The sequence below is a fragment of the Azolla caroliniana genome, unplaced genomic scaffold (genome assembly GCF_043228905.1).
Source record: "Azolla caroliniana isolate FFs.n. ecotype wild unplaced genomic scaffold, voAzoCaro1.0.p SCAF_2, whole genome shotgun sequence".
Classification (NCBI taxonomy): domain Eukaryota; kingdom Viridiplantae; phylum Streptophyta; class Polypodiopsida; order Salviniales; family Salviniaceae; genus Azolla; species Azolla caroliniana.
Window position 1 is genome coordinate 16,915,410 of NW_028230437.1, and position 72,089 is coordinate 16,987,498.

At 42.5% G+C, this 72,089-nt stretch overlaps 2 protein-coding genes across 2 annotated transcripts in view; one reads left to right on the plus strand and one right to left on the minus strand.

The window, feature by feature from the left end:
* Window positions 1–26,356: 26,356 nt before the first annotated feature.
* On the minus strand, window positions 26,357–34,958 carry LOC147867442 (putative ADP-ribosylation factor GTPase-activating protein AGD9). The gene is made up of 7 exons (XM_087315226.1): window positions 34,847–34,958; window positions 29,333–29,451; window positions 28,787–29,237; window positions 28,432–28,689; window positions 27,542–27,664; window positions 27,289–27,396; window positions 26,357–26,857 (listed from the first exon to the last, which is right to left on the minus strand). Exons 1-7 carry the CDS (start codon window positions 34,913–34,915, stop codon window positions 26,750–26,752), a joined length of 1,236 nt encoding a protein of 411 aa, XP_087171352.1. The 5' UTR covers window positions 34,916–34,958; the 3' UTR covers window positions 26,357–26,749.
* A 35,715-nt stretch (window positions 34,959–70,673) lies between these two features.
* The window catches only part of LOC147867443 (uncharacterized), a 1,849-nt gene continuing 433 nt past the window's right edge, over window positions 70,674–72,089 (plus strand). Inside the window, exon 1 of the mRNA XM_087315227.1 lies at window positions 70,674–72,089. This exon is cut by the window's right edge and continues 433 nt beyond it. Coding sequence (XP_087171353.1) covers window positions 70,719–72,089 — 1,371 coding nt within the window. The 5' untranslated portion in view covers window positions 70,674–70,718.

The window sequence follows — 72,089 nt, forward strand, 5'->3', positions numbered from 1 at the left end:
CCCTCCGGATGGGAAGTAGGAAGACCCGGTATGACCCGGATGACGAGTACCCGACTACAGAAAACTCGGTGAGAACCGGATGATGAGTACCCGGCAAGGAAGACCCGGTATGAGCCGGATGTGGAGTACTTGGCAACGGAAGACTCGGTGAGAACCGGATGACGAGTACCCGGCAAGAGCCGGATGGTGAAGGCCCGATGAGAAGTGCTCACCGGATGAAGGGACATATTCGTAAATATGTTTTCTGAGAGTCCATCGGGGCTATATTTGTAAATAGCCGAAAAGTCATATTGGTATAAATATGACTTAGGGCAAACTTAGTGGGGTAGTAGTTGTCATTCTTGTTGGCGCAAGATTAGAGCACAACAATGTACACAGAGAGAGAGAGAGAATGAGACGAAGAGTTCGTATCTCTGTTGTAACCGCCGCCTGTGGCGAAGACAGTGAACAAGAGGTCGTTGCCTCTGTGTTCATCTATTGTATATTGTTACATAGTGATAGTTAGCAGTCTGTGGACTGCCGTGGTTTTTCCCGTGTTTGGGTTTTCCACGTAAACATCCTGTGTACTCTTCTCTCCATTGTGTCGTGCATTCATTACCCGTTTTTTTGTGTTTGATCCTAGACTCGATTGTGGCTGAGCGTTGTGCTTAGGGAGCGTGTATTCCTGTCAAAGTGGTATCAGAGTGAAACGACACAGAAAAATGGACGATTCATTGGGAGGCATGTTCAAGCTCACCGGCTCCAACTATTCGGTGTGGAAGTCGAAGATGAGGGATATGCTCGTGGTGAAAGATCTTTGGTTGCCGGTTCAGTTTGGGGACAAGAGACGGGACAAAATTGACGCCTCGATATGGGTGGTGATGCACATGAAGACAACGACTTACATACAGTGCTTCATCAACATGAGCCTATAGAACAACTTCAATGAAGAGAGCAAGGCTCATGAGCTATGGGAGAAGATCGGCATTATGTTTCAAAACAAAAATGTTGTTAATCAGGTTTCGGTATTTCGGAAGCTAGTAAGACTTCGATACCAAGATGGATCCAGCATGGAGGAGCACATGAATGCCTTCTAGGGGCTGATCCACTAGGAAAACATCATTGGAAGTACCTCTCGCCGATGAGGTACTAGCGCTACTCCTGCTCGGTTCCCTCCCAGATAGCTGGGAGACGTTGGTTGTCACTTTGGGCAACGCCGGGCTGGAAGGGAAACGGTTATCCCTAGCAAGAGTGAAGTCGAGCTTGCTAGATTAGGAGGCACGTCGGAAAGATAAGGATACGAGCTCCGACTCCAAAGCGCTCCTTACCGAATCGGAACGCGGAAGACAAAGGAACCGTAGCCCCCAGAACCGGGAAAAGTCGGGGACACGGTCAAAGTCAAGGGGAAGGCCTACTTGCTTCTATTCCGGCAAGTCGGGACACTTCCAGAAGAACTGTCTGCACTTCTGAAAAGACAAGGAAACCAACGGTACCGATTCAAAGCGGACACCGGATTGCAACGGTAAATACTGGAGGGGGCCAGACCAGAAGGGAACGACGGCAATCGCGGCAAGTGAAGAAGAGTTTATGCTCATCACCGAGAAGAGTGAGCTAAACCTTGCCGGCGACGAGATGACCTGGGTGGTCGACTCCGGAGCGTCGTTCCACCTTACCCTGGACCGGAAATGCTTCTCATCCTACTCAGCCGGTGATCATGGCTGTGTCCGGATGGGGAATGAAGGTACATGCCGAATTGTTGGCATAGGAGACTTGTGGTTGACAACACCAATCGGATGCAAGCTGCTGTTGAAGGATGTCCAACACTTTCCGGAGGTCCGACTGAACTTGATATCAGCTGGTCGGCTAGATGATGAAGGCTACACGGGTAGCATTCGGAACAGAGTCATGAAATTCAGCAAAGGGATCCTGATAGTGGCTCGGGCCCGGAAGGTAAACACGTTGTACCTGATGAATGCCCGGTTATGCCTGGAAGAAGTGAACATGGTTTCCGACACTACCGGTGAGCTGTGGCACAAGAGGTTGTGTCACATGAGCGACAAGGGGATGAAGAGGCTTGCAGACGACAACCTCATTCTAGTGAAGAACGTGCACTTGGAGAAGTGCACTGATTGTTTGGCCGGTAAACAAAACCGGACCTCCTTTCGATCGAGGCCACCGATGAGACGTAATGCACCACTGGAGTTGGTGCATACTGATGTATGTCAAGTAGACACGAAGTCACATGCCAGATCGCAGTACTTTGTGACGTTCATAGATGACCACAGCCGGAAGATGTGGGCCACACCGTTGAAGACGAAGGATCAAGTGCTATCCGTCTTCAAAGAGCTCCACGCGAGAGTGGAAAGAGAAACCGGCCTGAAGCTGAAGGTGGTTCGAGCAGATAACGGAGGTGAATACCGGGGGCAGTTCGAGGAGTACTGTCGCTCGAAGGGAATCCGGCTCGAATTTACCGTGCCGAAGACGTCGGAACTAAACGGGCTGGCCGAGAGGATGAACCGGACCATAATGGAGAGGGTCCGGAGTATGTTGGCGCATGCAAAACTACCCAAGAAGTTTTGGGCTGAGGCATTGTTGACAACGACATATGTGATAAACAGATCACCCTCAGTACCCTTGGACGAAGACATGCCACAGAGAGTCTGGACCGGTAAGGAAGTGTCCTACCGGCATCTGAAGGTATTCGGGTGTCTTGCGTACGTGCATGTTGCTAAGGACCGGAGAGGAAAGTTGAATCCAAAGACCTGGCCATGCATATTCCTCGGTTATGGCGACGATGAGTTCGGCTACCGAGTGTGGGACCTGGCCGACAAGAAGGTATTCCGGAGTTGAGATATTATCTTCATGGAGGACAAGACACTCACAGACTGGGAGTCGGAGAAGAAGATAATGAACTCTGAGTCGACCGGTAAGGATCAATTCTACGAGGAGCAGACCCAACCGGCAAGAGACCGGTTACCACTCGAGGAACTGGCCGGTTACGGTGAGGATACTGAATCGGTAGAAGAAGAAGTAGAGGAAGCTGAAACCGGAACCAGCCAAGACCCCGAATCGGATTCGGATGAAGAGCAAATCGAGGAGCCGGTTACCGAAGCCCAAAGACGGAGATATCCTCTCAGAGAGAGAAGGCCCCCCCGGAGATTTCCGGATGCAGAGCATGTGCTGCTGACCGATGAGGGGGAGCCAGAAAGCTTCGAGGAAGCTAAAAGTGGCACCCATAGCCGCAAATGGTTAAGTGCCATGCAAGATGAGATGGATTCCCTGCATGAGAACCATACGTACAAATTGGTGGAGTTGCCGAAAGGAAAGCGAGCACTCCGAAACAAGTGGGTGTACAAGTTGAAACCGGGAGATGCCGACAACCCCCCGAGACACAAATCCAGGATCGTGGTGAAGGGGTTCCAGCAAAAGAAGGGCGTGGACTTCGACGAGATATTTGCGCCGGTAGTAAAGATGACCTCCATCCGGACGGTGCTGAGTATAGCGGCAAGCATGGACCTCAAGGTAGAACAGCTAGACGTGAAGACGACATTCCTTCATGGCGACCTCGAAGAGGAGATCTACATGCAGCAACCGGAAGGATTCGTGGAGAAAGGAAACCAGCATCTGGTTTGCCGGTTGAAGAAGAGCCTGTACGGACTAAAGCAGGCTCCCCGACAATGGTATCGGAAGTTCGACTCCTTCATGACCGATCAAGGATACCACAAGACGCAGGCCGATCATTGCGTGTTTTTGAAGAAGTTCGAAGGAGGCGACTTCCTGATACTCCTTCTGTACGTGGACGACATGTTGATCGTCGGATGGGACCAAGCCAAAATACGGATGCTAAAGAAGGCTCTAAATCGAACCTTCTCAATGAAAGACTTGGGTCCGGCAAGATAGATGCTGGGGATGCATATTATCCGGAACCGGCCAACGAAGCAATTGTGGCTGTCACAGGAGAAATACGTGACAAAGGTGCTTCAACGGTTCAACATGTAGAAGCAAAACTGGGCGGATCGACACTCCCGACAAAATACAGGTTATCCGGTAAGCAAAGCCCGAAGACAAAATCAGAGAAGGCGGATATGATGAAGGTTCTATATGCCTCTGTCGTCGGGAGCTTGATGTACGCAATGGTGTGTACTCAACCGGATATAGGATACGCAGTCGGAGTGGTGAGCCGGTTTATGAGCAATCCCGGCAAGGAGCACTGGAACGCGGTCAAATGGATACTCCGGTACTTGAAGGGCACTTAGAACATGTGTCTCCGATTCGGTCCCGGTAAACCTCAACTTGATGGTTTTACCAATTCGGACATGTCGGCTGATGTGGATACCAACCGGTCTACATTCGGGTATGTAATGACATATGCAAGGGGAGCTGTTTCGTGGCAGTCAAGGTTGCATAAGACGGTTGCGTTGTCAACCACGGAGGCGGAGTACATGGCAGTTGTGGAAGCCGGCAAGGAAATATTATGGATGAAGGACTTCATCAGAGAGCTCGGTATCCGGCAGGATGAATACTGGCTCTATTGTGACAATCAAAGTGTCATCCACCTTGCTAAGAATGCGGCCTACCATTCCCGGACGAAGCATATCCAGCGAAGGTATCACTGGATCCGGGAAAGAGTAGATGACCAGGAGTTCGCGCTGACGAAGATCCACACGGCCGAGAACGGGTCAGATATGCTGACCAAAGTACTGATACTCGACAAGCTAGATGCATGTCGGAAGCGGATCAAACTAGTACGACATCCCATGCCGGAGTGAAGGAGGAGTTTGTTAGGAAACAGGTCCCTCCGGATGGGAAGTAGGAAGACCCGGTATGAGCCGGATGACGAGTACCCGACAAGGAAGACCCGATGAGAACCGGATGATGAGTGCCCGGCAAGGAAGACCCGGTATGAGCCGGATGTGGAGTACCCGACAACGGAAGACCCGGTGAGAACCGGATGACGAGTACCCGGCAAGAGCCGGATGGTGAAGGCCCGGTGAGAAGTGCTCACCGGATTAAGGGACATATTCGTAAATATGTTTTCTGACAGTCCATTGGGGCTATATTTGTAAATAGCCGAAAAGTCATATTAGTATAAATATGACTTAGGGCAAACTTAGTGGGGTAGTAGTTGTCATTCTTGTTGGCGCAAGATTAGAACACAACAGTGTACAGAGAGTTCGTATCTCTGTTGTAACCGCCGCCTGTGGCGAAGAAAGTGAACAAGAGGTCGTTGTCTCTGTGTTCATCTATTGTATATTGTTATATAGTGATAGTTAGCAGTCTGTGGACTACCGTGGTTTTTCCCGTGTTTGGGTTTTCCACATAAACATCCTGTGTACTCTTCTCTCCATTGTGTCATGCGTTCATTACTTGTTTTCTATGTTTGATCCTAGACTCGGTTGTGGCCGAGCATTGTGCTTAGGGAGCGTGTATTCCTGTCACTTCCAACGAGGTTTCCTGGTGGATAAGTCCCTGGAAGGCATTCATGTGCTCCGCCATACTGGAGTCGTCTTGGTACCGGAGCCTCACTAGCTTCCGGAATACCGAAACTCGATTAACGGCATTCTTGTTTTGGAACATGATATCGATCTTCTCCCAAAGTTCATGAGACTTGCTCTCTTCATTGAAGTTGTTGTACAGGCTCATGTCGATGAAGCACCGGATGTATGCCGTTGTCTTCATGTGCATCACATCCCACGTTGTGGCGTCGATCTTATCCGGTCTCTTGTCCTCGAACTGAACTGGCAACCAAAGATCTTTAACCACCAGCATATCCCTCCTCTTCGACTTCCACCCTGAGTAGTTGGAGCCGGTGAGCTTGAAAATGTCGCCAAACGATTCTTCCATTTCCTGTGTTGTTCGCTCTGATACCAGTTTGTAGAGAATAGCACGGAATATTGCTTTGCCACAACCAAGTCTTGAATCACTTCTATGAGAATGAAACACAGAAATGGGAAATGGAGAGTACACAAGGAAATACACAGGATGTTTATGTGGAAAACCCTAATAGGGAAAAACCACGGGAGCCCACAGACTCCAAACTATCACTATATGAGAAAGGTACATTCAGAGCCTCAGAGGTAATGACCTTGAGCTCTGTATCTTCACCATCCGGTGGTTACAATAGAGTATCGCTCTATATCTCACACACACACTCTCTCTCTCTGTTGCTCTCTGTACAACAATGACAACAGTATGACAACAACACTAAGCACACTATACTAAGATTGCGCTAAGTCATATTTATACTTATATGAACTTAGGGCTATTTACATATATAGCCTCAATAGGCTTACTCAAAACATATTTACAAATATTTCCTCTCTTCCGGTTCTCACCGAGTCCATTCGATTCGGCTTTCGGATCTCTTCTGGTTCTCATTGGGTCTCTTCCGGTTCTCACCGGGTCCTCTTCATTCATCACCGGATCCCATCCGGAGGGACCGATTTCCCAACATGAACAACCCCCATCCGTGCTTCATTTTAGTAGATGATATTCGGGAATACTAGTTGTATCTGTTACGAAGGCGCTCCGGCTCTTTTTTGTGCATAATGGATCGTGATGTGCTGGATTGTTTAGTGCTTAAGACAGAAAGGAAGGGGAAGGAGACTTACCTATGTGTAGCAAACCAAAAAACTTCTATTTCATTACACGCAGAGCTCAACTCGCTCTCGTCAATTTTCTGTTTTTTCTGTTCTTTTTCTTCTCTCTACTCTCTTTTTTACTTACTACACTTACTTTTTACCTAAGTACATAAGTGACTTATATATGCAGCTAAATAGCTGTGCATAGCTAAATAGTTGTTTCACCTTTATGTCCACTAGTAGCTGATTAGCTAATAGCTACTATAGCTTATTTCTCAATAAGCATCACATACCTTTGTTGAGCTTGCTTCTCAACACTCCCCCTCAAGCTCAACTTATCCTTTCTTGGGATCATCTTCAATCTTCTTTTCTTCATGCTTTTCAGCTACCATGCCGATGGTTATAACTCCCATCATGTCTCTAAATTGTGTATGTTTTTCCATGCTCAATCCCTTCATAAGAATATCAGCAACTTGCTGATTTGTACTTACATACAACAGATCCACTTCTCCATCAATCACTTTTTCTCTAACAAAGTGATAATGCACTTCAATGTGCTTTGTTCTTGCATGGAACACTAGGTTTTTTGCAAGCTGAATGTTGCTCATATTGTCACACCAAATTGTGACAGCACCATCTATATATTCTCCCAAATCAACAAGCAATCTTTTAATCCATACCTCTTCACAAGTAGCTATTGCAGCTCCTCTATATTCAACTTCAATACTAGATAGTGCAACAATAGCTTGTTTCTTGCTACTCCATGAAATAGCTACACTTCCCAATGTAAACATATATCTACTTGTGGATCTTCTATAAGTTTGGCTTCCCGCCCAATCAACATCTATATATCCTTCCAGCTTTATGTCCAGATCAGCCCTGTAAAACAATCCATAATTTTGAGTAGCTTTTACATACCTCAAAATTCTTCTAATGTAGTCCAAATGTGGCTTCGTTGGCTGTTGCATAAACTGGATGACTAATCCAACATCATATCACTATATAAAGTGACCTAGTAACCTTTTTGTAAGGTTGGTTGTATTATTGTTTTCTATGAAATAGAAAGAGTCTTTTGTGCCTTCTCTCTCTCTCTCTCTCTCTCTCTCTCTCTCTGTGCACGATCTTGGAGACTGTCATACGCAGGTACTCAACCCTAATCGAATGCTGCTTGATCTTCCGCATCGACACGGCCTTGTCTCCAACATCTGGTATCAGAGCTAGGTTCCTCGACCCGCTGTCGGCCGTCGTCTCAGCCTGCACAGCATTCGGTTCTTCGCTTCATCTCAGCCTGCACAATATTCGGCCTTTCGCTTCATCCTAGTCTGCAAAGCATTCGGCTTCTTGCGCCATTCGAAGAAACAGAGAAGAAGAAGAAAAACGAGGCTTGCATCTCATCGCGTTAGATCATCTTCGCTTGGAGTAAGCCATCCGGTTGTACTCTGTTCCTTGTGATCGTAACCGCTCGAGGTGAAATCCCCTTGTGCAACATTGACACGATCGTGCTCCACTCGGTTAAACGGCATCCGAAGAGGTCATCAAACGCTGCTCGCCGCTCATTGTAACCACTCGGTGCAGATCGGTCTTAAGACAACAACCCCAATTCGTGCTTCATCCGGCTGATCGACATTCGGGAGGATCAGTTGGATCCGTATCTCTCGTCGCTGCAGTCACCCGAAGCAGAATCGGTCCAGACAATCGGTTTCAATAATCGGTATTTGGCATATATATTCGGAAGCGAACCGGGCTCACTCCGACTCGGCAACATTCGGGAAGACCAGTCGGTTCTGTCCCTCAAGTTACCGGAGTCAATTCGAGCAAGTTCAACAATACATATATCCGAAGCCGAACCGACTCGGGTTCAAATCCGACTAGAACGATATCGGGTGAGCCAACCGGCTGCACTCCAACAAGGTTCGTAGTCAACTCCGAACCGAGCTTCGTCAACCGAAACCAAATTTGATGGCATCAACATCCGGCTCGTCAGAAATGAGTCTACGAAAGTTCGATGGATCGAACTTCAACTTCTGGAAGGAGCAAATGCAGGACTATCTCATAGTCAAGGGGCAAATCGATCCCATCGAAAATGAAGAACCTCCAGAAGGATACAAACCAATTGAGTGGCAGAAGCTGGACAGAATCGTCCGCGCCACGATTCGGATGCACCTATCGGAATCGGTATACTTTACGGTGCAATCGTGTACGACAGCATTCGAACTGTGGAAAACACTGTCGGACACCTACGAAAAGAAGGTCGTTGCAACAAAGATGTTTTTGATCCGGCGCCTCTACAACTTGCGGATGAAAGAATCAGATTTGGTTCAAGCACATCTCAATGAGTACGAAAGCATAAGCTCCCAAATCTCCTCTCAGGGGACGGCAATCGAGGATGAACTCAGAGCAATGATACTCATGAGCAGCCTTCCCTCATCATGGGAGACTTTCGTCACAACCGTGTGCAACGCGTCAACCACGGCTGTTAAATACTCCGAAGTCACGAGCGCAATCCTGACCGAAGCAGCTCGGAGAAAGTCTTTCGCCAAAGACTCAACAGACGACGCTTATGTAGTACAAGGTTCGACAAACCGATCGAACATACGAGGAAGAGATTCCTCACGGCAGCCGAACAATCAGCGAAGACGGAGCCAGTCACGGGATAATCGAATCTGCAACTATTGCAAGAAACCCGGACACATCAAAGCCGACTGCCGCGCACTCAAGAACAAGAACGACAAGTCTCAGAAATCAGACAAGAAGAGTGGCCGGCATGAGGAGATCAACTACGTCAGCTTCTCAGCTGATGTGCTACCAAACGACCCGAATATACTATCAATCGAAAATCCAGTCGGATCAGAAGTTCTGCTCACGACTGAAGAATCGAGCACATGGCTCTTAGATTCGGGCGCGTCATTTCACGTGACTCCTCATCGATCCCAATTTCGGCAATATACGATCCGTCACTCCGACTCAGTTCGAGTCGGCAACTCGCAACACTGTGACATCATTGGAATCGGCACAGTAGAGCTCAACCTTGCAGGTGGCTCTACACTTGTACTTCACAATGTCCGACATGTACCCGAGCTCTCAAGGCCATTGATCTCAGTCGGACAACTAGATGAAGACGGCATTCGTGCCGGTTTTTCTTCGGGAGGGTGGACACTCCACAGGGGGAACCTCCTGCTTGCTAGAGGACCCAAGATACACTCACTGTATCCGTTACATGTTACGCTCAGAGAGGGTAACCTGTTCTTGGTGGACATTCCTGTGTCATCACTATGGCACAGAAGATTAGGACACCTCAGCAAGGCCGGCATTACGCACCTATCTAGAGCCGGATACATCCCTAAACTCTCCTTCTCGGACCATCAATTCTGCGAACATTGCCAGTATGGCAAACAAGCAGCCACATCACACCCGACATCAGCACCAAGAGAAACGAGACCTCTCGATTTAGTCCACTCGGACGTCTGTGGCCCAATGCCGCATCAGTCTCTCGGCGGTGCCTCTTACTTCGTCAGTTTTATTGACGATTCGACTCGCAAGGTGTGGGCTTATCCAATTCGCACCAAAGATCGTGTCTTCTCGATCTTCTCCGATTGGCTCGCTATGGTGGAAAATCAAACTGACCGAAAACTGAAATGCTTTCGGACCGACAATGGGGGAGAGTTCAAATCAGAAGAATTCGTCAAATTCTGCCGACAACGCGGCATCCGACGTGAATTTACGGCACCACACAGTCCGGAGCAAAACGGGATTGCAGAACGCATGAATCGGACAATCCAAGAACGGATAGTTTCCATGCTCCAACACTCCGGCCTGTCGGATGGCTTCTGGGCAGAGGCTCCACTCACGGCAGTACACATAATCAATATGTCGCCAAGCAGACCTCTAGGACTTCAAATTCCTCAGGAACTATGGATCGGCAGTAAGCCGAATTACGACAAGCAGAGGATCTTCGGATGCGAGGCGTACGCCCTTATTCCGAAAGATGATCGCCGAAAACTTGCACCTCGGTCCAGGAAATGCATTTTCCTTGGATATGGATCAGACGGCGAAATGGGATACCGACTCTGGGACCCCGAACGCAGACAAATCGTTCGAAGTTCGGACGTTGTGTTCAACGAGTCGGCTATGAATCCATCAGTCGCAACACCGACCGAAGTCCGAAGGGTAACATTTTCCGATGTGCCGACCCTTCAAGAAGGCCCCGCTCTTAACACACGGTCAGCTTCACGGGTAGCTAAACCTTACACTACCGACTCGGACAACTCTGACTCGGCACAGCAGAATAATTCGCTTTCGGACCATCCGACCTCGATACCCGATACGACCAGTCCAATCATACCTCGACGATCCGAGAGACTGTCGCAACCTCCGGAGAGGTATTCTCCTGGAATTTTCTTCACCGACGCCGGCGAACTGACGTCTTACGAAGAAGCATCGACATCTGTCGATTCAGCCACCTGGCATCTGGCGATGGAGTCGGAAATGCACTCCATTCGGGCAAACAAGACTTGGGATCTGGTCGAATTACCTAAGAATCGACGTGCTCTTCCTTGCAAGTGGGTTTATCGACTAAAAGAGACGTCTGATTCGACCACCCCAAAGTACAAGGCCAGATTAGTTGCGAAGGGCTTCCGACAAGAATATGGCGTCGACTTCGACGAGATTTTTTCACCAGTGGTGAAAATGACAACCCTTCGTTTTCTACTCGGCGTAGTGGCAGCCGACAACTTGGAGCTGATTCAGCTAGATGTCAAAACAGCCTTCCTCCATGGTGATCTTGAAGAGGAAATTTATATGGAGCAGCCAAAAGGCTTCGTGGCAACTGGCCAAGAACATCTAGTCTGTCGACTCAGGAAGAGTCTATACGGCCTCAAACAGGCACCGCGACAATGGTACAAGAAGTTCGATGACTTCATCCAATCGATCGGCTTCTCAAAAAGCGATGAGGACCATTGTCTTTTTACCAACACAGCTCAAGATGGATCACCCATCTTCCTCATCATTTACGTGGACGACATGCTAATTTCTGGACGCCACGCGGGCGAACTTGCCGATCTCATTCGGCAATTGCGGTTGAAGTTTGCCATGAAGGACCTCGGTCCGGCACGACACATACTTGGAATGAAGATTAGTCGGCATCGCGATAAACGACATCTTTTTTTGTCTCAGACCGACTATATCGGACGTGTCTTGGAACGCTTCAACATGCAATCAGCCAAATCTGCTTCAACCCCGCTCCCCATGAATCTTCGGCTCTCTCAGCGAGACTGCCCGACATCCGGTCCGGAGGGGGAAGATATGAAGTCGGTACCGTATGCACCGGCAGTCGGCTCCCTTATGTACCTGATGGTCGCGACACGGCCTGATATTTCTCATGTCGTAGGAGTCGTTAGCAGATTTATGCACAATCCTGGCCGATCGCATTGGAACGCAGTCAAGCATGTGTTCAAATATCTGGCTGGCACAAAAGACCACGGCATTCTTTTCGGTCCGAACTCAACCTCAGGCGTAGTCGGTTACACCGACTCGGACTTCGCCGGCTGTATAGACAGTCGGAAATCAACAACTGGATACTGCTTCAAATTCGGCAATGGAGCAATTTCGTGGAAGTCGAAACTTCAGGAGTGCACAGCGACCTCAACGACCGAAGCAGAATATGTAGCTGCGTCCGACGCTGCAAAAGAAGCTTTGTGGCTCGGCCGGCTAGCGCACACGTTTCGACAAGTCGACCATGACTCGGCCCCAGTTGTCTATAGCGACAGTCAAGGTGCTGTTGCCTTGTCGAAAAATCCGGTTCACCACAACGCCTCCAAACATATCGACGTTCGATATCACTTCGTTCGGGACTGCGTCATTTCAGGGAAAATCGGTCTAGAGAAAATATCCACAACCGACAATGTCGCAGATGGAATGACCAAGTGTCTCTCGGCAGACCGCTTTCGGTCCCTTCGGCATCAGATGGGCGTGACGACAAACCAGTCCGGTTAGAGCCGGACACAGCGCAAGATGGTTTCAGACAACCGACATCAGTTCCTTAATGATCGGCTTCAACTCTTCCGACCCGACCAGTCCGGTCTTCTGCCTTCGGACCCTGCCGACCCGAACAAAAACTGATATGTCCGAGAACCTAGGTTTATACCTGTAATCTTAGATAACCCATGTATACGCCCATTACGGGGGAGTGTCGAATACAAGTGTATAATGGACGTATTCACACTATCCCTTTGTATAGCTCAATTTTGGGCCATTTGTGTAATTAGCATAAATGGTAGTTGCCCTAAGTTTGTCACTATATAAAGTGACCTAGTAACCTTTTTGTAAGGTTGGTTGTATTATTGTTTTCTATGAAATAGAAAGAGTCTTTTGTGCCTTCTCTCTCTCTCTCTCTCTCTCTCTCTCTCTCTCTCTCTCTCTCTCTCTCTCTGTGCACGATCTTGGAGACTGTCATACGCAGGTACTCAACCCTAATCGAATGCTGCTTGATCTTCCGCATCGACACGGCCTTGTCTCCAACACATAACTCAAATTAGGTCTTGTCATGGTCAAATATATGAGGTTGTCCACCATAGACTTGTACATGTTTACATCTTCTATTTTGCTCCCAAATCAGCCCTCAATTTGCAGTTCTTATCTAGTGCTACACCAATAGGTTTGCATCCAAGCATACCATACTTCTTCAACATAGTTGTTGCATACTATTTTTGCAACATATATATACCACTTTCAGATCTGATCATCTCGATGCCAAGAAAGTATCTCAACTCTCCCAAGTCTTTCATATGAAATTGCATTTCCAGATTTTTTTTAGTTTTCTTATTTCATCCATAGAATCACCTCTGATGATTAAATCATCAACATAAATCAAGATAACAACAATGCAATCATTTATCTTCTTTACATATAGTGATGGATCAACTTTTGACATTTTCAAAGCAATTTTTTTCAAAGATTCTGAATGTTCTTTATGTCGTGCCCTTGGTGCTTGTTTCAGTCCATAGAGAGCCTTTTTCAGCCTACATACATATTTTGGATGCTTCTTATCTTCAAAACTTGGTGGTTGACACATATACACTTCTTCTTCTAAGTTACCATTTAAAAAAACATTTTTTACATCCATATGGTGTAGAACCCATCTTTTGGCTACACTCACAACAAGTAGTGTTCTCAAGGTTGCCATTTTTGCAACCGGTGCAAAATGTTTCATCATAATCAATACCTTGCATCTAGACATATCCCTTTGCCACAAGTCTTGCTTTATGTCTACTAGCATTTCCATTGGAATCATGCTTTGTCTTGTAGACCCATTTGCAACCTACAACATTTTTTCCTTTCGGTAACTTTACCAAATCCCATGTTCTGTTTTCAGCCAATACATCTATTTCTTCTTGCATTGCATTCACCCATTTCTTTTCAGATTTTGCTTCATCAAAACTATTTGGATTAGGGATTTGTACCACTGTATGCGTAACATAACCAAATCTTTCAATGGTCTTTTTCTCTGTATCTGATCTTCTCAGTTTTTTATTTGCATCCTTCATTGCTTTTTCCATACCAGGGATTTTCAAGGCTCGTATACCAAGCTCATCATCCAATGATGTATTTGAATCTACATCTTCCATGTTTCTAGATCCATCATCAAGCATTTCATATTCTGGCATCTTCTGTTTTCCCTTTTTATCATCATATTTTTTGTGTCTTGCATTTTTTCCACTCCATGCATTAGATTCAGATTTACTACCTGAGCTTCCAGATGGTCCTGTACATTCCATTGATGTGGAACTTTGTTGTCCAACAATGTTTCCATCTCCATGGCAATCTCTTCCATTTTCAAATTTTTCTCTATCTTCATTTTCACAGTCTTCATCAGTTTCTACATTTTGTTTTGGATTGTACCAGCTGCCCAACTCCTCAAATATTACATCATGGCTTACCACAATGTTTTTTGTTAATGGGTTATAGCATCTATACCCTTTTTGCTCCTCTGAATATCCAACAAGAACACATTTTTCAGCTTTTGGATCAAGCTTACTTCTTACTTTAGCAGGTACATGAACATAGGCAAGGCATCCAAACACTTTTAAGTGTCCTAAACTAGGTTTCCTTCCATAGAAACATTCTTCAGGAGTTACTTCATGTACTCCAGATGTTATACATCTATTTAAGATATAGTTTGCTGTGTTTACAACTTCTTCCCAATAATACAATGACATATTTTTTTCTGTCATTAATGCCCTTGCTATGTTCACAAGAGTTCTGTTTTTCCTCTCAGCAACTCCATTTTGTTGTGGAGTATATCTACATGTGAATTGTCTCCTTATTCCTTGATTGCATAGAAAATCAGATCTTAAACATTTTATTCTAGTTCTAGCCTGCTTTTCTACCATGCATTTGAACTTACGAAAGCAATCAAATACTTCACTTTTTTCTTTCATGAAGTAAACCCATGTTTTCCTTGAGCAATCATCAATAAATGTTACATAAAACTTACATCCACTAATTGATGCATTTTTTGTTGGTCCCCATACATATGTATGTACCAAATCCAACAAATTTTTGCTTACATGTCTTTCATGAGGGAAAGGCAACCTGTTTTGCTTTCCATATTGACATGGTTCACATATTTTGCTCATCTCACAGTCTTTGAGCTTAGGCAGTCCAGCCACTGCATTTTTCCTCAACATATTTTTCAAGGTTTGCATACTTATGTGACCGATTCTTTTATGCCACATTTCTACATCTGAGATTACACTCATTCCTTCTACAAACATGGTTGTAATCTTTATAGGCATATCAACATCTAACACAAACATCCTTCCTTGTCGTTTTCCTTTTGCAATAAGTTTTCCTTGTTTCTCTATAAAGCATCCACTTTGCTTGAACTTAACTTGCATTCCTTGCTCTACTATCTGTCCAATAGAAATCAGATTTTTTGCAAGGTTTGGAACATGCATCACATTCAACATATACTTTGTTTTTCCTTTTTCTTCCCACAATGGGATATCTCCAACATGCTCTATTTGGTGAGTAGTATTATCACATGTTTGTACATAACTAGGAATCTCTGGTTCCCTTAAACTTTCAAACCAATTTGCATGTCCTGTCATATGATTAGATGCCCGAGAATCTACATACCACATATTAAACTCTTCATTGCATCTCTGTGAACATTCAACCATTGTTGTTTCATGTTGCACCACCAATGCATCATCTTTATCACAATCTTCACTAGTTGAAGCATAGTTATTTTGTTATCTCTTCCCTCTTTTTTCATCATTTTTCTTTTTATAGCATTCAGCCTGTGTATGGCCTGGTTTTCCACAATACCAACAACCATCATCATTCAAATAATTTTGTTTACCTCTACCTTGATTGCTCCCCCTACCTCTGATGTTGTTTCTTCCACTTACAACCTGTTGTCCTCTTCCTTGATAATTGTTGTTGGTTCTAGCTGAACCAAATCTTCCATGGCCTCTTCCTCAGCCTCTTCCAACACTATTGTAGAGGGCTTGCCCCTGAGTCTTAGGGTTTCCTTTGTTTACATCATCCATTTGATTTCTTTCTTCCACTACAAGCATTGAAATCAGATCTAGAAAACTTGGGATGTTATCCTTAGTGAGGATAGATGTTTTGAAGCTTTTATATTGAGGTCCTAAACCTCTTAAGCATATTTCCACCTTATCATCATCTTCTACCTTCACATTGATAGAAGCAAGTGATTCACATATGCTCTTTATTTTCAGAGCATACTCATTCACTGACATCTTACATTTTTCCAAGGTATTTAGCTCAGTCTTCAACTGAATCTTTCTAGCCTTTGTGTTCACTGCAAACAGTTTTACTAAATTGTCCCAAGCTTCTTTTGGAAGCATAACATCTTGTATGTGTCCAAGCATCGAATCTGAGATGATAAGTGAGAGCCAATGCAATACCTTTCTTGCCCCTTGATTCCATTCCTTAAATGCTTTAATTTGTGCAGTAGTTGCATTTTCGTCCGAGATCTTTGGAGCCTCTAGGTCTCCTTCAATGTAATCCCAGTATCCTTTTCCCATTAGGAAATTTGGCATTCTGAATTTCCACGCCGGGAAATTGTTTTTATCTAGCTTTTCTATGACTATTTGGCTTCCATTCTCAGCCGTCATTCTCTCTTTCAATTAGGTCTTTTGTTATGATTAACTTCACAGACAACTCTCTTATTCAAATCAGCAACCAGAACCAAACCTCTCAGATCTGTACTGTTCTAATCTTCTTTATGAGCAACTCTACTCTGATATCATGTTACGAAGGCGCCCCGACTCTTCTTTGTGCACAACGGATCGTGATGTGCTGGATCGTTTAGTTCTTAAGACAGAAAGGAAGGGGATGGAGACTTACCTCTGTGTAGCAAACCAAAAAACTTCGTCTATTTCATTACACGCAGAGCTCAACTCGCTCTCATCAGTTTTCTGTTTTTTTTGTTCTTTTTCTTCCCTCTACTCTCTTTTTTACTTACTACACTTACTTTTTACCTAAGTACATAAGTGACTTATATATGCAACTAATCAACTGTCAAGAGCTAAATAGTTGTTGTTGTGCATAGCTAAATAACTGTTTCACCTTTATGTCCACTAATAGCTGATTAGCTAATAGCTACTATAGCTTATTTCTCAATAAGCATTGCATACCTTTGTTGAGCTTGCTTCTCAATAGTATCTACCCCTCTAATCATCGTAGTAATAAGTAGTTGGTAATCAGTAGTCGGTACCAACTTCATATCTTCCCCCTACAGACCAGATGTCGAACAGTCTTGCTAAGACAACCGAACGCTAATGGGGAGGGGGGTCGAAGTTAATTTTGTCGATTGCATGTGGAATCATTCTAAGACACATCCAATATAGTTATCTTGGGACAAAAACAATTGTCATCGATTTCGAATTTGACTTATCTTCATTCCCAAAATGTGTCTTACTGGACTAAGGTCCTTCATGGCAAACTTCAACCACAGTGGTCGAACGAGTTCGGTGAGCTCTCTAGCATGCCGATTGGAAAGTAGCATGTCGTCCACATAGATGATGAGGAAGATGGGTGACCCATCTCGAGGTGTTTTAGTGAAGAGGCATTGGTCCTTATCGCTCTTGGAGAAACCGACCGAGTGTATGAAATCGTCAAACTTCTTATACCACTTTCAGGGTGCCTGTTTGAGGCCGTATAGACTCTTCTTGAGTCTCCAGACTAGATGTTCCTGGCTGGATGCCATGAAGCCTTTTGGTTGCTCCATATAGATCTCCTCCTCTAGGTCTTCATGAAGGAATGTTGTTTTGACATCTAGTTGGATTAGCTCTAAATCCTCGACTGCCATGATGTCGAGCATAAAGCAAAGGGTTTTCATTTTCACCATTGGTGAAAAGATTTCGTCGAAGTTGATGCCATATTCCCATCGAAAGCCTTTCGTTACTAATATGGCCTTGAATTTTGGGGTGGTCGAATTAGATGTCTCTTTTAATCTATAGACCCACTTGCATGGAAGAGCACGTCGATTTTTTGGTAATTCATTGTACCCATTGTTTGACACAATAGGTGTGGTAATGAATTAGTAATGAATCAGCAGTCTCGATAGCTTAGATACGTGTCAAACATTGTGTAGTACTAGCGTAGAGCCACCCAGAAGGTTAAGCGCAGTGCTACGAGTTTCCGACTCAAATTAAGTCAGAATGTTAGGCCGAATATTGCCGAAATTGGGATTGATGAGGGGTCACATGGTAGGATCCACCTGAATCCTTGAGCCATGTGCTCGATTCTTCAGTCGTAAGCAGAACTTCTGATTCAACTAACTATTCTATGAATAGAATGTTCAAGTCGTCCGTCAAATCTTCGACTGAAGAGCCGATGTAGTTGACCTCCTCATGCCGGCGAACCTACTTATGAACTCACTGAGCTTTGCCATTCTTGGTGTAGATTTTAGGGTTAGGGTTAATATATTATTATGATGATGATTGATGATGAAGATAGACATGGTGTAATAGTGAAGATGATGAACGACATGATGGTGAGAGAGATCATGAAGGTGTTGACAAGCATTGATTGGTGGGGGGTTCAACGTTAAGGGGGAGAGAGAGAGAAAAAGAGATGACAAAGAGAGAGAGATTGAGAGAAAATGTTCCTTGTATTCATTCATTCCGCATAAGGGGTTAAATAGGTATAAAGGGGTAGATACACAAGGGTGCAACCCCCCTTGGCATTCACACCTAGTCACTCACTCACACCTCTTTGTATCAACCACACTCACACTTACATTCACACTCATAATCATATAACATTACACATACACTACATCTTTCACCCTCACTTATCAATCACCCGTACATCTCGTACGGTAACACAATATGGCACGCCCGTGGGAGAGTGCCTTACACGTCGATCCCACATGCCTTGATCATAATCTTTCTTCGACCAAAACTTCCATTGGTCCTCTCAACGATCAACTCCCTCGATCGGAGCACTTGACTCGAACATCTCCTTCGGTCAGCGACTTCATCGACACGAACATTGTCGTTCTGTCGGCTCACAAACTTTAGTAACATCATTCGGGTCGTCAAAAAGACGTTGTGTGTATGTGTGTTCTTCTTTGTATCTTGTGAGTTGTGTGTGGATCGTGTCCATTTCTTTTAGGTTCATGAGTTTTTGAAATTCCGTAGGTGCCCTTTGATTTTTTAAAATTTTGACAATGCCATCACATTTTTCAAAATTCTTCGGATGCCCTCAGATTTTCAAAACTCCTCGAATGCCCCTTATCATTCTCTTTTTCCCTCTATTTTCTTTTCTTGTTTTCTTCTTTTTCTCTTGCTTCTATTGTTTCCCTCCTTTCTATCTATCTGTCTCCTCTGATTCCTTCCTTCTTCTTCTTCTTGTTTTCTTCTTCTTCAACGTCTCTTTCTCTTCTTTTGTTTTGGTGGTAGCTTTGGGTCATCTTCCTGTCTTTCTTTTCCTTTTCTTTGTTCTTCCACTACTAATGGTGCTTTTCCTTCCTCTTCCTTCTCTGCTTCTTCTCTTTCTCCTTCTCCTTCTCCTTCTGCCTCTGTCTCTTCTCTGTCTATACATGTTTCTTTTGTCTTTCTCTTCTTGATCTATTTCTTCTTGTTTCTTATTCTCTATTTCTCACTGTCTTTTGCTTCCTTCCTCTTTATCCTTTCCTTGTATGGCGTCGTTTTCCGTTCTTCGTCGTTGTCCATCTGGGTCGACGTCTCTATCTCCATCACTGGTTGTTGATCCGTCGAAGTCGGTGTCGCCTCCTCTCAGCCGTTTGGCCCTGTCCGGTCGGTCTCTTTCTAGTTTTCGACCCTCGGTTTGGCCGCCACTTTCTGGCCTCTCCGGCCTTTTCCGTCTATGTCTTGGTCGTTGTCCCGTTGGACTTCGTAACCATCTCTGTTGGTTTCCGTCCGTTTGAGTCCGCGTTTGTCTGTCTGTATCTCCGACTCCGTCCGGTCCATCTGTCTGATCCGGCCGTTATTGTCTTTCCGGCCCGCCAGCAACTGTTCAGCTGTCCAGCCCGTCGTTTTAGCATCATCGTCATTCCGGTCGTCGGTTGTCTGGCCATTCCTGTCACTTTTCGGCGTGGTGTAGTCGTTCCAGTTGCAGTCTAGCCGCTTCTTGGGCCGCTTCGGCTGTCTAACTAGTCACTAATTTTTGCCGCCGCCAGTTGTAGGTGTCCGACCCTATCTTTCCGGTTCTCTGTTTGTTTGTTTGGCCTGTCTGGTTTGACAACCTTCGTTTTCGCACCGTTCGGCCACTCCGACCGTTATGTGTCTTTGCACATTCCAGAAATCGATCCAACCGCTATCCGGCGACTGTCGCTCTGTCGTTGCCACTGTACGACCGCCACTCCATACGGTCATTGTCTCTGTCCGACCGGACCGTTGTTGATTGGCCACCACTCTAGCCATTGGTATGTGGCCACCGCCGTCCTATCGTCGTCCCAGCTCCATCACCGTTCCGACTGTTCGGCCCATTTCGGTCGTCGTTTGGCAGTGCTCTGTCCAACCCATCTGGCCACTCCAGCCACTATTCGGCTATTCCGGCCGCCTCGGCTGCTCATCGACCACTATTTGGCCGCTCGTCCGTCGTTCTGGCTCCATCTCCGACCGCAACTTTCGTCCTTGTCTTCTTGGTTGTCTCTCACACCAGACTTTCTTGCACACACACATTGTCATTAACCGCACGCTTGAACATGCGTCTGTTGCGTATCCTTTTGCGACGTCCTCTCGCACAACATCACCGTGTTGCATTCCTCAACCTAGACGGCTTCCAATCAACATCACCATTTCCCGCACATCTTCCATTTGATTTCTCACACATTTCGTCGTTGCCATGTCTTTGCCGCGTAGTAGTCTTCGACCTTGTCTCCAAAAGGGGGATCCCATCGTGGTCGCCAAAAAGTGTTGTAGATTTTAGGGTTACGGTTAATATATTATTATGATGATGATTGATTATGACGATAGACATGGTGTAATAGTGAAGATGATGAATGACATGATGGTGAGAGAGATCATGAAGATGTTGACAAGAATTGAGGGGTGGGGGGTCAACGTTAAGGGGAGGAGAGAGAGAGAAAGAGGATGACAAAGAGAGAGAGATTGAGAGAAAATGTTCATTGTATTCATTCATTCCCCATAAGGGGTTAAATAGGTACAAAGGGGTCGATACACAAGGGTGGAAGCCCCCTTGGCATTCACACCTAGTCACTCACTCACACCTCTTTGTATCAACCACACTCACACTTACATTCACACTCATAATTGTATAACATTACACATACATTACATCTTTCACCCTCACTTATCAATCACCCGTACATCTCGTACGGTAACAATTCTTGGCTTTGAGGGTGCGGCAATTGTCTTTGATATGTGGGTTTCTTGCAATAGTTGCAAGTTCGATTATCCCAAGACTTGCTCTAGGTTTGCGTATTAGTCAACGGTCGGGAAGAACTTCTTCCTCGATTGTTCGTAAGAATGATTTCCTCTGAACTACTTCAGTCAGGATTGAGCTTGTGACTTCGGAGTAGTTTATTGCAGCAGTCGATGTATTGCACACAGTTGTGACGAAAGTTTCCTATGAAGGAGGGAGACTACTCATTAGGAACATTGTTTTTAGTTCGTCTTCAATTGTCGTCCCCTGAGCCAAATTTTGGAATCGGCTACGAACCGTGGTAGGGTGCAGCTGACTAGCTCACTCGAATTTGTTCTAACCGAATTTGAACACAAGCCGAATCGACTTCGACTATCGGTATGTTCTGTCTAGAGTGACTACAACCGATTGGCCTAGTCGAATTGAACTCGAGTTGTGCAGATTAATTAACCGATTGGATTTCGAAGAGCAGCTGGGTACTAAACTTGCTCAATGTGGCTAGAGTATGTGGAGGGACAGAGCCAACTGGTCTTCCCGAATATCACCTAGCCGGATTGCGCATAGTTAACTACTAGTCTTATTTTGATTCCCGATATCAAGGAACGATCACAAATTATGTGCCGTTTGTGCCGATTTTCTAGGCCAATCCTACCTCGATTGACTACGATGATTAGAGGGGTAGATCCGACTAGTCTTCCCCCGAATATCTAACAATTGGCAACGGTTCAGTTTTATCAAGCAAAGATAGTCAAAAGACCTTCAGAGGTTGCCAAAAAGAGATGTTGATGAAGATAAGAAGACGGTCGTTAACGAAATACAAAAGCACCAAGCTCTGATACCAAATGTTGTAGGCGATCGTCATGAAGCAGAACAAAACCAGCCCTCTTCAGATGAGGATCAACAAGTTGATAATAAAAACGAAGATGTATTAACAGATTGAAGACAATGAAAGCAACATAGACAAGATCAAGGAGAGCATCAAGGAGAAAGAAAGACACCAATAGGCACAAAACAGTGTAATTGTATTATTACTCTCCAAGTTATAATGGCACAATGTACAAAGTGAACCACATTACAACTAGGTTACAAGAGTCAGTTTAAATACCAACTAACTTAGGGCAATTGCCCTTTCTACTATTTACATAAATAGCCTCGACCTAGTGTGTCCAATGAAGCAGTGTGAATATGTCCATTATACACCCGTATTCGATAGTGGAGAGAGAGACAAAGAGACAGACATACGTGTGAGAGAGAGAGACGTGAGAGAGGAAGTTTATGGTTATTATCCATGCATGCCCCATATGGGGTTAAATAGTACAATGAGGGTTACATATGAACGTGATACATAGGGGTGTATACCATTCACTGATACCCTTTCATATCTATCCACATGCACACACATGTGCATGTGGTCATATAAATATGTATATACTCACACTCACTCTCGCACACATTTTCACATACACAACAACAAAACTATAAACTTGTACCCTTATCTATCCTCGTACCTCTCATATTACAGTCCAATTCATTAATGCATAAACCAAATAGTGTTGGTGAGAGTGAGCATCCTTGCTTAACACTAAGAGAGAGAGAGAGAGATCTTCTCACTAACAATATTTTAGTACACCTCTATCTTGGGATATGCACTAAAAACCTTAGATGCACTTGATTAGGCAAGGAGGGAGATGTGGACACAGACAAAAGAGGGGAAGGATGTGTGTATTTTTATTTGACAAAAACAATCATTAAATTTCACTTTTATTTTTAGGAGAAGTGATGATCAACTTTTTAGTGCCAAATCTTGGACTAATTTGAAATTTTTATGCTTTTTAGAATCAAGAAATTAGTACTAGAATTTTGGCACAAAAGTTGGTACAATGTAGCTTGCTTTCACCCGAAGGCAAATTATCTTTTGGGCAAAAATATCAAGGGCTCGGGATACCACATAGATGCTTCATTAATCTTGTCCTTAGATTCCTCATCTTTGAATTTTGATGAGAGTTTGAATATGGTGAAGTTTCATTGATTTCAAATCATCTTCAAATATCCAATCTTCCTCTTCCTCAAAATAAACATCAATCCTATGTTTTTGTGTTGAGCCACCTGATTAAGACATGATAATAATTTACTTACAAAATAGAAAGATTTAGATAGGAGGAGTTTGCATAATGGAGAGTTGTTTTTAGCACTCCAAGATTATTTTCATAATTTTCAAATCAATATTCAAATTTTTTGCTAGGTTAATGTAGACAGTAGGTTTAGTGCATTATATTTGGGTTAGAATCATAGTACATACTTGAATGCATTTGCAAACATTCTTTTTCATAGGTTTGCAAATGAATGCGTACTATGTTGATAACCGAGTTAGAATCATAGTACATAACATACTCAAATGCATTTGCAAACATTCTTTTTATAGGTTTGCAAACGAATGCGTACTATGTTATTGAAACATACTTATGTTTATTGACGTTTTTTACCTAACTTTCTTACCTTAAAAAAACATTTTACCTTACAGTAAATGAGTACAAAACTATGGTATTTACCATACTTCGAGGGTGTTTACCATACTCGAATGCAAATGCGCGTATGATACATATGGTTCATACAATGGTTAGAGTATTATAATAGGTTAATGTAGATGGCCATGTTACAATATGATACCTCGGATTAGTGTAGATGGTTGGCTTTTACCTCCACGAGCACACAAATGTCTATTTACCCTTAGTCATACATAGTTATTCTACTTGTACACATATCACGTGTATATCCACGCGAATTTATACATTTATATACAAACATTCTACCCACCCTCTTTGTGCATGTCCATAAGAACTCGTATATCGGTTCAAGAAGGCCATCTTGAAGTGCCATCACAACTATCATCTCTTGTGACTCTTCATTAACAAATCATGTTTGTCAATTCAAATCCCCAGTGGATCCACTCAATTTGACATGCACATGCAAAATTTCACGATAACTAGGCTCAAGTGAGTCATGCACATTCTAGCAAAGACCTAGCACACATTCCCTATATGGTCTAGCAAAGATTATGTTCACTCAATATTTTCGATCCAACAAAGATCCAAGGTTCCCTAATTGGATTAGCTTGAGCATTCTTACCAAAACAAATTATTCCTCAAAAAAATCTCCTTTTTTCTCTGCATGTCATTCTGCTACAAGCCTTCCCTTGTATTGACTCAAAAATCAATCAATTATGCACTTAGCTTTCCAAACCAATCAAGTTCCTATTACCTTCTTGTGTGGTCTATCTAAGTCTCTTGTTTGGTTCTCAAAATATACACTCGAACTTAGAATCCAAATATATTTTACACTGAGGATCGTCCATTTCCTCCTTGACAAAGTTTGAAACCTTGACATCTTTAAGAATTACCACCATAAGTGTTAAGTAGAGAATCTAATTTCTTCCTGATTTCCATCGTGCTTGATCCTACATTCTACTTCACTACATTAACCAACCATCCAATTCACAATCCATACAATTTTTTTACTAGAAATTATAATTATTAAGGTTGTGAGGTTGCATCTAAGGAAATGGATGGTCCGTTCTACAAAACATTGATATCTTTACATTGTGATAATTATACGAAAAAATTGTTTTCTCTTGAAAGTTTGATTTGTAAATTCATTTTCCAAAAACTAAAGATTCATATAATAATGCTAACAAATTATTCAACCAACTAAGTACACAAGTATGTTAGATTAGTACTTGCTTGTCCAAGTTTGCTATGCAACATAATTTCTATGGTCAAACATATCAAAGGCCAAGTTCAAGGACCAGATTTTTAGATTTTTACACAAATAACTATATTGATGTTGTAGGATAAGAAACCCTCATAATAGTTTTTGTTAGAGACACCATTGGAAATGTAGTGTAACATGAATGCACACCCTCCCAACTTTTTGCCTTACTACAAAGTGTGCATTGTTAAGTGCATAGATTTATGTCTTTATGTGATCATTAGGGATTTGTTACAAGGTTAGGTTTCGTCTAGCTAAAAGAGGGTGGTCGCACATGCAACCTTTTCTATGTGCTTTTCAAGTTGCCTTGGGTATGCTCATGTCTGCATTGTGAAGACTCGGTCTAAATACTTCATCGGTCAAGAGTGTCCTATGTTTTCATCCAAAATAATACATTGGTCACCATCGTCCGCAATATTATTTATAAAATAGCCACAAACAATATGATCGTATTGCCATTGGGGAACCTACTCCATATGATAACTTCTAGTTACCTTGCAGTTATGATAAGATTTATGAATTGATGTGTAAGAACTTATATATAAGCAGTTTGAACGTGTACACAATCTCTTGTTCATAACAAAGTCTTTTGGTTTCTTGCAACCGCCATAACATTACTGAATGATGCTATATCTATGATGTAAATAAGGAATTCCATGATCAGGTTTCTTGTTAACTACCAATAGTTAATGAAGATCAGGTGAATATACAGGCATTAGGTACCTTCACTTCTGATTTATGATTGATATGGACATCATAGTTAGCAACATAAATTAACAGCACAAGAACCTTACAGTATGTAGGTCCATAGTTTTTCATATGTATGAAGATGACTCCTAGAGTAAAGAAGAGTTAAAAACTCAATTCTTTCAAGCACCTTAGAATACCCTACTCATTCACCTGTGTCAGTTTCAGTTGCAGTTGGTTCCAGTGAGATATAAACAAGATACAAGCACCTTAGTATACCCTACTCGTTCACCTGTGTCAGTTTCAGTTGCAGTTGGTGTCAGTGAGATATAAACGAGATACATGCAGTTGGTTCCGATCAATGGACAGATTGAATCACCTATCCAAAATTTACTTCAGTGATTATATATTTAACAGAAGAAAAAGCTTCTGTAACAGTCAGACGATAATAAGAAGTCGCAGCAAAAAAGAAATATTAACCTTATTGTTCAAATACTTACCACAAGATCTTTTGTGTACATGTGATATAAATCACCAGGCTAGAATAAACAAGCTCAAGTATGTGAATGAGCAAAAGACCATCAAAAAGTTTACAATCTGTTTCAGTTTTCATTGATTTGTGACTCTCTTTGGACTTCAGCTTATTTGATGCCCCTTATGGTTCACACATGTATCCTTACATATGACAGGAAGTACTCCCATGTAAATATATATCCAGCTAACAATAACCATATAGTCATTTGACATATCCTAATCTGCATATTATTTGCTCTTTGTAGAAAGGGATTTACAATTGGGGTGCAAATTTTGTGGACATTTTTTCATGTCGATTTATAACCATATGCGTGTGGCAATCATCTGATGCGATCTTGCAGATCCGAAATCAGGTTTGTAGCAAGTGTTGTAAGCTTTCTTCCAGTCTGCCCAGCTAAAGTCTTCAAGGAGGACATGTCCTGGGAGGCCTTTAGAATTGCAAAAACAAAATGTGAAGTTGTAAGACATAAAATACTGAAAGTGATACTTTTGAGTAAATTATTAAGAGAAACGTAATTTTAACTCCCTAATATTTGGCATATATTTGTTTTCAAAAAATACTGCAGCACTCCTCAGGTTCTTGTACAAAACCAAAATGCTATACAAGTAATAACCAATTTTGCTTCTGATTAGCAAAACTATACACTGATCAATTAATTATTAGCCAAACTAATTAATCAGATTATTACTCAGTAATGAGGGGCAAACTGATTTTTATAAATATCAGCACATTCTCTGATAATTACTTAAACTAATTAGCCAGATTTTAGAATAGATTAGATAATGCATTATTCTAAACAAGGTTTTTTGTGATCATTTTTGGAAATGAGGGGTATTGTCATGAACATTTAGAATGTACCTGAAAACTAATCCGTGTAATCAATTCGCTAGCGGTTAAATCAACGGATGAATTGGATGCTCCCTCCTTGCGCTCAAAAAAGTCTGCACTTGATATGGAGGATGAATTCTACAAGAGAAGAAAAAATCATTCTTGAAATGGACAAATAATGAAAATGGAGGATGAGTTCTACAAGAAGAAGAAAAAACCAGAAACAAAATATAGCATTGCTTGAAATGGACAAATAATGAAAATAGATAATGTGAAAATATACCGCAAACTTTTGCAACCGCACTTGACTGTCAGCATCTACTGCCTTATCCTCCCCGAAAAACTGAGAAGATGATATCGATTTCGCATTTGCAAATTTCTTCTGAGCTTCGTCACTTTCTTCGATCTGATGGAATTTTATATGACCAAAATTTAGTTCAGGCAATACAGAGCAAGTCAAAATACATATGGGGTCTTCCAAAACACATGAGGATTTGGTTTTACTCACATTAATTGCCAGTACTGGCATGTATCTTTCATATCAAAGAAAGATCCATGAATCCCATTAAGGTTTAAAAGCAATATGAAAGAAAAGTACTGAATTTCAGGCATATAATTAGGATGTAAATGAGAATGGAAAAATAAAACAGACATTCCACTTCATAAGTAAAAAAGAGAGAATTTTGATTATCGTTATTGCCCTGAAAAGTTCTTTAGAACGAGAAAAATGTACGGGAATATTCAAACATAGTTTTTACAATTTTAAGAGTACACATAAAGCTATGAAAATGCATTGAAGGTGGTTCATACAGCTATGAAAATGTACGGGAATATTCAAACATAGTTTTTAAAATTTTAAGAGTACACATAAAGCTATGAAAATGCATTGAGAGGTGGTTCAAACAGCTGTGAAAACGTACAGGAATATTCAAACATAGTTTTTACAATTTTAAGAGTACACATAAAGCTATGAAAATGCATTGAGAGGTGGTTCATACAAATAGATTATATATGCTAACCATCTAAACATTTTAAAACAATGAACATCCACAAGGAAGATCCATTAGTTGGAATTAATAGTTGTGCATTCTAAACGCAAATTCATCTGATGATCTATCACATTGGACAATCCAGGAAAACTTACATACATGTTAAAATTGCAACTTCTCTTACCTGCAACTTAGATCGGCTAGAACTGTTCGTTTTACGGGAAACTGCAGAACTGCTGAAATCTGTGAAGAAATCTCCTCCTGCTGGCGGAGCTAAAACATGTCCAGAAGTAACATCATTCTTGCTCTCTGTATCAGGATCTAATTCCAAATAAGCAAATCTGGATACATGAGATGCTGGCTGCATCACTGAAGAAGGTGGAGGCGGCACAGGCTCAGGAGGAAGTTCAGCAGGTTTCTGGTCATATATGTTTTCATTTCCCTACATATGAACCAGTTTCAAGTGATGATCTAAAAAACTATAGAAAGACAAATCAATTAACCAGTATAGTTATGAAGAGTCTAGTAGACATGTTTACTTTAGATGTTAACTTCCTGACACCTAAACCACCACCTAATTTTGCCCCAGTCTTCTTGACCCCAATAGATGTGGGTTTCCGTATGGTATGCTGAGCTTGAGTGATAGGAGTGGTTGTGGTTTTAGGCACATCTACCATTAAATAATCTGAATCCACAGTATCTACAGCAGAATCTGCCTCTGAACTCTTCTCAACTGGAATCTCTTTGAAATTGAAACCTGTTGGAGAGTCAGGCATCGAAGCAGAAAATGAAGGGGACTCTACAGCACTTTTTGCGACATCCTTAGCAAGTAGCTGCCTGTAAAGTACAGCTGCACGAGAGGTATATTTGGACTCAATTTTCCCACCCTCAGTCCATCCATGTTGCTTAAAAAAAGCCCCTGCTCTGGCATTGCCACCAATAGACATCAGTTTCAACTGGTCTTGATTCCAAGAATCAAGATTTGTGGACCTGCAGTTAAACCCAACCATTAAGCAACATACCATTGAGCATGGTTGAAACAGTTTGCAATGTTGCCAATGGATTAAAATTTGAAGATCAATTACCGCACAAATGTAATATGAACACCAAGACTCCGGTGAAGTGCTGAACAATCAAGACAAATGAGAACGCCATATGTTACAGATGCCCATGATGGGTTCTTTGCATTACAATCAAAGCAAACCTGTAAAATATCACACATCATAATTGGAGTTTAATAATGAAAAAGTGAATGCATCTATTCATACATAAATATGGGTATATGCCCATGTACACGTGCACTTTTTGCATGTATCTGTATTATCATATATGCAAATGTGAAATGAAATTGTGTTATCTATCTCCTTAGGACATGATTGAATTTGATCATGTGGATACCAAATCAAATGAACTGAGCCAACATTTCACAAAATATTTTGGAACAATTATGAAATGAACATTTTTGAAAGAGGATAAATACAAAACATGAGCACTAGTCTCTCTCTCTTTGTTGAAACTGGTTCCTGAATATGAATCAAGGCTCTTATCAATTGTTCACGTGCTAGTTGAGGCCTATTTCCAATCCTCTCATACAGTAGTGTTTGTTGCTCTGTTCATTGCTTGTATTGGCATCTCTTTCTTAGTTTTAAAGTTTCTCATATCAATATTATTATCATGTTTTGATGCCCAAAGTGACCATCCTAGTATTTGAACTGATGGCCCAGTTTTAAGGTCTTATATTTTTGTGTTTGGTACACCATAAAAGAACTGGCTACCTAATAAAATGGCAAGATAAATATGCACGTCCTCCACTTTATATAAACCTTTCTACTCTTATTCTTACATTGAAATTATCATATCATAATCATTAAAGAATTTGTCAGCAATTTTAGCTCCTTATACATTTTTCTCTTGTTCAGCTAGCTTTTATCTATCACCCTCCTGAAAATTTTGGTTTCAAGGCTTCAAAGACTATGATGTGACACAAAAATAAGATGAAGCTTCCAAATGTTGAGCAAAGACATTACTAATTAGAGGCAAAGACTATGATGTAAAGCTCCCTGATGTTGAGCAGGGATGGGACTCTTCATCATAGATAATCAGATTATGAGATGAGGATGAGGATATGGAACTCCCATCGGGAGAGTGATGATGATGATCCATTTCTCTTCTGATTGTTCACATTATATATTTGCATAAATGGTGCACCATCAACATACATTTTTTTGAGTTGTTTTCATTTTCATTTTCTAGTTGAGATGCGCTCCTCCACTGACATACACTCACTGCTAGAAGGACACTTAACTTTTGGTTGGATCATATTCCACCAGGACACATATCCAGATTGGCTTTTAACTTTTGCCCCATGAAACATGTACACAGTTTGCAAATATAATGTAGGCTTTTGAAATTTACTCTGTTCGAATCCATTCTCTCCAAATGAGCTATTGTGCCTCAAACTCAGACAGTGCAGATCATAAAATCAGATTTTGTTACAGATTTGCATGTTGGAGCACATGGCAGTTTACAGCTAAATTTGGATAAGATGCACTTCTCCACTGACTTACACTCACTGCTAGAAAGGTAATTACCTTTTGGCTGTCATATTCCACCAGGACGCATATCCAGATCGGATTTCAACTCATACCTCATGAAACATGTAGAGTTCCCATTTGCGGAATAATAAAATGCTGGGCCAGTAGGGCTCCCGGTAATAGTTATGCTCTCCTTCAACTGATTTTATGCTTCAATAAAATGAGCAATAAAATGTGCTACTGCTTGCCTCTGATAATCAGCCATCTGTTAGGAAGCATCAGATGGGTTACATTACCATAGGAGTCCAAAGGTTTTCAAGATAATGATTTATTACAAAGTTTAAGGTGCTAAGAACTTTAGAGAGTGCTATCTATCTGGTGACTACATGAAAAAAAAAAGTCATAAATCAATATCAATGATCCAATATTAACCTTTAGCCCGTCTCCCAGAACTCTACCCCTTTTCCAGCCACAAGAGGGTAACAATTTTGGTGGTTGTTGGTTCTCAGCATATTTTGTCACCAATGTGAATATCAATGTGATGGTCTAACCTAAGGGAATAAACCAGCTGATTGAGTCTGCCATCAATATCATATCGACAATTCACCCAATTATGTAAGAGGATACCAGCTAGTGGATGTCATTGCTGCCATCAATAAGCTCCACCAGCTAAATTGTTATGAATGCTAAAATTCAGAGTTTCCTTTCTTGTCTGACTTCTGCTTATGTCCACATCCAAATTTGACTATCATTTATACTCCCATGTACTCCTCCAGGGTCCATTCGCCCTTTGTGCTAAATTTGGAACGGCGGCCAACAACCAAAGCACATTTTGCAGCACCAAGTCGTTAAATAATTATTCAAAGTGACTCAAAATGACCATGGGTTGAGATTTGGAACAATATCTTTTCCCGAGGTACAATTTCACAATTGGAAATTACCAAGCTTTTGAAGCATGTGCAATACCTCTAAAACTAAAAATGTATTGTAATTAAAGAGCTACTAGATAATTCCATATCTCTTTCATCTTCCGTAAACCCACCACATGGAGATATTATCATATTGAGTTTATAAGCTCCAACTCTATCCCTATGATAATTCAAATTATTTATCATCAAATATTCGTGATTCTTCTCCATTGAAGAATGGTAATGTTCATACTCATACGTACTTAATTACTAAATAGTTTGACCAAACAAGGTGAGAAAGAAAAAACAGAGATTTAAATATACTTTGCATGATTATATTAACATCAATACAATTATTAGCACTGATGTCCTTAATAAACCAAGACCAAGACTTCTAAATGATAAGTTTACAATGTTATAGACGCTCATACAAATGAAAGAATTCTAAAGAAGAGGGCATCAATACTTGTAGTAGCATTCTTATATCAAGAAGCCAAGATCCCTGTAGATAACCTAATCCAAGAATCTACTCGGCTTAAAACAAATGTACAGTTTATCTATGCCCATGAGATCTTGCTCCCATTGCTCGCACACATTTTTAATACATATAGCTATGTGTGAAGGCTTCCCAACTAGATGGACAGAACATACCATTGTGCCAATCCTCAAGAGTAGAGACCCCATGATGCCGAGCAGCTATACGACAATCATGATTGGGCATTACTTGGCTAAACTATATGGTTCGATCCTAGAGTCAGAATCGAGTATATGGGCAGAACAAAATGGCTGCCATTCAGCTGGACAGGCAGGCTTTCGAAAGGGGTTCACAACTTTGGATCACATATTGACCCGCCAAGCCCTTAAGCAGGAGGGCAAAGCCAATAATACGAGGATTTATTGTTGCTTTGTGGACTTCCAAAAAGTCTTTGACACTGTGCAGTGCGCTCAGCTTATGCAACACCTAAAAGCCCTTGGTGTCCCTACAGATATGCAATTGGGAATATATGCACCATATGAATCTGTGTCAGGAAAAGTGCCGTCTCTTACTAATGCTACAAGTCAATCAAGGGCTACACAAATGGGCTCCCGACCAGGACATAACAAAGGGTATTACAATAGATCGGGCAATAGCAATTTGTTGTGCATGTAAGCCCCGCCCCATGGACTACGATCTCACCACCCTTGTCATCGACAAATAAAGGCCATTATTCTTTCTCCTCCACATTTATTCCACAATCTCGCCTCTCCATATTTCTATTTTGAATCTTTAAGGCAATTTGCACCTTATGCTTTGGCATATACCTGCATATTGTTTTGTAATTTATAAATTTGTACACTTTATTGACTAGAATAAATTGAGAATGACATTAACGAAGTAGCTACAAATGAATTTATAATGTTTGAATGTGAATCGTACAGTATAAATAAATATGGGTCGAATTCGCCATTTCCTATGGGTCATGAAATGGTTTGTTCCTCCATTTTTTCACCATTTTCATTTCTACAATGGTGGAAAACTTGGACAATGAGTACAGGTGCAGTTCTAAGAACGACAAACATAATTGTGTAGTCTGACACTCCTGTAAATTTGACTTTGCTCTATGGGTGGGAACTTGGCGACAATTTGGGAAGGACTTCAGGCATGATGATTGCCCACATGTTACAGAGCAAAGGCACTATTATGACCAGTGACTTTTATCCAACAAATTTGTAGCTCCCAAAACAAAGGTACCCCATAGTTGCACTTGCGCCATCCAAATTGTTGACAATAATAGAGAGATGCTCATTGTTAGCATTCTTAAGCACCCCATGATATAATCTGGCTTGAGGTAGAATAGAAGGAATCATTCAGACCAGTGACTTGTATCCAACAAATTTGTAGCTCTCAAAACAAAGATACTCAAGATTTGCGCTTATGCCATCCAAATTGTTGACAAAATAGGGAGATACTCATTTCAATATAGCTGGGAGTGTCCACAATTGAGACATGACCATGGTTAAGAAAAGATCAATCCAGGCTTATAGTATTAAATTGATTATGACAGAACAAGGACCACCACCACACTGCAGCTCGGTAGGAAGATGGTCTTCTATGAGAATTTTGGCATGATGAATTTATCTGCAGGCCCTCTTATATGGATACACATCAATGACAAGCATTCCATAGTGTACAGGCTAGATTAGCACCTCTTCACATCAATTCAACACATGCAGATATACACACAAAGCTATGAAGGAACAGCACTACCAACTGTTACATCCAGACATGAAGTCAGACAAAACTATGTTTGCAATTATAATGGTTTTTTATGAAATAACTAGCAGATGCTAGTTGCATCTTCACATAAGTCTTTGGCCCAATCTGCAAGGTAATTTAATACAAGACTAACAATGCTTGGGATTGATCTTGCAGGAAATCAAGAGACATAGAGAGAAGTTGACGGACAACTTTTCAGCCCATTAACCACATGAGAAAGGAACTCTCACAACCATCTTTGGCAGCAGCATCCCTCCCTCAACTATTTAGTGCTACACAAGTAGGTCCTCAACAACATAATTTTGAAGGGGCTACATTCAGTAGGGCTGACATTTTCTGTGCAAGTAGGCCACATACCCAGCACCCTTGTTACCAGCGGATCAAATTCATAATGATCCAACACCAAAGTTGCTCTCCTTCCATCTTGAATTAGAAAATGTTAAAAATACATTGTGATGCCGAGGTTTTTGAGCTCTATACAACTTGGACCGATATCCGATCTAAATAACTGCACTGATCATGCCCGAACCAAATTAACTAGAATCATGACTAAGCTCAAACAAATTCATCCAAACAAACAAGAAAAAATTCAGGGAAATTCATGTATAAGACGTCAAAAACTCTGGTTCCACATACTTGCTTACACACATAAATACGTGAAGTCACCACCTCTTTTCCTTGAAGCGGATAAATGTTTGTATTAGGAAATAACCAGTCTTGTTCGCTGCATCATTCCTTTGTTCTAGGAGGACCAAACGTATCTTTGATCCGTTTAGCAGCGACATCAGTTCATGAAGGGGGAGAGGAAACAGAGGTACATGAAAACGACAAACTTTTGGAGATCTAAGGAAGAAGAACAAGAAAGAGAAGAGAAAGCGCGAAACAGATGAGGAAAAATACCTTGTTTTCAGGCTTAGACTTGATCTTTCGAAAGAGCGAGTCGCGATCGAAGACATCTTCTGTACCCATTGCACAGACACACGAGAAAGAGAGAGAGAGAGAGAGAAAGAAAGAAAGACTTAGTTTTAAAAAAACAAAAAGAATGTCTCAATAAGAAGACGAAGATGAAGATGAAGATGAAAAGAGGAGAGAGAGAGAGAGAGAGAGAGAGAAAGATAGATTATATTATCGTCTTCGGAGATCAAATATCACCTACGAAACCAAAAATATTACATTTCATGTAATACGTGTGAAAGTGAGTAGCGACTCTCAATGTTCAAGAACTTTACTAACAATCATCGAGAGTGCACATCGTGGTTGTGAGAGAAATTCATGCACAGATTGGGCTTTGATCGAATATGTGTGGAAAGCATGGTCGAATATGATCAAAGTTAGAGCATTGTATCAAAGTGTGATACTCGAACTTGTTTGGGGGCAAAGTGTGCATAGTCGACCACTCTCATCACTTGTGCCTCAATGCCCCATCTCACATCGCAATGCATGGAAGCAATGGTTCCAATGGAAGACAACAGAATGGACTCTAACATGTATCAATGTGTACGGTTTCCCTGTTCCGTTTTGTAGTTAGGTGCAACATGTGCAATATAAAGTGTGAAGCGTGAGCCTCCACATTTTTCCCATGTCATGATACATTGGTGTTGCAAAAAGGTTGCATTTACATAGAGAGAGAGAGAGAGAGAGTCTCATACCTTTATTTGCTCACATAACATCATAGTTCCTAATATTCGCGTACGTCCAATTTACTGGACGTACGCGAACGTTTGCAAACGTACGCGTATGATACGCGATATTCGTTTGGCTTCTTTTTTTTTTTTGACTTTTTTTGGGTTTTTTTTATTTTTGATATTCATAATATTTTGTGAATAGAAGTGACATCTGACACACATACACTCTCTCTCTCTCTCTCTCACACGAGAACTGACAGATTTTCTCTCTCTACAAAATCTAGATATCTAATATACATATTACATACTCCCTCACACAGACAAAACCCATAGCTCCTCTCTCTCTCTCTCTCTAGAGTCTAGATATACACTCAATCACTGTCTCCTCACACATGCAAAACAGGGCTTCTCTCTCTAGAGTCTAGACCACACACGCTCTCTCTCTCTCTCTCTCTCTCTCTCTCCCCCTCTCACACACACACACTATGTACACCATATACACCATATGTATATATAATATATCTATGTACCACGTATGGATTTCAATCATACTTGGAGCCTTTTCACGTATGAGTATGATACGAATATTGGCGTTTGAGTATGACACGAATGGGACGTATGGCTAGAACTATGCATAACATATCTCTCTCACTCAAAAACAACACATGTTTTACACTCATTCATTCATTCTTACTCTTTCCTCCTCCTTAACACGAACCATTCTTTTGGGCAGGTGAGTAGGGCTGCTACAATCATGTATGTAACACCTCCTCTCGATTCATTACCTTTGGAGAATTTTCATTAGCATGTGCTCGTGTTGTGAGAACTTACATGTCTCCATGGAAGGTTGGCCATGGCGCCACAAATTCTTGTGCATCATTATTGCAAACTGAACTCGCATTGGACAACAATCCAAATTGTGCATGTGTACACAATGAAGTCCAAGAGCTCCATACAAAACACAACATGCTTGTCACCAACCTCAAAGTCATACAAGAAGAAAGAAAGAATCCAAACATCATAGCAACAGAAATTGAGCATAGAGAAGCCATCTACCTCCAGGCCAAGCTAACCGAGCTAGGGCCATGTTTGGGAAATTGTCTACCATCTTGGGGAGTACCAAGAGACAACACAACAATATACAACCATGTCTTTTGAAGGATCATATATGAGTGTCATACAACTCACAATACCCCAATTGCCCCTTATAGCTTATTCCAACACAAATGACCTAGAGGATCACCATGAAGACTACAATGATTAGTGACTGCCTCCCCCTCCACCCTTCCTCACCCCCGAGTCCACAATCATTTCCATCACCAATCCACACAGTGTTTGATACCAATTGGCTAGTTTAATGTGAAATGGACACCTCAACTCTATTTCCATCCCCGATGGTCACACCACCACATCACTTCCCTCTACACCTCAATGTCTTGTTGCAGCTCCAACACCTATATTAAACCTCCCCCACTCACAACCTTAGGCAATCCTTTTGGTAGCTCTAAAATGACAATGAAAATCGGCAATTCATGCTCCGTTGACTACTCAAAATTAAATGATGGTTTTTTAAAATTATGTAATTTGTACTTAAACTATTATTGCTTTGATGACTTGTGGGAATGCTGATTTGTTAAAAGATAACTTGTGACTTTCACCAATCCACACAGTGTTTGATACCAATTGGCTAGTTTAATGTGAAATGGACACCTCAACTCTATTTCCATCCCCGATGGTCACACCACCACATCACTTCCCTCTACACCTCAATGTCTTGTTGCAGCTCCAACACCTATATTAAACCTCCCCCACTCACAACCTTAGGCAATCCTTTTGGTAGCTCTAAAATGACAATGAAAATCGGCAATTCATGCTCCGTTGACTACTCAAAATTAAATGATGGTTTTTTAAAATTATGTAATTTGTACTTAAACTATTATTGCTTTGATGACTTGTGGGAATGCTGATTTGTTAAAAGATAACTTGTGACTTTCACCTATTTGTATAAAGCAACATTGCATCGTGAAGTAAGGCTTTAAGAATGCAAATCCACAAAAAGATAAATGCATATGACTTGCATGTTACTAAGATAGTATTCATTCAAATAGTATTAGTGAATTATATAATTATAAAGGACATATATGTAATAAATGTAAAGGTAATATTAATGATTTAACATGAAGTATCATGAAAGTTATAGTGCTGACCTTGCAACAAAAGGGCAAGGGCTCAAAACTACTTTGGCATGACGCTATTGCCACTATGTTTTATTCCAATGAGTTTAAGTATCGCTTGAACTATGTTGAAAGTATCCAAGATTGTAATAAAGTTCGACCTTAATAAAAGAAAGGTTCTACATACTTCATTACGGATATCTCTTATTTGTGTTCCATTACATTAATCGTAATCTTCGCGACATTGTACGATTGAAGTCTAGCAATTAGAATTGTGATATAGGTGGTGTTGGCTGTTAAGAAAATATGTTCAATATACTTATGTTTATGTCTGACAATATTAAGTCCTCTCATTTTTAGTCATTGTTAGATTATATTTGATTGTTTATCATCAAGGAATAGGGCAATTTTGACTTATGTGACCAAATAATCGTATCATATTGTATGTGATTCCTTCATAAGAAAGGGGGTTTTGTTTTTTTGGAAAAAAAAGAAAAAAAGAAAAAGAAAGAAAGGGGGTTTTGAATATGTATTAAACACTCTCTACATGAAAATAATGCATGGACATGTGTTCTCACCCTTATTGATGAAGATTTCAATATGACTCTTAAATGATCATATTCTTATAATAAGTCATCATACTTCTTCATCTTGTTGTTATTGAGGTTCAAATGCAGTAACATCCCCTTGACGGTGAGTCGTCTGAGTGAGGGTGTCAATCTCTCTTGGATGTACCAATGAATTAATTAATTAGTCCACTTAAGTAGATCAATTACTATGTTCATTCTTTCTCTCAACATAAACCATTTTAAAAGAAGTGAAATTTTACTTCATTATAGTTAATCACTTAATTAAGTAATCCCATATTAGCCAACAAGTGAAGGATGCATATACCTATACTATTAAATAAATAGGCAAGCCTACCACTCTCTTACAATGGAGCGGAGCTTAAGCACTTAAGGTAAAAGCTTAATGCTTAAACTTAGATTAAGGAAGAGAATCAAAGTTTAAGATGAGAGAGAGAAAGAAGACAAAAGCTTTAGATCCAAAATAAAAAAGTGAAAAAGAATTAAAAGGTTTATAATTTCATATTATACTACTTATACATTTACAATAATTAAATTTATGTCCCTTTTGTATAAGGGCTATTTGCTCAGTTTTCTCTTGTTTGTCTCCCTTTTGTGAAAATTTCCCCACAAAACACTTTATATGGGTGTCAATGTGAACGACCATGACAATCAAAGGTATAAGCAGGTAGTGTATGGCAAATACTTACCATTTGTTAGGGAAATGAAGATTGTGATAACATCTAGGAAGACGTCGTTGACCCTTGTGTCATTTTCCACTAAATTCAAGGCAAAAGAGATAGTTGGTGACAATGTGTTGGGAGTTACCCATATGGAAGATTTCAAGAAAAAGAATATTATGAATGATTGAGTATTCATGAAGCTTTCGCTTTCCCAAGTAGTGCCACCTTGGCGATGGGATCAAGTGGAGCAGAGTGATCAACATGAAACATGAATTTCAAGCCTAGAAAACCATCATAAAACTTGGTCATGATAATATCATCCCCAACACCTCATACTCCATAATGGAGTGGTGATTTTCTGCCTTTTAGAGAGTCAAAAACTCCAATAGAACACTAGATGATACTTTTTGGGTTCATACAACTACATATGCTTGTTGTCAATTGTGATGTTGGGGTATCAAGAAAAATGTCGAGCTCCTAATTCTCTATCAATGGATAGTATGACTGGGGTCTTGGAAAGGTGGACCTTGAGTGCTTGAAATGTTTTTTCCTCCATGGCCTTTCAGTGATCGAGGTGTGATGAACCACAATATGAGGTTTGTCACAATGTAAGCGAGGGATCAATCATATGACTATGCTTGTGGACATTGTCCAAAAAACAAGATCAAGAAAGGCAGACTGAGAGAGTGAGACAGAGATCTATAGAGGCACACAACACACTATAACTGTATTATTCAAGAAGTTACAATACAAAGAATGGCGGTTGTCACTTACAAACTAGTTACAAGATCGGTTATATACTAACTTATCTAGGCCAAGTTCCCTTTGAATATATTACAAATATGTCATGTTCTAGTTTGTCCAAATGGGACAATGTGAATACGGCCATTATATCCCCTTATTTGACACTCCCCCTATAATGAGTATTGTATACATCAAAGAATATGTAACAAAGAACCAAGTACAGATTATACAAAGAGATACTTACCCTAGTCGGCACCGGTCGAAATTGCTGAATCGACGTGGACCAAATAACTAGAGTCGAGTCGGTTGGTCCAAAAAACAAAAGTTGAATCAACTTCTCAAATGATGAATGCCGAATGCCGAAGTCATCTCTGTGTCCGAATCTCTCGGGCCAAAATCTCAATGCCCAAGCCAACTAGACCAGTTCCCCTTACGCCCATATGGTGCCTTAATGATTAGAATCGGTTAGTCGAAAGACACTTGGTCATCCTGTCCACAACATTGTCAACCGTAAAGATCTTCTCTAAGTCAAGCTTTCCTTTGGTTACACAATCCCAAACAAAGTGATATTGAACTTCGATATGCTTCGGGGCGTTGTGTGGTGTTGCAGATTCTTTGACAACACAATGACTCCTGAACTGTCGCTATAGACAATTGGAGCTGAATTGGGATCGGCTTGCCGAAACTTACAAGCCAACCGATTGAGCGATAAAGCTTCTTTCGTCGCTTCGGACGCGGCTACATATTTGGCCTTGGTCATTGAGGTGGTTGTGCACTCCTGAAGTTTTGATTTCCATGATATTGCTCTATTGCCGAATCGGAATAGATATCTGGTTGTAAACTTTCAGTTGTCTAGACAACCAACAAAGTCTGAGTCGATGTAGCTGACGACACCTGAGATCTTGTTCGGGCCGAATAGGATTCCAAGGTCTTGTGTGCTCACCAGGTATTTGAATATATGCTTGATTGTGTTCCAATGTTGTTGGCTAGGATTGTGCATAAATTTGTTGACGACTCCTACTACATGAGCTATATTTGGCCTTGTCATGACCATTGTGTACATCAAGGAGCCGACTACTGGTGCATACGGTACCGACTTCATGATTCCCCCCTCCGGAACGGATGTTGGATAGTCTCACTAAGATAGTCAAAGGCTAATGGGGAGCGGGGTCGAAGCAGATTTGGTCGACTACATGTTGAAGCGCTCTAAGACACTTCTGATGTAGTCAGTTTAAGACAAGAACAATTGTCATTGACTATGGAGCCGACCAATCTTCATTCCAAGGATGTGTTGAGCTGAACCTAAGTCCTTCATTGAGAACTTCAATTACAGTTGCCGAACAAGTTTGGCAAGTTCTTTGGCATGCCAACTGGAGAGAGCATATCATCCACATATAGGATGTGGAAGATGGGTGATCCATCTTGAGCCGTTTTCATAAAAAGGTAGTGGTTCTCATCGCTCTTAAAGAAGCCGATCAACTATATGAAGTCATTGAATTTCTTGTACCACTGACTTGTTGAGAAGCAAGCTCAACAAAGGTATGTGATGCTTATTGAGAAATAAGCTATAGTAGTTATTAGCTAATTAGCTACTAGTGGACATAAAGGTGAAACAACTATTTAGCTACTGACAACTATTTAGCTATAGACAACTAATTAGCTATTGACAGCTAATTAGCTGCATATATAAGTCACTTATGTACTTAGGTAAAAAGTAAGTTGTAGTAAGTAGAAGAGTGAGAGTAGTGTAGAGAGTAAGAACAGACAAACAGAAAACAAACGAGAGCAAGTTGAGCTCTGCGTGTAATGAAGTAGAAGTTTTTTGGACTGTGCAAAGGTAATTCTCCTTCCCCTTCCCCTTTCTGTCTTGAGGACTAAACGATCCAACACATCACGATCCGTTGTGCATACAGAAGAGTTGTAGCGCCTTCGTAACATGGTATCAGAGCAGAGTTGCTCGTAAAGAAGATTAGAACAGTACAGAGATTTGAGAAGTCTGTTTCTGGTTGCTGATCTGAATCAGAGAGAGCTTTTTGTGAAGTTAACCCTAATTGAAAGAGAAAATGGTTGCAGAGAATGCAAGCCAAATAGTCACAGAAAAATTAGATAAAAACAATTTCCCGGCGTGGAAATTCAAAATGACAAACTTCCTTATGGGGAAAGGATACTAGGATTATATTGAAGGAGACCTAGAAGAGGCTCCAGAGATCCCTGAAGAAAATGCATCTGCTGTACAGATAAAAGCATTTAAGGAATGGAACCAAGGGGCAAGAAACGTATTGCATTGGTTGTCACTTAGCATCTCGGATTTGATGCTTGGACACATATAGGATGCTATGCTTCCAAAAGAAGCTTAGGACAGTTTAGTAAAACTGTTTGCAGTGAATACAAAGGCAAGAAAGCTTCAGTTGAAGATTGAGCTAAATACCTTGGAAAAAGGTAAGATGTCAGTAAATGAGTATGCTCTAAAAATAAAGAGCATATGTGAATCACTTGCTTCTATTAATGTGAAGATAGAAGATGATGATAAGGTGAAAATATGCTTAAGAGGCTTAGGACATCAATACAAGAGTTTCAAAACATCTATTCTCACAAGGGATAATATCCCAAGTTTTCCAGATCTGGTTTCAATGCTTGTAGTAGAAGAAAGAAATCAAATGGATGATGTAAACAAAGGAAATCCAGATAATGAGGGGCAAGCCCTCCACAATAGTGCTGGAAGAGGCCGAGGAAGAGGCCATGGAAGATTTGGTTCAGCTAGAACCAACAATAATTATCAAGGAAGAGGACAACAAGCCATTAGTGGAAGAAACAACATCAAAGGCAGGGGGAGCAATCAAGGAAGCGGTAAGCAAACCTATTTGAATGATGATGGTTGTTGGTCTTGTGGAAAACCAGGCCACACACAGGCTGAATGCTCTAAAAAGCAAAATGATGAGAAAAGAGGGAAGAGACAACAAAATAATTATGCCTCAACTAGTGAAGACTGTGATAAAGATGGTGCATTTGTGATGCAAGATGAAACAACAGTAGTGGCTGAATGTTCACAGAGATGTAATGAAGAGTTTATGTGGTATGTAGATTATGGGGCATCTAATCATATGACAGGACATAAAAACTGGTTTGAAAGTCTAAGAGAACCAAATATTCCTGGTTATGAACAAACAGGTGATAATACTACTCACCAAATAGAGCATGTTGGAGATATCCCATTGTGGGAAGAAAAAGGAAAAACAAAGTATATGTTGAATGTTATGCATGTTCCAAACCTTGCAAAAAATCTTATTTCTGTTGGAAAGATAGTAGAGCAAGGAATGCAGGTTAAGTTTAAGCAAAGTGGATGCTTCATAGAGAAAAATGAAAGCTCATTGCAAAAGGAAAACGAGAAGGAAGGATGTTTGTGTTAGATGTGGATATGCCTAAGAAGATTACAGTCATGTTTGCAGAAGGAATGAGTGTAATCTCAGATGTGGAAATGTGGCATAAAAGAATCGGTCACATAAGCATGCAAACTTTGAAAAATATGTTGAGGAAAGATGTAGTGGCTGGACTGCCTAAGTTGAAAGACTGTGAGATGGGAGAAATATGTGAAGCATGTCAATATGGAAAGCAAAACAGGTGGCCTTTCCCTCATGAAAGACATGTAAGCCAAAATTTGTTGGATTTGGTACATACAGATGTATGGGGACCAACAAAAAATGCATCAATTAGTGGATGTAAGTTTTATGTAACTTTCATTGATGATTGCTCAAGGAAAACATGGGTTTACTTCATGAAAGAAAAAAATGAAGTATTTGATTGTTTTTGTACGTTTAAATGCATGGTAGAAAAGCATGTTGGAACTAGAATAAAATGCCTAAGATCTGATTGAGGAGGAGAATACTTCTCAAATGAGTTTTCTAAGATTCTATGTAATCAAGGGATAAGGAGACAGTTTACATGTAGATATACTCCACAACAAAATGGAGTTACTGAGAGAAAAAACAAAACTCTGGTGAACATAGCAAGAGCCATGATGACAGAAAAAATATGCCATTGTATTATTGGGCAGAAGCTGTAAACACAGCAAACTATATCCTAAATAGATGTATAACATCTGGAGTACATGAAGTAACTCCTGAAGAATGTTTCTATGGCAGAAAGCTGAGTTTAGGACACTTAAAAGTGTTTGGATGCCTTGCCTATGTCCATGTACCTGCTGAAGTGAGAAGTAAGCTTGATCCAAAAGCCGAAAAATGTAATTTTGTTGGATATTCACAGGAGCAAAAAGGGTATAAATGCTATAACCCTTTGACAAAAAAGATTGTGGTAAGTCGGGATGTAATATTTGATGACTTGGGCAGCTGGTACAACCCAAAACAAAATGTAGAAACTGATGAAGTCTATGAAAATGAAGATAGGGATAAATCTGAAAATGTAAGAGATAACCATAGAGATGGAAACAATGTTGGACAACAAAGTTCCACATCAATGGAATGTACTGGACCATCTAGAAGCTCAGGTAGTAAATCTGAATCTAATGCATGGAGTGGAAAACATGCAAGACACAAAAAATATGATGATAAAAAGGGAAAAGAGAAGATGCTAGAATATGAAATGCTTGATGATGGGTCTAGAAACATGGAAGATGAGCTTGGTATAGGAGCCTTGAAAATCCCTAGTATGGAAAAAGCAACGAAGGATGCAAATCAGAAACTGAGAAGATCAGATAGAGAGAAAAAGACTGTTGAAAGATTTGGCTATGACACATATATGGCTATGCATTATGCATACATGTCTAAAGTGGTACAAATCCCTGATCCATAGAACTTTGATGAAGCAAAAGCTGAGAAAAAATGGGTGAATGCAATGCAAGAAGAAATAGATGCATTGGCTAAAAACAGAACATGGGATTTGGTAAAGTTACCAAAAGGAAAAAATGTGGTAGGTTGCAAATGGGTGTACAAAACAAAGCATGATTCCAATGGAAATGTCAGTAGACATAAAGTAGGACTTGTGGCAAAGGGATATGCCCAAATGCACGGAATTGATTATGATGAAACATTTGCATCGGTTGCAAAGATGGCAACCTTGAGAACACTACTTGTTGTGAGTGCAGCCAAAAGATGGGTTCTGCACCATATGGATGTAAAAAATGTTTTTTTACATGGTAACTTAGAAGAAGAAGTGTACATGTGTCAACCACCAGGTTTGGAAGATAGGAAGCATCCTGAATATGTTTGTAAGCTGAAAAAGGCTCTCTATGGACTGAAACAAGCATCGAGAGCATGGCACAGAGAACTTTCAGAATCTCTGAAAAAATTTGCTTTCAAAATGTCAAAGGCTGATCCATCATTATATGTAAAGAAGATAAATGATTGCATTGTTGTGATCTTGATATATGTTGATGATCTAATCATTGGAGGTGATTTTATGGAAGAGATAAGTAAGTTGAAGAAAAGTCTGGAAATGCAATTTCAGATGAAGGATTTGGGAGATCTGAGATACTTTCTTGGCATTGAGATTATCAGATCTGAGAGTGGTATATATATGTTGCAAAGTGGCTAAGACTAAAGTGGCAAATAAATCAACCTAGCACGCCATCGTCTCGAAATCCATGACGATGGGCAAAGAAAAAACAATAAATACTCTAATAGATGATGGGCTAAAAAAGATCAAGAATTAAGTAGACAATTACCTTAAACCGTTCCTAGAGAAAATTAATAAGGAAAACCCCAACACACATCCCAAAAACGGGGGCACAAGGACACACAAAACATCAAATTCATCCTCCATTGCCCCCACCTCCTTCTTAAGGACCCAGTCCTTTATCCCAAGTTATGGACAAAGCTATGCTTATCCCGTACCACCCACACAACCCATACCCCCCACGTACCCTATATTTGTCCTGATGAATGTACCACCACCTACCTCCCTACCCCCACCTATGAAACAATCAATGTCTCACTTTGAGACCATCAAATCCACCACACGGTCCTATCCTCGACTCTCAATCCCTCGACCCCCAGTTCCACGACCCACGACCCACGACCCACGCCTTACCCCCGGCCCCCAGTCAAACAACCTACTCCTCATCCCCGGCCCCCGGGCCCCAGTCCCGCAACCCGCACCCAACACACGCACCACGGGACCGAAACTAAATCCTCTACTAGGAAAATATGTAGGGGTAGACTTAGAAAATTACATTGGTTCCCACTTCTTCAATCATTAACCTACCTCCACATTTTACTAGGAAGGCAAACACCCTCCCAGGTCAAGAATAGGATCACTAATCACTCATTGCACAACCTTTCCTCTTTCCACCTTCCTCCACCCCAACTCAAACTTCTAAGCTTAGGTCTAGACTTTATTCCCCCACCCCAACCTATTAGAAAACAACAATTGATAGACGTCGTTGTATCCTTGGATAGAACTTACCGCCTCAGATATTTCTTTAGAAATTCTACTAACATTATCTCTCCATTTAGAATATTGAACCCCAGTTGGAATCCCCCAACCGTGCCAAAAATCACACAAACCATCATATCTATCACCTCTGCCTTCTTAAGATTGCTTAAAGTGTGCGGCACTTCATCGGGGGTTGTTTGGGGTGGACTCAAGTTTAGATCTTATTTGTATGTCTAAACATAAGTAGTGATATAGTTTTAGAAGAATAGAAAAGTGAGGGCGTGGGTGGGGTTAGGGGAGTGTAGCTTGTTGAAGATATCAAAAGTATTTAAACCTAATCAAAGTTTTTAGAACATATTAAAGATCATTGGGACAACTTAAGTTATTAGACACCAATAAAGTATTATTAAAACACCAATATAGAGTATTATTACAACGGGACCACACGCTTAGATGAAAGGGAGTTGTTTAAACACATGCTTAAGCAAACACTTAAAAGAAAGATTGTTATAAAAATAAATAAAAATAAAAATAGAAAAGAGAGATTGAGATTAAAAAATGATTATGGTTAAGAAGGGATTATGATTAAGGGGGAAGGGGTTGCTAAAACAAAGTACTTAAATGAATGTTTAAACAAATACTTAGATAAGAAAACACTTGGGCAAACACTTAACGCAAGGTTATGATTAAAAGAGAAGGGAGGGATTATGGTTAAAGAAAAGGGGTCATGGCTAAGAAGAGAATGATTATGATTAAGAGAGGAGAATACTTAAACAAATGTTTAAACAAAAAGTTAAACCTAAAAATGATTGAACAAGTACTTCAAAAAAAAGGGGTTAAACAAGTACGTAATAAAAATGATTATTAAACAAGTACTTAATAGAAAATGATTAAATAAATACTTAAGAACTTAAGACAAAAAAAAATTGATAAAAAAGTGATTAAACAAGTACTTAATAAAAATTGATTAAATAAGTACTTAAGAACTTAAGACAAAAAATTAGATAAGAGCAACACATAGAAGGAAAGAAAGTTTTACTATCATAAGGCAACGAAGGCAAATGCATTTCGCCTCGATGGAGGCTCTTCAGTGCCTGATGTACAAATGATCAATGGGTCTATGATATTGTTATAAGCCTACTAGGTTGCTCTTTTTATAGGGAGAGGGAGGAGAGTCCTTTCCAAACACCGCAACTACTCTACTACAAACGCCACATCGATGATGCCATAGGAGTTTGGGAAGGCTCCCCCGATATGCTTCACACCTTCTTACACCAATACGGCGTGCCTCTACAACAACACATCCGTATTGAATCAACAACCTCCCCTAAAGAGATCACCATCTTGGACGTCATCTTCTTCAAAGGCCCATACTTTAAAGAATTTGGCATCCTCGACACCGCATGCCACCAAAAACCTCTCAATGCCTACATGTAACTCCCGTGGAAATCCTCGCACCCCATAGCACACAAAAAGGCTTCATCACGGGAGAACTAAAACGGTATGCTATCCGAGAGAGCTCGGAAAATGGCTACATGGAACTACGCAAAAAGTTCTACGACCACCTAAGAGCTAGGGGCTACCCGTCAAAGTTCCTACTCAAGTGTTTTTCGACTGTCCCCTACTCCATACGAAACCAACTACTCTCTAACCAACCCAACAACAAAAAACCTCCACCCATTGTTTTTAAGTTTTGTTACTCCCCATGTATCAAAAAACTCCAAATCGGAGCGCTCGTGAGAAACAAACTTAAACCCCTTCTAGGACAACCACAATACAGTTCCCTTACACCCTGTCAGGAATAGTACTAAAACAGAGATGGAATTAGTACTAAGAAGAGTAGTACTATTAGTACTAAGAGGACGGGACTGCGTAAGATTCCCGAGAGAGAGGAAGTGAGAAGAGGAGAGAGAGAGAGAAAATAGGATGATGACAGCAGCTCTTATATTATATGAAAGATAAGTACAAATCGACTAAGAGGCTTAAGACTGGTGTTGAACCAATTTGGTTCAACATAATGCTTAGTGCCTTCTTTTATAGTGTTCTCAGGAATAATCCTGAAGCTTCTAGAATGTTCCAGAGAAATCTGGAATATACATTACTTTCTTATAATAAAACATAAATGAAAATAATATTCTATGAATTACAATAGATGGTGAGATGGTTAAGAGCTCGACCCATATACCATAAGGTCATGGGTTCGAGTCTTGCCATCTCATGACACTATCTCCCCCTTAAAGACGACGAGTGGAACGAGTCAGCGCTACTTGCGGACCGGGTTTGTCCGGATACTTTCGGTGGAAATCAGCAAGAAGATCTTGTGCATTGGCAACATTTTCGACGGGTTCCCAAGTACGTTCGCTCGGACTATAACCGAGCCAATCGACCAAGTAATAGAGTTTGTTGCGAACAAGTTTGGAATCGAGGATGGCAGCAACTTCATACTCTGGGCCGGCGTCCAACTCCAGTGGGGGCGGCGGTGGTGTCACACGATCGGGAATGGTGTTTGCTTTATAAGGTTCAAGAAGAGAACAATGGAAAACCGGATGTATCTGAAGCTGCGGAGGGAGATCAAGGCGGAAGGTGACATCATTAATCTTCCCCGTAATACGGAAAGGACCGAGTCGTCGATAATCCAACTTGTCGCACGGTCGAGTCGTCTTGATGTGACGACGTAAGAGCCATACTCGATCTCCGATGGCAAAAGAGGAGGGAATCCGATGACGATCCGCATAAGTCTTCTGTGTGTGTTGAGCATGACGAAGGTGAGTAGAGAGATCCATCTGGATCTTGCGTAGCCTCTCCAAATGATCCTCGGCACGAGGGTTGGTAGGTAGCTCCGGAGTGTCGATCACCGACCAGCGAGGATGGAAACCGGTATAAGCGAAAAATGGGGAGACCCGAGTCGAGGAGTGAATAGCATTATTATACGCAAACTCCGCAAAGTGGAGAATCTCGGCCCAATCGTCCTGTTGATAACTCAGGAAACACCGGAGATATTGCTCCAGCGTTTGGTTTGTTCGTTCCGCCTGTCCGTCGGTCTGAGGATGGTAGCCGGAGGAGAGGTTGCAGGAGACCTTGAGCATCTTGAAGAGATGCTGCCAAAATTTGGAGACAAATTGCGGGCCTCGGTCACTGATAATACTGTCTGGGAGGCCATGATGCCGAAAAACCTCACGCATAACAAGAGCGGCGGTTTCCTCGCTAGTGATGGCTTTAGTACATGGCACAAAATGTGCCATCTTCGTATATCGATCGACGACGGTTAGGATAGCATCGAACCCTTTCGAGACCGGCAGATCTGTGATAAAATCAAGACAAATAGACTGCCATGGCTTACTTGGAATTGGTAAAGGTTCCAACAAGCCATATGGACGGTGTCGTGGCATCTTTGCTCGGCAGCAAGCATCACAGGTCCGAACGTAGTCGTCGACAAAACGGCGCATGTGGGGCCACCAAAAAGATCGCTGCACTAGCTCCAACGTCTTAGTACTACCGAAATGTCCCGCCGTATGGGTGTCGTGACAATGTTGGACAATTTGAAGGCGACAGGAGCAATCGGGGACATATACGCGCTTTTTAAAGAATAACAAACCATCATGATATTCGAATTGTCGGTAGTCAATACCTGGTTGTTGAGACTGAGAACAGGATGCCCGAGAAGTATCAATGTGCGCCAGGATGTCTTGAGCAAAACTATCCGTCTTCAAGGTTGCACGTATGTCATCGGTAATCCGTGAATCCATCGGGGTGTGAAAAATCCGCGTCGTGTGCAATCGTGTTGGTCCCAAGATTACTTGCTTTTGATTATCAAATGTTGCTTCACCAGGACGAGGTGCAAGATATGAACGTCGTGATAGTGCATCTGCTTTTCCTTGCTGCTTCCCCGGTCGATATGTGATTTTGAAGTCGAAACGCGTGAGGAATTGCGCCCACCGAGCTTGCCGTCGATTTAGTACACGAGCGTTCTGAAAATAAGCAAGATTTTTATGATCGCTGAAGACAATGACCTGATGTGGAGAGCCCTCTAAGAAATGCCGCCATTGTACAAATGAATCCACGATGGCTAATAACTCCTTGTCATGTATTTCGTAGTTGATTTCTGCGACATCGAATTTGCGCGAATGGAAAGCCACCGGATGCAACTCTTCTTTATCACCTTGTTGAGAAAGGATGCTACCGAGGGCGAAATCTGATGCGTCGGCCTCCATGATGAATGGTTTGCTTGTATCCACATGAGCTAGAATCGGTGCTGATGTAAAGGCTTTCTTAAGATGCCGAAAAGCCATATCTGCTTCAATGGACCAAAGAAATGCTTGGCCCTTCTTTGTAAGTTGTGTGAGAGGTAAAATAATCTTCGAGTAATCCTGTATAAACTTACGGTAGAAGTTAGCAAAACCTAGAAAACATTGTACATCTCGTACCGACCGTGGAATTTGCCACTCTAGTACAGTTTGGATCTTAGCTGGATCCATGGCGATGCCCTTTGAGGAGATGACGTAGCCTAGAAATTCCACTTGCTTGCAGTCAAAGCTACATTTTTCTAGCTTGGCATAAAGACCATTCTCGCGGAGTCGCTTTAGTACTAATAGTACATGAGAGTCGTGCTCTTCCTGGGTCTTCGAATAAATCAACAGATCATCCAGATAAATGATCAAACAGATATCCAAGAGGTCTCTGAATATATCATTTGCCATGTGTTGGAAGACTGCGGGTGCATTGGTTAGGCCAAACGGCATAACAGTATACTCAAAATGCCCATACCGCGTGCGAAAAGCGGTCTTCCACTCATCTCCCGGTCGGATCCGCACGAGATTATACGCTCCGCGTAGGTCGATTTTAGTAAAAAACTTGGCACCATTAACTCGCTCTAAAAGACTTGATATAAGAGGAAGTGCATACCTATTCCGGATGGTGACTTTATTTAATCCGCGGTAATCAACGACAAGACGAAGTGAGCCATCTTTCTTCTTGACAAAGAAGATGGGTGCACCGGCCGGAGATTTCGAATGACGGATGAACCCGCTTGCCAAGTTCTCCTCTATGTAGGCTCGAAGGACTTCTAACTCGGTGGGTGACAGGTTGTAAATTGGTCCCCATGGTGGCTCGGTTCCTGGTTGTAAATCGATGGGACAGTCATAGGGACGGTGATGAGGAAGGGTACCGGCTTTTACCTTGTCAAATACATCGGCATAAGGATGATATTTTGCCGGAAGTTGTACTGAGGAGTCCTTCTTAGTAGTGCTGGAAGGATGTACTGATATGGAAAATAGGAACATTGCCTCCTTGGGTCCTTCTTCGCGTAGTTGATGGAGTGAAATGGTCGAAACTCGGCGAGTTGATTCTTGGGGTGGTCGATATCGGACTTCTCTTGTTCTCCAATCTATGGCTGGATTATGTAACTCAAGCCAAGGTAATCCTAGGACAATGGGATGCTCTGGACTACTAATTATATTAAATGATATTATACACACAAAACTACCTAGGACAACTTGAATGGGTTCTGATTCTTCTACAATATTCCCGGAAGCAATGGGACGACCATCAATGACCACTACAGATGCGAGACAAGGAAGTTTTCTTAAGGATATCTGAGAAGCTTGGGCAAAATTTCGATCCATGAAACAGGAATTAGCTCCGGAATCTAAAAGTGCTAGGACGGGTACTGGGGGAGTACTTTTAGTACTAACAATGACTTGGGCTAGGAACACATTGCTAACTTGCTTGGAAGGAATGGAACCACTAATGGGCTGTACAGATCTAGGGCTGCTGTCCAACCAAATGGCTCCTATTTTGGCTGGACTCAATCGTTTAACTCTTCATCTAATTGACTAAGGATTTCAAATTTATTTGAGATACTTGGGCTATTAGTACTATGAATACTATCTGACACTCTATTAGTACTATTACTACTATCAGACACTCCGAAGGGAAGAATTGACTCAGGTTTAGTACAGGCGACAATTTGATTTACCTGTCTTCTTGGCCTATGGGGACAATTGATGGCGATATGTCCTGGTCCACCGCAATAAAGGCATAATCGATTGGCACATCGTCGTTGCTTTTCTTCTTCCGATAACGGGCCGCGTCGACGCATGGTATCGATCTCCATCGGTGTTGAAGTATTTGCTTGAGGTATGTCTCGTGCAAACGGTTTAGCCGCGACTGCGGCGTAAGTGGGCTCTGGCCTAGAGCGTGGTATCTGTAATTGACGTTCTGAACGCCGTTCAAAAAGGCGGTTGTCACATCGAACTGCTCGACTGATTGCCTCCGTAAGAGACTTTGGTTCTTCGGGGAAAGTTAGAAGTAGATCTTTGACATCGTTTCGCAAGCCATAGCGAAACTGCTCCATTAGTGCTTGATCATCCCAGGGTATATCTGAAGCAAGTAGGCGGAAATCCGCCGCGTAGGCAGAGGCTGGACGATCGCCTTGACGCAATCGCCGGATCTTGTTGATCGCCGTCCTGATGCTGTCGGTGTCTCCAAAGCAGGCTTTAAACTCACCAATAAAATCTTCAAAGTTATTAAGCAAGGGCGATTGTTTTTCTAGAAGCGGAGCGAACCATGCCAAGGCTGAGCCGCTAAGTAGCGTGCCTATTAGGCCGACTCGAGATGCATCAGTGGGATATCGGGAAGGATGCATCTGGATGACTAAGCGTACCTGATTAAGGAATCCCCGAAATTGCGAACGCGTTCCATCAAATTTCACAGGAAGTCCAATCTTGGGCTCTTTATGAAATCCTTGGGGACTGGATCCTTGTTGTTGCAACGCTGCTTCGAGTTGTTGTACCCGTAACGCTAACTCCCCATGTTGTTGTTGCGTTTGTTGTTTTTCTAGAGCGATTTGTTGCAGATCCCCTATCAGCCGTTGGTTTTCTTGTTCCAAGGCAACAAACTTTTCTTTTAGGCACTGTAGCTCGGAGAAAACGGATTGGTATTCTTGGGCGCTAACAGTAGCCATAGTATAGGGGAAAGGGTAGGAGGATGAGGGAGAGTGACAAGTAGGCTAGAGGAAGAAATTGGTTCAAACTGTCAGGAATAGTACTAAAACAGAGATGGAATTAGTACTAAGAAGAGTAGTACTATTAGTACTAAGAGGACGGGACTGCGTAAGATTCCCGAGAGAGAGGAAGTGAGAAGAGGAGAGAGAGAGAGAAAATAGGATGATGACAGCAGCTCTTATATTATATGAAAGATAAGTACAAATCGACTAAGAGGCTTAAGACTGGTGTTGAACCAATTTGGTTCAACATAATGCTTAGTGCCTTCTTTTATAGTGTTCTCAGGAATAATCCTGAAGCTTCTAGAATGTTCCAGAGAAATCTGGAATATACATTACTTTCTTATAATAAAACATAAATGAAAATAATATTCTATGAATTACAATAGATGGTGAGATGGTTAAGAGCTCGACCCATATACCATAAGGTCATGGGTTCGAGTCTTGCCATCTCATGACACACCCCCTCTCACGTGTTGGCTAAATGGTAAACAACTAAGAAACCACCTAGTACACTCATCCTTTCCCCCCACCTAATGTTTTGTGTACTCTCACCCCTCTTAACCCCCACCTAAAGTCTTGTGTACACTCTTTTACCTTTCCTTTGTACACACTTTTGTATGTCCCACATACAAAGGACTCTCCTCCCTCTCCCGATATAAAGAGCAACCTAGTAGACTTAATTTTCATCATGTGTACATCGGGCACTAAAGAGCCTCCATCGAGGCGAAATGCATTTGTCAATCGTTGCCTTATGATAGTAAAACTTTCTTTCCTTCTATGTGTTGCTCTTATCTAATTTTTTGTCTTAAGTTCTTAAGTACTTATTTAATCAATTTTTATTAAGTACTTGTTTAATCACTTTTTTGTCAAATTTTTTTGTCTTAAGTTTTTAAATATTTATTTAATCATTTTTTATTAAGTACTTGTTTAACCCCTTTTTTTAAGTACTTGTTCAATCATTTTTTTATCTAACTTTTTGTTTAAACATTTGTTCAAGTATTCTCCTCTCTTAATCATAATCATTCTCTTCTTAGCCATGACCCCTTTTCTTTAATCATAATCCCTCCCTTCTCTTTTAATCATAACCTTGCTTTAAGTGTTTTCCCAAGTGTTTTCTTATCTAAGTATTTGTTTAAACATTCATTTAAGTACTTTGTTTTAGCAACCCCTTCTCCCTTAATCATAATCCCTTCTTAACCATAATCATTTTTTAATCTCAATCTTTTTTTTAAAAAATAATAATCTTTCTTTTAAGTGTTTGTTTAAGTGTGTATTTAAGCAACTCCCTTTCATCTAAGCGTGTGGTCCCATTTTAATAATACTCTATTGGTGTCTAATAACTTAAGTTATCCCAATGATCTTTAATATGTTCTAAAAACTTTGATTAGGTTTAAATACTTTTGATATCTTCAACAAGCTACACTCCCCTAACCCCCACCCATGCCCTCACTTTTCTATTCCCCTAGAACTATATCACTACTTAGGTTTAGACATACAAATAAGATCTAAACTTGAGTCCACCCCAAACAACCCCCGATGAAGTGCCGCTCACTTTAAGCAATCTTATAAAAGTATGGTATGCTTGGATGCAAACCTATTGGTATACCACTAGATAAGAATTGCAAATTGAGGGTTGATTTGGGAGCCAAAATAGAAGATGTAAACATGTAGAGGTTTATGGTGAGCAGCCTCGTATATTTGACCATAACAAAACCTGAATTGAGTTATCTTGTTGGATTAGTCAGCCAGTTTATGCAACAACCAACAAAGCCGCATTTGGACTGCATAAGAAGAATTATGAGGTATGTAAAAGCTACCCAAAACTATGGGCTGTTTTACAGGGCTGATCTGGACATAAAGCTAGAAGGATATACAAATGTTGATTGGGCTGGAAGCCAAACTGACAGAAGATCCACAAGTGGATATATGTTTACATTGGGAAGTGCAACTATTTCATGGAGTAGCAAGAAACAAGCTACTATTGCATTGTCAAGTACTGAAGCTGAGTATAGAGGAGCTGCAATAGCTACATGTGAAGAGGTATGGATCAGAAGATTGCTTTTTGATTTGGGAGAATATATAGATGGTGCTGTCACAATTTGATGTGACAATATGAGCAACATTCAGCTGGCAAAAAACCCTGTGTTCCACGCAAGAACAAAGCACATTGAAGTGCATTATCACTTTGTTAGAGAAAAAGTGATTGATGGAGAAGTGGATCTATTATATGTAAGTACAAATTAGCAAGTTGTTGATATTCTTACGAAGGGATTGAGCATGGAAAAACATACACAGTTTAGAGACATGATGGGAGTTATAACCATCGGCATGGTAGTTGAAAAGCATGAAGAAAAGAAGATTGAAGATGACCTCAAGGAAGGATAAGTTGAGCTTGAGGGGGGAGTGTTGAGAAGCAAGCTCAACAAAGGTATGTGATGCTTATTGAGAAATAAGCTATAGTAGCTATTAGCTAATTAGGTACTAGTGGACATAAAGGTGAAACAACTATTTAGCTACTGACAGCTAATTAACTATTGGCAACTAATTAGCTGCATATATAAGTCACTTATGTACTTAGGTAAAAAGTAAGTTGTAGTAAGTAGAAGAGTGAGAGTAGTGTAGAGAGTAAGAACAGACAAACAAAAAACAGACGAGAGCGAGTTGAGCTCTGCGTGTAATGAAGTAGAAGTTTTTTGGATTGTGCAAAGGTAAGTCTCCTTCCCCTTCCTGTTTCTGTCTTGAGCACTAAACGATCCAGCACATCACAATCCGTTCTGCACACAGAAGAGTCGTAGCGCCTTCGTAACATGACTTGGGGCATGCATCAAGCCGTAAGATTCTTCTTGACTCAACAAACTAGACGTTCTTGGCTGGGTATCACGAAGCCTTTCAACTATTCCATATAAATTTCCTCCTCTAGATCACCATGGAGGAAGGCCATCTTGACATCTAAATCTTTAGCGACTACAACGTTGAGCAAAAGTCGACGCCATATTCTGGTCCGAAACCCTTTGCAACCAATCTGGGCTTTGAATTTAGGACTTGCCGAATTAGATGTCTCTTTTAGGCGCTAGACCCACTTGCACAGAAGAGCACGTGAGTTTTCTGGCAATTCGACGAAGTCCCATGTCTAATTATGCCAAATGGAGTTCATTTCGGACTCCATAGCTAGATGCCAATTGGCCGAATAGACACATGCTGACGATTCTTCATACGACGTCGGCTCATCGACATCCATGAAAAAGAGTCCAAAAGAGTATCTCTCTGGAGGCCAAGACAATCGTTCGGATCTGCGTGGGATGACTAAGCTCACTAGATCATCACTGATGATCATTTCCTCGGTTATTGTACCCGATTCACCATGTGGAGAGCTCCTTAACATTCTCTCTAAGATAACTTGTTTAGGAGTATTGACAACTACCATATTGTGTTCCATGCAGGCCACTTGCCAGGTGGCCACTCTCGTGTTTTAGATTGGGCCATCGAGAAGAGTTGGAACATTCGGAAAGGATACTCTTCTAACTTCAGTTGGCCTTTTCGGGTGCCTTGTGCATTGTTGACTCATTGAAAACAACGTTTAGACGACTTGTCTGTTTTTAGGATCCCAGAGTCGGGAGCCAAAGTTGTCATCTGGTTCGTAACCAAGGAAAATGCATTTCCAAAAGTCATACAAGGCATTAACGTACCCTTGTAGCTCATATTCTGACTTTGAGAGTAAAACTCCATCGTTTGCATGGAGCAAGAGAGTACCCCTTAGGACTGTTGGCATAAAAGGCTGATTCCTTCCAACTTGTATCCGTCCGAGTGTGAACTTGTCCACATAGTTAGGGCTTAGTATATAAGCAATAACCTAACGTTGTAAAGGCGAACAAAAACACTTTGTATCAAGTCTCTGAGTGAGAGAGAGAGAGAACATAATAAAGCTTTCCATTAAAGCTCGTTTTTGTGTAAGTCTCTGCCTTCCTCCCTTTCTGTGTTGTTTTCGGAGTCAGCAAATAGGTTGTCATACGCTTCCGCATACGCACACACCTACCAACTTTCCACAACTGGTATCAAAGCAACCTTGCTATTCGGCGGCAACAGACAACAGAAGAAGCTCAAAAGAAAAAGACGAGGTTAGTAAAAATCTCACTTTTCATAGAAGAATATGGCTTCAACATCCGAAACAGGAGTTGAAATCAAAAAGTTCGATGGCAAAAAATTTGCACTTTGGAAGGAGATGATGTAGGATGTTTTGATCATCAGAAGACAAGTCGAAGCTATTCGACACAGCGAAAAACCTGCTTCGATGACAGCCGAAGAGTGGAAATCGATGGACGAAATTGCATGCTCCACCATCTGAATGCATCTGGCCGAAAACATCTACTTCAGCATGGCAAAAGAGACGACAATGTTCTCACTGTGGGAAAAGTTACAAGCCATGCACGAGAAGTCATCATCTTCGAAACTGATTTTGATGAAACAACTTTTCAATATAAAGATGAGAGAAACCAATCCGGCTACCTCCCACATCAACACCTTCAGCTGGGTGTTGTCAGAACTCTCTTCACAAGGGATGAACTTCAAAGAAGAAGTGAAAGCCCTTGCCCTCTTATCGAACTTGCCGGCGAGTTGTGAGGTTTTGTGCACGACATACGCCAATAGTCGACCGATCCTAAATTTGGATGAGATGATCGGCCAAGTCCTCACCGAGGACATTCGGAGAAAATCGATGGGACTTACCATCGATGAATTGGCAGAAGCCCATCACTCGACCGAGTCGTTCGACCGACCAAGTCGTACAAGAGAACAAGCCGATAGAACTAGTAGGAATACCAACCGATCAAAAACGAGGGGAGACTAACAGCTGTTGAAGTCAAGAACGGGCCGATCAAGCGAATTCTACACACACTACAGAAAAATTGGCCACAATGTTTTCAACTGTTGGTCAATTAAGAGGAAAGAGAGTGGTCGGCAATCCGAGCGGAATCGAGGACAACCCGACTCGGACCACTCTCCAGTCGGCAACCAAATCAACGTTGTTGAGTCCCGATCAGGAGAAGTTCTGTCCTTAGAGCATTCAGTGATCGGTGAAGTCCTCTACAGTGCACAGGATGCACACACGTGGCTACTGGATTCCGGTGCCACATTCCATGTGACCCCCAAAATTGAATGGTTTTCAGACTATTCAACCGATGCCAGCGGCATAGTTCGTCTAGGCAACAGGCAAGAGTGCAGAATTGCAGGGACCAGAGAGGTTCCCATATGATTGCCAAATGGCAACACAATAACCCTGCACCGAGTTCGGCATGTACTTGATCTGAAAAGGAGTTTGGTCTTCATCGGCATGCTAGCCGAAGACGGGTACAAAACGACTCTAAGTGAGTCAGTATGGATGATCAACCGAGGAAACCTGAAGATAGGAAGTGGGCACAAGTACAACAACCTGTATCCATTAATGGCGATCAATCCAGAATGGGCCGTGAACTTAGCCGAAAAGACCGACCCAAACTTATGGCATGGCTGACTCATTCACATGTCTCAAGCCGGACTTGATCTGCTGATGGCGGTAGGCTACATCCCGAAACTCCAAGCAAAGACGAACTTCTGTGAGCATTGTCAATATGGGAAACAGACCCGAAGTCCACACACTCTCCAGTACGGGATGGTACGACAACCCCTAGAGCTCGTGCACACATATATATGTGGGCCCATTCCAGAGCGATCACTAGGAGGCTCCCGGTACTTCATCACCTTTGTAGATGACTGTACATGGAAGGTCTGGGCCTACTCGATCAGGTCCAAAGACGACGCGCTCGAGGTCTTCACTTGGTGGATATCTGAAGTGGAGAACTAGTCGGGACACAAAGTGAAGACACTGACATCCGACAATGGAGGTGAGTACACCTCCAGAGCCTTCAAACAGTACCTGTCCAACAAAGGGATCTGACATCAAAAGACCGTTCCCTACACACCCATGCAAAATGGAGTGGCAGAACGGTGTCGTGCCCTTCGGCTCCGGATCGTTGCATGAGTCGGGTGGGAACCGCCGAGGTTTTGGACTAGGAGGAAGAGGAATACAACTTAAGGCTAGTTATGAATAATAGGAAGAGAAGTAAGATAGTAATCTCGTGAATCCCACGAGTTTAGTGTATTTTAAAACAATATTTAGATTTTAAGAGTAATTTAGATGGCAAAATTCGTGAATCCCACGAATATATTAGATTGATCAAAAACTTGTATATTAATCAACAACCATATACATATTTTTCTCCTCCTTATATAAAGATGGAAGAGGCTAAGCATGGCTTCATGCTTTTTCACCTAAAGTGTCCATGCACACTAAATGTGCATGTGATGCTTTGTCATTTTCTAAATATAGGGCTCGTGCACGCTAGATGTGCGTGAGTCACTTTTAATGTCACGTGTAAATAAAATATTCACACTCTAAAGAAGACATGATTTTTACCTTTTAATAAAGGTATGTGTAAATAAAGGTCTTATATGTATTAAATCTATATTTATAACACTAAAGATAAGTTATTACAATGGTAAAGTTGGGGTTTATCTATGTGGAGGTGCATGGTTTGAATCCTGCCCTATGCATGTGATAAATTCTTTTGATATATTATTTATTTATTTATATGTATCTAAATTCGGATATATTATTTTATGGTTTTCACGTAGTGTGTGGAATACACTACGACACTCGCCCCCTCCGAACCCGCACATCCTCCGGTATGTGCCAAAGTTCTCGATTCCCCATATCCGTCTTCACCCAAAGCTTCCTCCGATTCTCCCCTTATGTCGACTATGAGTTGTAATTCACGTTCTTCGCTTCCCGCATCCCCGTGGTCTTCGTCTGATTGCTCCTCGTAGTCGGCCTTGGCTTGGATCACATAGGGTTTGTCGTCGGTCCGCTTCTTGAAAATCTTCACCCGCTTCCCGGCTATAGGCACTCGTAGTATTGTTCCATCCAACTCGGACAGTCGGTACGTTCCGTTGTCAAAGACTTTCCGAACCTCGTATGGCCCGAACCACCTTTTCGCGAATTTCCGCATCGTTGTATGTTGATGGTCCAAACTACTGTCATAGACGATCACCCAGTCTCCTTCTTCGATCCTCCTCGGTCGTAGTCGGTGCTTTGTGTCGAACCGGCTTTTGTTCCTTAATCGTGCTTCTTGTTGTCGGCGTATTGCTTCCGCTATGTCTGCCGGTCTTCCCTCTAGTTGTCGTATCCGGACCGCTAGTAGTTCTTCCCAGCTCATCTCTTCCTTCCACGGTAGCACTGTCCATGTCGCGATCGCGGTTTCCGTCGGCATTACCGGTGCTTGTCCGGTCATGAGTTCTGCCGGCATGTAACCGGTTATGGAGCTATGTGTCGTCCGATCCGCCCATAGTGCATACGGAAGCATCTGCGGCCAGTCCTTCACCTTTCCATCGCATGCCTTCGCAAGTGCTTTTACGATCGGACTATGTCCTCGTTCGATTTTCCCGTTGGCCTCCGGATTGTATGCCGTTGTCAGCGATAACCGAACTCCGTGTTTGGCGAAGAATCCCCTAGCTTTGTCCGAGTCGAGTTCTCCTCGGTCTGCAATCACTTGTCCTACGCACCCGTACCTGCAAAATACTTCCTCCAAAAGAAATTGGCATACCGCGGAACACGTTTTCCTCTGAAGCGCTCGACCTTCTACTTGATTCGTGAGATCTTCCCGAGCTAATACCAAGTATTTCTTTTGTCCGATCCCGGTCGGCATGGCCACTATGTCGACCATCCACTTGAAGTTGATTGTCGGTGAGAATGTCGGATGTAACTCATCTCGATGTCGAACCCCGGAGTAGACTTGACATTTCTCGCAGCTTTCGGTAAACTCCGCGATATCTTTGTACATTTTCTTCCACCAATATTTTTGCTTGATCTTCACAAATGTTGCCCATGTTCCTCGGTGTTCAGCCCAATCGGATTCGTGAAACTCGGACATTATCCGGTTTCGTTGCTCTTTTGTCCCGACTACTCGAAGTGGTATACCATCCGGTCTTTTCGGCGCCCTCCATATTAATCCGTTTTCCAAGAAGAACTTTTGGACTTGCCTCTTCTTCCTTCGGATCTCGGCTCTTCTTCCTTTATCGTTTGTCGAGTCCTCGGCCTCTTGTAACATCTTTCCGATCATCAAACTTTCTCCCTCATATTCTTCTTCCCGAAATTCTCGGATTACGTTCACTCGGCATATGTGCTCCGACGCGAAGTAGTCTTCGGAAACTTCTTCATTATCCGATTCGGTTATGTTGTCTCCGAACCGAGCCCTTGATAACATATCCGCTACCGCGTTTTCCTTCCCCGAGATGTGTCGAACCTCCGGATTAAGCGACTTGACATATGCAACCCACCTTAGCATAGCTACATCTGGTATCGTACAACACCGCATCATCCCGAGTATCGGAAGACAATCCGTCTCGATCACCACTTCGGCTCCGATCAAATAATCCCGATCCGATTTTATCGCCGACACGACTCCCCACAGTTCTCTTTTGACTTGTGCATATCCACATTGCCTTTCGTTGAGAACCTTTGCTCCGAATCGGATCGGATACCGCGAACCATCCGAGTCGGCTTGATTGATGACCCACCCGATACCGGTTGGACTTGTATCAACCGTTACTATGATCGGTCGGTCGTAGCTCGGCTTCTTAAGTGCTTCCGCCCTCCGAAGTGTCTTCTTCAATTTCTTCATGGCTTTGGTGTGTTCCGGTTTCCATTCGAATTTCTTACCTTTCCGCAACAAGTGGTAGAGCGGGTCCGCTATATGTGCATAGTGCGGAATCCATATGTGATAGAATGCACATGCACCGAGAAACCTTCGGACTTCGGATGTTGACTCGTATACTTCCTCCATAGCTTGAATCGCATCGATCTTTGTTGGTGACGGTCTTCGGCCGTAGGGCCCACATAGATGTCCGACCACCAATATTTCTTCTTGCCCGAATGCCGATTTCTCCCCGGAAAGTGTTAGGTGCACATCTTCTAGCTTTCGCAACACTTTCTCGCAAGCATGAATATGGTCGACCACGAACTTTCGGCATCCCCGATCATCCATAGTCTCATCTTTTTCTTCGACCGCGCATCCTTTCATCGGAATGTCATCGAGGAACGGCATCGTTATCTCCGGAATGCAGTCTCGAAGCACCTTGTTCATCGCGTTCATCATATGAGCAACCGAGTTTGTCGCTCCTTGTGGTAGTGTGCACATTCGGACTAATCCTATCGGTGTTCGCATGGTTGTGATGTCTCGGCTCTCCACGGCTAGTTGGAATTGGTCATACCCCGAGTATAGGTCTCCGATGGAGTATATCGCACGACCGGCAAAAGCTTCCGCAAATTCGTCCACTATCGGACCGACTCCCGAGTTCCGGATCGTGACCTTATTCACCGGTTGCAAGTCTTGGATAAATCGGAGTGACCCATTCTTCTTCGGAACCGTAAACCATCGATTTGAGTACGGAGCAGTTGATGGCTCTAGAATCCCCATCGCCACCTTCTCCTTGAGCAAGTCAATGACTTTCGGAATATGCGCTCGTGGCACCGGAATCGGCTTCAGATTCCACGGTACATGGTCAATCGTAAAGATCACCATCGGCTCCACTATTCTTGGATCGACGCACCCTATCTCCCTTGATGTAAATGCAAACGCTTTGCCGTGTTGCTCCAACATCTCGCGAAACCGTTCTTCTTCTTTCTGAAATAGGAACCCACCTCCACCGATCCGAAGTTTCTTCCGGGTCTCATTCGTGAAGGCATGTCCGATATCCACGGACTTCCGAAGTGTCGGATCTCCTGAGACTTCTTTCCTCTTTTGTTCGCTATCGGCGGGTAGTGGTCCCGCGGCCGGTTTCACCTTCTTCTCCACGGTCTTGTATTTCGTACTTACCATTGCTTCTTCTTTACGGAGCGTATCCGGCTCCATTTTCGCAATGATCTCGTACATCTCGACCGATTCCACCGGGACTACCCGGTTCCCTTGGCTTTTATCTTCCGCAAGCTCTTCAAGTCGTTGTAGCGTGCTCCCATAGAACACTTCCTCGACTATCCCCACGATTTCTTCATCTTCTTTTATTATTGATGCCGACCGCAACTTATCCTCCACTTGTCGGTATCCTTTCTTCAATCCTCCGGTTACGGTCGTGTACGTAGATGCCCCATCCGGACCGATTCGTACATGTTTTGCTCTGAGAGTTTTCTTCCTGTGTGGGGTATCAGGGCTTCTCGGACTATCACTTCCCCACTCCGCAACAGTCCGCTTTAAAAATCCATTCTCACTTGGGACAAGAGTTCCCTCTTGTTCCTTTCGTGATTTGCCGGCACCGTTAGGAATTGGACGGATTTCCCACCGTTTTGGCTCCGAATTCGTGCAAAAGCCGCACCGCTATCGAGCACCTTCGTCTCCATCCGTGATGCCGTGATAAAGGGTTGGCCGAGGATGACGGAATGTGAAACCTCATCTTGCACGAAGAAATTTTGGTCGATCTCGACATCCCCGATCTTCACCGTCACATCCGGACAAGCCGCAAATAGATCTTCCGTTGCTTTGGTGGCCGCCCGAATCTTCCATCCATGGTTGGTGTTAATAGGCCACTTCCCCTTCCGGTAGAACTCCTTGGACATCAAGTTGATCTCCGATCCGTGATCAATCAATGCTAGCACGGGTTCTTTGATGTTGCCGATTCGGACCGGAGTCTCCGTAGTCGCACGTGCCCAATGTGGCCTTGTATAGTGGGAGTTCGGAATTTCGTCCTCCGCTTCGGTGTCGTTCATTAAAACGGTGTTCGCATTCACCCTTGGAGCATTTTCCTCCGTACTTTGTCTTTTTCGCTTCACGAGATCCACGAGAAGATCGTGGAACTCCTTCTTTGCTATTCCGAGTAGCTCCCGAAGCGAGAAATCTACCCGGCTATCCAAGATTCTTTCCTCGAACACTCTTTTCAAGTCGGTTTGTTGTTCTATGTCCGAGGCGAGCTTGAATGCCGGAGTCGCCTTTTCTTTTCCCTTACCTCCAGAGTTCCAACTTTCCGGTATCTTCGATGGCCCGACCGCATCCTCCGTGCGTCATCGTTTCTCGTCCACATACACCTTATGCAATTGACACAGGGCATATACGCTATTCTTGTCGACAGGGCACTCCCATCCCGTAGCTTCCCGAACGCCTTCCGCGGTGCTTCGGATCTCGTTGGAGTCGGTTTTCTCGGTGTTTTCTAGAACTTCCGGCCAAAAAGACGTCTTTGCTCTCGATGACTCCCCGACACATATTCCCGCGGTTGTCGCATAGTTGCTTCTTGCCGCCAATTCCTCCTCGAGCACCTTCTTCATGCCGCCTTTCCGGAAGTTCGGTCGGAGTGGCTTCCGAGAGTCCATCGAATGAATCCGGTTTCCCTCGTAGTAGATGAGATCCCGTCGTAGCGCCTCCTTATGCTCGTCGCAATCCCTCCGATCGTGTTCGGCGCTATCGCACCATATGCACCGTCGGTCCGTATACTTGGAGCTTGTGGGGCGGTCATCCGACTTCTTCACCATCGCGATCTTCAGATTCTCCATCTCCTTCAATAGTTGCTCCACCGTAGATGCATCAATCCCCTTCTCGGTTCTAGTCTCTCGAGCCCTCAGTTGATGGTCTTCCAATCCGGTTCTCGGTTTCGGAATCGGTTCCGAAACCCTCTTTTCCTCGTCGGCAAGCCATTGCCCCCTCTTCGTGTATCGCGCGACGATATCCCGCACGCTTTCCCATGTTTCGGTGAGGCCGCTCTCCGTGGTCGTGTCCTCCAAGAGCACTTCGAGATCTTTCCGGTCCCGGACGTCCACGGCTCGCAAGAACATAATCACCTTGTCCGGTACGAGGATAGCTTGATCTCTCGCGGACAACCTCCCGAACCGGCTTTCGAATGCCGAAAACACATCAATGACCTTCAATCCCTTGTCCGGCGTCTCCACCCAATCTTCGAATCCCCTTCACGTCGCCTTGGAGGAATCCTCGATGGCGAACGTCCTCTTTAGCTCTACTTCAAACGCCTCCCATGTCTGATTTTGCTGTCGTAGCCCATGGATGCTTGCTTGAAGCCTGTCGGTCGCCACCCGGTTGAAGGACGTCACTTGCAGTCCTTCCGATATTCCGCACCGTAGCATCTCCGCCTTGTAGTCCCGAAGATACCGCGACACGTCTTTCCCGTTGAATTGCCCGTTTCGTTGCACGAGCCGCTCCACTGATGCCGCTATCTCCGACATCGCACGTTGTTCTTGTAGCATGCGCTCGAACATCATCATCATGTTGCTAGCCTCCGGTTGATTTTCCATCTCCTTGCCACCCGTTTTCACGTCGGGTTCACCAACTGTGTCGTGCCCTTCGGCTCCGAATCGTTGCGTGAGTCGGGTGGGAACCGCCGAGGTTTTGGACTAGGAGGAAGAGGAATACAACTTAAGGCTAGTTATGAATAATAGGAAGAGAAGTAAGATAGTAATCTCGTGAATCCCACGAGTTTAGTGTATTTTAAAACAATATTTAGATTTTAAGAGTAATTTAGATGGCAAAATTCGTGAATCCCACGAATATATTAGATTGATCAAAAACTTGTATATTAATCAACAACCATATACATATTTTTCTCCTCCTTATATAAAGATGGAAGAGGCTAAGCATGGCTTCATGCTTTTTCACCTAAAGTGTCCATGCACACTAAATGTGCATGTGATGCTTTGTCATTTTCTAAATATAGGGCTCGTGCACGCTAGATGTGCATGAGTCACTTTTAATGTCACGTGTAAATAAAATATTCACACTCTAAAGAATACATGATTTTTACCTTTTAATAAAGGTATGTGTAAATAAAGGTCTTATACGTATTAAATCTATATTTATAACACTAAAGATAAGTTATTACAATGGTAAAGTTGGGGTTTATCTACGTGGAGGTGCATGGTTCGAATCCTGCCCTATGCACGTGATAAATTGTTTTGATATATTATTTATTTATTTATATGTATCTAAATTCGGATATATTATTTTATGGTTTTCACGTAGTGTGTGGAATACACTACGACAACGGATCAACAAAATGATCCAGGAGAGGGTGACGGTAATGCTTCAGCAAGCCGGACTGAAGCTGGAATTCTACGCAGAAGCATTGCAGACGGTAGTATACCTAATAAATCTGGTGCCGTCAAGAGCAATTAGGCTCGAAGTGCCACAGGCACTATGGTCAGGCAAACAACCAACCTACGATAGGATCTATATATTCGGATGTGAAGCCTATGCGCTCATCCCCAGGTATAAAAGGACAAAATTGACACCCCATGCAACGAAATGCATATTTCTCGGTTATGGAATCGATGGGGAATTCGGATACAAGCTATGGGACCATTAGAACCGGAAACTGATCCAGAGCAATGACATAGTCTTCAATGAAGACTCTATCTTCTCTCAGTGGAACAAACAAAAAACAGTTGGTAAAAAGGTATCCTTCCAAGATGACAAAGTTGTCGTAGAAGGACCTACTCACTGGGCCAACTCAGAGATTTGACAAACAGTCGAACTTGAACAAGCTGACAACATACCTGCTAACTCTGAATCGGTAGGAAGTCCATTAGTTGAACTCGAAGACAAATCCATCAATGACAGAGCCAATTCGACAAGAGTCGAAGCAGGCAAAGTCAACAAGATGCAAGTAGGAAACAGAACCTAGGGGAGGACAACGTGACACCACCGAAATACCGACTTGGGGGCGGGTCACCTAACAAGACTCCTGACACAAATGGTTCAACAAATACCGATCGCCCAACCGAGTTGATCGAACAATCCGAACCACTTATCTTGGCACCTAGTCTCATAGACATATGCCACAGAGGAAGGTAGGGATTGAACCCAAGACCTCATGGTCTCTATTAGGCAAACCCTTTGTATTTAATTCAACTTCATATAGTGTAGATTGAACATTGGAAGTTCCTAGCTTACATGCATTCTCATTCTCTAGCTTGCATGCATCCTCATGCATTCTCTATTGCATGCATCCTCATGCGTACTCTATTGCATGCATCCTCATGCACTCTATTTCTAGCTGGCTTACATAGCCCTACCCTCTTGTATAAATACTCATGTGCACCTTGATTCTAATCAAGGTGAACAAACTGTCATGGACACGCTTCTCTCTGGGCCAGCGCAAGCATGGTTTGCACCCTTGATCGAGACCTCATCCCCTCTCTTGGAGGACTTCACCGCTTTCATGGAGGAGCTCGAAGCGACATTTGGCGAGATAGATCGGCGACGAACGGCACTCACAAAGCTTTATTCTGTCCAATAAGGTTCATGTCCTGCCTCGATCTATGCCTCAGAGTTCCGCCAGATTGCCTGTGATGTTAGTTGGGATGACCAAGCCCTATGCGACCATTTCCGTCGTGGTCTCCGAAATGACGTCAAGACTCTTCTCTTAAACTTCCCGAAGCCCACATCGTTGTCTCAGGTAATCTCCCAAGCTGTCCAGTGTGGCAATCGTCTTTTCGAACTTCGTCAAGAAGAACGGGGGACTCGCGGGTCTCAGGCTTCATCTCAGAACGCAACAATCACCAGGCCCTACTTGTCGCCCACGCCAACCTTACCATCAGCCAGTGAAAACCATACCACAATGGAGGTCGATTCCCATACCCCGATGGAGATCGACCATGCTCGGTTCCAACCACTAACTAAAGCCCAACGCCAACATTGTCGGGACGATGGACTCTGTCTCTATTGTGGCAACCCCGGCCATGTCATCCGCCACTGCTTTGTGCGAGGCCCTCGACACCAATTCCATCATGCACGTCTTGTGGAGGTTCCTCGACAACAGGAAAACGACCAAGACTGGTTGTAGTAGGAGCCATGCCGCTGGACGCTTCCCGTTACTCACCTTCTCCATGCTCCTACAAGTCCGAACTGCCATTAGGAGGGTTTTCTTTGCAAGTAAGTCTTTGTTTTAGTTCGACTTCAATACATTCTCATGCCTTGCTCGACTCCAGAGCATCTACTTGCTTTATCGATAAATCGTTTGTATGCGCACATAATATCCCCACCATCCACACATCACAACCCATATCCGTTGAAGCGATTGATAGTCGGGTTCTCTCATCGGAGGCGGTTACCGAAGCCACTATCCCGTTGGTACTTCAAATCGGGGCACACTAGGAGGAACTGACGTTCTACCTCATCGCGACCCCTCGACATCCGATTGTGTTGGGGCTATCTTGGTTGGAGACACACAATCCAACGGTGGATTGGTGTAGCCGCTCCATCACTTTTCCAACAACGCCAATTCCTGCTCGGTCACGACACTCTCTTGATTCTGTTGCGGTCGAGTCCGGTTTGGTCGCTACATTGGCCATTGTGTCGGGGAACGTCACCGTTCCTGTCTCCAATTTACCCATCCAATATAGCGACTTCTCCGACATCTTCAAAAAGAGGAATGCCGATTGATTACTGGCTCATCGCCCCTACGATTGCCCAATAGAACTCCAAGCTGGCGAGCATCCCCCATTCGGTCCTATCTATGGGTTATCCAACCCCAAACTTGAGGCTCTCTGCACGTATTTGGCTGAGAATCAGGTACCTAAGAGGGACCGAAGATACACAACTGACTTTCAGTTTGACAACCTCAACCGAAGTTGAAGGCTACACCAATTCCGACTATGCTAGAAATACAGATAATCGGAAATCGACATCAGGCTATATCTTCACCTATGGTGGTGTCACGGACAAGTAGATGAGGCTCAATACTAAGAGAGTGAGAGAGAGATCATAGACAAGATAATAAGAAAGAGAGAGAGAAAGTAATCAAGAGAATAAGAACTGAATTATGATTCCGTAACTAGTGTTGTTCCCCTTGACGAAGGCCAAGGTGAACCCATGTATCTATACATGTTTATGGGCTCTAAATGTAGCCCCATGCAAATACTCATTTTCATGCACAAGCTTCTAGAATGTTCTAGTTTCTAGAGCTTTCTGGAAGCTTCTAAAATCCTACATGTAGAATAGATAATCTACAATAATCTAGTAAGGTAACATGATTATGTATTGGATGTATTGGTTAAAACATATCAATTAAATATAGTAGTTCAAGAGTTCGAATCATGAGATGACTGTTGTCATGTCCATGATAAGTGGTGGTGCAATATCATGGAGGTCGAAACTTCAAGAGTTTACGACTTTGTCTACCACAAAAGCCAAGTACATAGCGACATCGGAAGCAACAAAGGAAGCGATTTGGTTGCATCGACTGTCTACTGACTTCTCAGATACAAGCAGAAATGACCGGTTATTGCCAACCATCCATTGCGACTCCTAGAGCGCAATACACCTCATCAACAATTCCGTCTACCATGCAAAGACGAAGCACATTGAGGTGCGGTATCATCACATCCGGGAGCTCGTAACCGAGAAGAAGCTCTAAGTTCGGAAAATCGACACTAAGGTGAACATCGTTGATTGCTTGACGAAGCCACTCCTAGATCTATGCTTCGGAGCACTAAGGACGAAGATGGGACTACGACAAGCGACCAAGTAGAAGAAAGCCGAATGAGGGATAGTAGGTAAGACCTAATCGGAACAACTATATCTACACTTACTATACCTCTGCCGACTCGGCCGCATGCCGGCTGACTTGTAATGTAAATTTAGGATAATCTTGTAATCTAGATTTACGGGGGAGATAACCCCAAACATTTGTATACGAAAGAAAGAGTAGTCCTTTTACGGGGGAGTTTGTTGGCTGGCATAAAAGGCCGACTCCTTCCAACTTGTATCTGTCTGAGTGTGAACTCGTCCACATAGTTAGGGATTAGTATATAAGCAATAACCTAACGTTGTAAAGGCGAACAAAAACACATTGTATCAAGTCTCTGTGTGTGTGTGAGAGAGAGAATGTAATAAAGCTTTCCATTAAAGCTCATTTCTGTGTAAGTCTCTGCCTTCCTCCCTTTCTGTGTTGTTTTCGGAGTCAGCAAATAGGTTCTCATACGCTTCTGCATATGCACACACCTACCAACTTTCCACAAGGACTACTCCATTGCCTCCCTTAGGAGCAATAAAATCAAGAATCTCATCAATGTAGATCCCAAAAAGAGTCGGTGATGATAGGGGACAACCTTGTTTTACATAAATGGTGCTAGTGAAGCAGTTGGATAGGCGAGTGCAAACATCGTACAAGTCTCATATAATTTAGTGTAGATGGCCCAAAATCATGTCATCTGGTATCTTCGAACTTTTAAGCCTATCAAACAAGCGCTCTCTAGGGACGGACGGATTGTGTTCAGAGCTATGCAGAAGTCTTGCGAGCCTTGGTCTGGTCAATTAAGCATCCCAAGTCAGAAGAGAGACAATAATAATAATAAGAGAAGCCCCCCCCCCCCCCCCCAAGAGCAAGAAAAAGGAGCAGGGTTTAAAAAGAGTGAAGAAAGAACCATAACTAAATAAAACCCTAAATAAAACCCTCAAACTCTTCTCTACACACAGACATACTCAGACAGACAGACAGACAGACAGAGACATACTCAGTACTCAGAGACAGAAAGGAAGAACCACAGACAGACAGACAGACGGACGCCATGGCTCGTCATCAAGCTTCCTCTCTCCTCAAGGGCCTCACCCTCCTCTCCCCGTCTTATTCCTCCTCCTCCTCCTCCTCTCCTTCTTCTCCTTCCTTATTGCCTTCTTTCTACTCCTTGATCTCTTCCAGAGCCATGTCCCGCCTCTTCGTCGGTGGCCTCTCCTTCACAACCGAAGAGGAAGGCCTGCGCACTGCCTTCAGCAAATTCGGAGAGGTGATCGACGCGAAGGTAGTGAAAGATCGAGAAACCGGAAGATCCAGAGGCTTCGGATTCGTGACGTTCATGGAGGACAAAGAGGCGGAGGAGGCGATGAACAAGATGAGTGGCCAATTCTTGGACGGGCGGGTTGTGCGCGTAGACAAGGCGGCGGCCCGCCCGCCCCCGCCGCCCCGTCCCCCCATGAATCTATCAGTCGATAACATGAACAGCAGTATGGGCGAACCCCCTGTGGCAGAAGATTGGGGAAGTATACCTTCCACCATGGCTGCAGTCCCACAAAACCTCGGTTTGTACGCATCCACAACATCCTCACCCTCACCCTCTGGGCCTGGACATGATGCTGCCTCAGCTTTGCCAGACTTGAGCACCTTAACATCGTCAGGTTTTCCAAGTAATGGCACTGGCGGCGGAGGAGTAGGAGGATCCGCCATCTCTAATAGCGGGATTAGTCTCAATGATTCTTCGTCTTTCCCCAATAGTAGCACTAGTAACAATAGTCTGGGGTTTTCAAGTAATGACACTAGTAGAGGTAATCTTCCTTTCTCAACTACTAATGTTAACAGCAGTGGTTCATCCCCTTCTACGTTTAGTTTTGATTCTTCACCTCCCACAAAAGCTTCTACTAAGGACACTGGTCCAAGCTTTGGATTCATTGATTTGGACTTGAGCAACTTGCCGCCGCCAGATCCAAACCATGTCCCCAGGCGCCGCCCCCCTCGCATTCGGCCCAGTAGTATGGGTGACTATGAGTTTGGTTACTATATGTCCGAAACCTCAAAGTTCCCTTTCAATACTAATTTTGAGACTGGCATTCCGAGATCGTCGAGTTCCATGTTTGATTTCGAGTTTGCTGATATTAAGGAAGCAAATGCGATCAAGAAGGCAGAGTGGTTGGCAATAAAGCAAGCCAGAGAGGCTGAGGAAGCGGCAAAGAAAGCCGAGGAAGAAGCCATTAAGAAGGCGAAGGAAGATGAAGAAGAAGCCATTAAGAAGGCAAAGGAAGATGAAGAAGCAGCAATTAAAATCGCCAATGACGAAGCTATCAAGCAATCGAAAGAAGAAACCAATGAATCGGTAACGGATCCAGTGAGTGTCGAACAGCAGATGGTATCAGATGGAGGTATAGGTGTGAAAGAGAAGAGTGAGGAA

Excerpts from the sequence above, each read along its gene's own strand:
- LOC147867442 (XM_087315226.1), bottom strand. The coding sequence starts at position 34,915 with ATGGGTACAGAAGATGTCTTCGATCGCGACTCGCTCTTTCGAAAGATC. Across the intron at positions 28,690-28,786 it reads TCAGGAAGTTAACATCTAAA|GGAAATGAAAACATATATGA; the intron begins GTAAACATGTCT and ends GTTCATATGTAG. Across the intron at positions 26,858-27,288 it reads TTACACGGATTAGTTTTCAG|GCCTCCCAGGACATGTCCTC; the intron begins GTACATTCTAAA and ends GCAATTCTAAAG.